The following is a 71632-nucleotide window of genomic DNA, read 5'->3' on the forward strand; positions in this document are numbered from 1 at the left end:
GGAGCTGGCGGGGTGTGATTTCACATGCATACATATTCCAATTAAATTAGAATCGGGCCAACTAAAGTTAAGGACCTTTGAGGAACTGCTGCAAACTAACGAATACCTTCAGTTTGCACTCGACAGCTACACTGGGTGCGTCGCAGTAGATCGGCCGGCCCACAAATTATTCAATTCGGAGTTCAAATTGCCTCTGAAAAAGGTTCAAAGCAGGGAGCCACTGGACGCTGTGACAATTTTTACAGACGCGTCTGGAGCATCTCACAAGTCAGTGATGACTTGGAAGGATCCTCAGACTCAGCAGTGGGAGACCGATGTTGCTGTTGTGGAGGGCTCTCCACAAGTTGCTGAGTTGGACGCAGTCGTCCGGGCGTTCCAGAGATTCCCAGGACCTTTTAATTTGGTGACAGATTCTGCGTATGTCGCAGGTGTAGTGTCTCGAGCTGAATCGGCGGTTCTCCAAGAGGTCACGAACAAAAAATTGTTTGATTTGCTTAATAGGCTCGTCGAATTGGTCTCCCACCGCGAGCACCCATTTTATGTTATGCATGCTAGATCACATGCAGACCTGCCTGGGTTTATAGCGGAAGGTAACCGTCGTGCCGATTCCCTGGCCGCGGCTGCCGTTACGCAGGGCCCTCTCCCAGATGTGTTCGGCCAGGCTAAGATCAGCCACCAACTCTTCCATCAGAACGCGCCTGGCCTGGTTCGGCAGTTCAATCTTACGCAGGATCAGGCCAAGGCGATAGTGGCCACATGTCCCCAGTGCCAACAACATCAAATGCCCACCGTGGCCTCGGGAGCCAATCCCCGAGGTCTGGCGAGCTGCGAGGTGTGGCAAATGGATGTGACACATATCCCATCTTTTGGTCGATTGTGTTACGTCCATGTCTCAGTGGATACCTTCTCCAGGGCTATCTATGCTTCTGCCCACACAGGAGAAAAGGCAGTGGATGTTCAGAGGCATTTGCTTCAGGCATTCGCTGTCTTGGGCATCCCTAGGGCCCTAAAAACAGACAACGGCCCTGCGTACACTTCCAAGGAGCTGTGGAGCTTCCTGCAGCAATGGGGAATAGTCCATAAGACCGGCATCCCCTATTCCCCGACAGGCCAGGCCATGGTGGAAAGGGCCCACCAGAGCCTTAAGAAGACCCTGTCCCGCCAACAACCAGAGATGAAGGTGGAGACCCCCCACGTCCGGCTGTCAAGGGCATTGTATACCCTCAACTTTTTAAACTGCTCCTTTGACAGCCAAAATCCTCCAGTCGTCCGACACTTCGGCAGCCACCAGCAGCTGCAGCCTAAAGCCAGGCCCCCGGTTCTTGTGAAGGATCCGGAGACCTGGCGGATGGAGGGGCCCTTTGACCTGGTGACCTGGGGAAGGGGATATGCTTGCGTGTCCACTCCCTCAGGCCCCGGTGGGTTCCATCTAAGTGGGTCAGGCCCTTCGTCCCGAAGCAGAAGACAAAGCAGGAGGCAGTACCACAGGTTCAGGTGGCGTGCTGGCGGTGGCGGAGAAAACCCTCTCAAACACCATCAGTTTCCTCAGATATTCAGTTCCTCCTCAATGCTGAGAGTCCTCCACCTACCCCTCTCTTCACTGAACTACCTCTGGTTTATGAATCCCGACCTTCCTCCCCCATTTCCTCTCCTTTTATTGAACTTGATTTATTATTTGGGGCAGAACCATCTGTTTAAGTATTTTGTGTCTAACTGTTCCCTTTTTGTCTTTTAGTACATTTCCCCAACTCACTTTTGATTTTCACCCCCCTGATTCGCAAACTAGTCCGGAGAAAACTGACAGCGCCACGTGCCACTGTCCCTTGCAACGAGCCCATGGAAAGGAGCGACCCCTCTCCTTCAACCTCTCTTTGGAGGCAAGCCGCAGAGGAGGAGGGGGCTACCGCTCCAACATCCAGCTACTCATGGGCTGATGGACTATGTTAAGAAGACAAAGGCACTTGTCAAGACCAGCCGCGAGTCACAGCCTTTTAAGTTATTTCACTTGGACTTTTCAGTTTTACATGGACTTTTCCCTTCTTTTATCTTTATTTGGTAAAAAACAGGGAGATGTTGTAGTGTGTTCATTAAGTTCATTTAATTCCTCCCCCATTTTATGTATCTGCTCCCCCCCATTTTGTGTAAAATGGTTCTGCCATCCTCAGTTTTCCCGCCACAGCCCTGCCAGTTCTATTGTCAATCTGTTAGGTTATATTATTCCTCCTCCCCATTTTCCCTTATATGTATGCTTTTTCTCCTCCCTGGGCCAAGTCAATCACCCCCCACTCCACCTAGTATTCCAGAAGCTTCTCCTCTTTGGGGGTTGTGGTTGGCTGTGGTCCCGGGGCCCCTCCCATACCTGGTACCTATTGGGCTCTCCACTATGTCATTTGTATTAAGTTCATCCCCTCTTCTCCCCCTATTGGTCTTCTGTAAACCCCTCCCGGGTCCACTCCTTCCCTTTATAACCCCTAAGCACCCTTTGTTCTTGGTCATTCGCTGGGACATCGTGGGCTTTCCAATAAACCAAGTTTAGCCCCCCGGCGAGTGTCCAGCTCCTTCTTTCTCGTCGTTTAGCAGCGATCCAGTCCGCAACCAGCACAGCCCGAGGCCTTACGACGCCAAGGGGTGCTGGCAGGTTATGCAGCGCGGTGTCAGCCTTAACCTCAGCTAGCCGGACTCTGACCTTCTCTGCTCTAGAAGGCTAGATACTCGTCGCTGCACTCAATCCTTCCTCTTTTATTTCTTTTTAATAATTGTCTTTACAAACTTTAATTATCATTGACTTAATTTCCCATTCCTGGGTGTTTTTTTTGGTTTTGCAATTATTTGCAGTGACAGCAATTTCTGTCCTTTTGTAGCCATCTCTGGACCAGTAGGCATGGCTATAACCTGCATCCCTTTGATGACATGTTGAATAAGTTGTACTAAGCAAGGAATCATGCATGGTAAAAAGATGAGAGTTGCTACAGCACATAAAAGGAAAAAAGGCATTTGTTTAACCCATACTCCACCAGGTAACCATGAAAACATGTCCCATTCCCATCCTTTCCATATTTGGACTGGTACATGAGCTAACTTACTTATTTATTTTGTTATTTGTACCACCACCATTGTCATCTATGTGCAAACAGCAGTTTAAGTTGTTTAATTTGCCACACTTTCCCCCTTCTTCTGCTAATATATAGTCTAATACTATCCAATGTTGAAATATTGCATTTCTCATCTGAGTAGATTGGTCAGCAAGGAGGTCGAGAGCTGTAGCTGTCTGGTTCATTGTTACTTCAAAGACAGCTTGTAACCAAATTATCCGATTTAAATTATAAATCGGTTTTCTGGCACCTGATATTAATTAATTAGGATTCCATGTGGCTGGCCCATAGTGTTGTATAATTTGTTCAGGTGACCATTCATCTTTACCCCACTTTTGGGTGCTCCCTCCAACCAGGGATACATCAATTGACTGCTTTTCTTTAATTAGGTCATCATATACCCTGACTCCTAACTGATTTCCCTGAACTTGTGGTAGCAGAAAGAACAGTGGTCTAATATACCCTACATAACATATCCCTGACCAGTTTGAGGGTAACCTGTGGTAAACATATTGGCCACAAATCTGGTAATGTCCTTTTAAAGCCCAGGTCCCATTGGCAAAGGGACCTTTCCAATTTGCATAATCAATGGGTGGGTCAAAATACAACTTCCTTCCTCGGCCTAACATGTTGGAGAATTTTGCTCAGACATGGCTTGAAGGAAAAAAGGCCATGAAAATATACAGCTGATGGAAAAGTAAAAGGCAGTTGTAAGCAGCAGTTCCCAAGCCTGTTTCTGTAAATAATAAGGTTCTCAGGCACATTTCTATAAACAGCAGAGTTCTCAGGCAGTCTTCTCATAACAGGTAAACATTCTGTCCTTGGCTGTTTTGGGAACAGACATGGAGGTTTTGAGAACCATTCATATCAGGGTGAGAACACAAATCTTGGTTTCAATAACAAACCACAGGTATTGAAAACAAAAGGAGGAATTAATGTTTTATCTGTAGCCTATGATGAGCTTGGGTTTTGCAATATGTATGAGCTTAATTAACACTGTTATAAAAAGTGCCTGGTTGATCAATAAATCGGAGTTCGATGCTGATCAGAGGATGGGTCGTCTCCCTTCGCTTTCTATACTAAAAGTCCCCCAACAATAGGTGCCCCTCCATAAGAATCATAGTATTTGCACTTCCAAGCTCCCACATGAGGTTTCCACCTGCAGTTACATGCCAGATCTGTTTTGTTACATCTGGACCAGAACTTATCAAAAAGGGTTTGAGTTCCGTTCCGGTGTTGCCACTTCCACTGATAGTCACGGACAACATGTGTCCTACTTGTGCAATTATCTCGAGGGCAGCTTAAAAATAAGGGGTCAGAAAAACTTATCCTTCTTCACTGTATTACAGTCTTCAAAATTTTTTTTGGTAATTATGGAAGGAACAGCTTACCCAGCAACCCTTAGTGAGCTTAACATGCATTTGATTCCATCTGCCTTGATATCTGGAACAATTATAAGGAGAGCAGTTGGGGGTCCAACAACCTAAACCCAAAGATAAAGTCCGGTCACAAATGCTTTTTCTCACGTATATGTTTCCTGTTCTATTTAGACAATAAATGCCTCTTTCAGAAGAATGAAGCTGCCATGGGCTTCCTTCTTCATCCCAAAATCCTGTTCCATTATGGACCTCACTCAGGGTGCTGACCCACCATTTAGGTTCGACTGGGCTGGCCACCCATGGCTAGTTTTCAGATCCTCCTGGCCCTCCGCAGACCTAACAATTGCTAAGGTTAAAGATTTTTGCTACTTCTTGTCCCAAGATTAAAACATTATTTTCCCACTTTTGGTCACAATCTAACTGACAATATAAGGGTAAGAATATTAAGAGAAACATCTCCTAATGTAATTTTCACTTTCACGTTCTGTTCCACACCACCTGTGGTGAGAGAAGGCACAGAAACGGCTTAACATAAAGAAAACAATGACAGCAAGAATTGGCCCCCAATGACTGGAGATCTGAGAGCAGAGATGTCCACACAAAATATTTCAGCAGGCAGTCTGTGGATAGGCACACAAGGCTTCCCCCAAGGTCAATGCACTGGCTACTGCTCCAGTGCAGTCCTGCGGAGTGTCAATCGCTGCTTCCCATCCTTCTCCTCCAGCTGAGATGTCCAAATCTCCAGGGCTTCAGACACCTTGACCCAAGTGTGATGAGTCCAGCTGTGTTCAGCTGTCTTGATGGCCGTCTCTATGGTTAGCAATGCTTGGAAAGGTCCACGCCACTTTGCCACCAGGGGTGCTTCTTGCTGCTCCTTAACAAGGATCCAGTCCCCTGGGTGGATGTTGTGAACAGCAAAGTCCAAAGGCAGGATCTGTGCCAGATGAGCTTCCTGTCAAAGAGATTTCACAAGAGACAGGATCCTGGCCACATATTGTTCCAAATATACATCACTTATTTTTACCCTCCCCCACCCCCACTTGGCTTAGAATTACAAGGGTAAGGAATTCCAAACATCAGTTCAAAGGAAGATAATTGAATATCTCCCCTGGGTCTGGCCCTTATTCTTGCCAAAGCCAGTGGCAAGAGCCGTACCCATGGCATCTTAGTTTCTATCACCAGCTTCAGGAGGTGTTTCTTTATTTCTCCATTCATTCTTTCATCCTGGCCTGAACTCTGGGAATGTCAGGGGGTATGGAGGTTCCATTGTATCCCTAAAGCAGTCATAACCCCTTAAAGAATTTTTTCCTGCAAAATTAGTTCACCTGAGTCTATTGCTTCCATAATCCCATATCTTGGAAATATTTGCTCCAAAAATACTTTAATAACTGATCCTGTAGTTGCTGAAACCATTGGAAATGCTTCTGGCCACCCTATTAACTGACATACTATTACCAGAAGATATTTGAATCTTTCCACTTGGGGCATTTCAGTAAAATCCACCTTGCATCTCTGGAAGGGAAGTACAACCCAAGGCCTCCCTCCCCTGGCAAGTTTTATTGTAACTCTGTTATTAGTTTTAGCACAAATGAAACAACCCTCAATAGCTCGCTTAGCCAGAATAAAAAGACCCACAGTAACATACATTTTGAGGAAGGTTTCTGCCAGTCCTCAGGAGCCCCAATGATTCCCTTAATGGAGTTATTTTAACAATTGTAAGACCAGAGCTTTTGGTATCCACTGCTTATCATCCCGTGTAAACCAATTATCTCCTCTTTCCTCTGCCCCACTCTTTAATTATCCTTAATTCCTCTGGTGGAAAAGACAGTTTCTCTGGCAGTGGTGTGTCACTGACATATTTTATGAAAAATCCTTTTGCTAGGATTTTTTATCCTGAGAAGCTGGGAAGCTTCAGCTTCTCCATGTTTTGCTACTTTGGAATGTGATTTGGAGAATTGTTTACCCAGCATGTGAATTGCTTTTAATTGATGACCAATCACACGTCCAGCTGTGTCGGAACTCTGGTCAGTCACAAGATTTTATTATCATTTTTTTCTAGCTTTCTGATGTCTCCTTTCTCTTTCTTTAGTATAGTTTTAATATATCATTATAATATCATATCATACCATATCATATCATCATATAATAATATAATAAATCAGCCTTCTGAAACATGGAGTCTAGATTCTCATCTCTTCCCTCATCCTGGGGACCCTCAAACACCACCACAGTGATGGGGTTACTGGGAGCAAAGGGAGGATCTTAGAGATTTCTGGCAGCAATGCAGCTTTTCATGCTTCTTCATCAGCCAGTCGGTTACGTATTGCCTGCTCTCAGCACGCTGCCTGGTGCCCCTGGATGTGTATTATCACTAACTTTTTTGCTAAGCTCACCACCTCCAACAGGCGAGAGATTAAGCTCTCATGAGCTAATGTCTTTCCCCTGCAGGTTAATAAACCCCTTTCTTCCCATAGTTTCCCAAATGCATGTATCACCCCATATGCATATTTAGAATCAGTAAAAACATTCACTGTCATATCCTGGTAGAATTCACAGGCTCGCACAAACACATACAGCTCCACTGTCTGAGCTGACCAAGTGGGCGTTAACCTGCCCTGTAGCAGCCATGGGGCCTGCAAGGCCTCCCTGGCAGTCACTTGCCTAAGATAAGAAATGCCTAGTCATGATGACTGGACCAAAGAAGCCCCTCTTCCACCTTCGGGCCCTCATTATCTCTCTGTAAGACGATAGGTCACTTTCACCTCAACCCTTACTATTGGACTATTTCCCAAAACCCCTATACCCTATATAAACCCCTATTTCTGCACTGTTCAGCAGAAGAGCTGTCACTGCCACCCTTTGCAGAAGCTGCCAATAAAGACACCTCTGTGGAACCTCATACAGCACTTCTCCTCTCTCTCTCCCTGTGTCTGCCGAGGCACTTAGCAAGCAAAGAGCTGAAATCACTAAAGAGTTGAATTCACCAAAGAGCTGATCTCACTTAAGAGCTGAGCTACTTGCTAAGATTGCCTGTGGCTGGGAGTCTGCCTGAGGGACCTGGACAGGTTGTGCTCAGCAAGACTTCACTATCTGGACACCTACGGCAGCTGGGGACAGAGACATCCTGAAAACCCCTGCCGTAATAAAACTGCCCCCTTCCTTTAATTGCCTTCCATTCACAATAGGGTATCCTGTAAATAGTTTCCCTTCTACCATCCTTGAAGACCCATCAATAAACATATTTTCTCCCTCAGGCCAGAGAGTATCACGTAAATCTTCCCTAGCCCAGGTCTGGAGATCTATCACTTGAATGCAGTCATGGATTTCATTCTGCTTCTCCCCTTCTTCAGGGCCGTTCAAACAGGAGGCTGGGTTAAACCCTTCCCCGCTTCTCAATTCTAAATTCTCTTGTTTCAATTAACAAGATTCATGCTGTAATAAGCAAGTGCTGGTCATCCACTTCGAGGCTCTTTCAGTTAACAAAGCTTTAATCTGATGTGAAACTTTAACAATCAGATACCCTCCCCTTGTCAGCTTTCGGGCCTCAGCCACCATCAGTGCTGTGGCGGCACAGTTCTGCAGACAATGGGGCCAGCCTCTGGCCACAGGGTCTAATATTTCCGAAAAATAAGCAACAGGCCGCTGGGTCCCTCCATGCTCTTGCACCAAAATTCCTTTAGCATGGCCCTGTTTAACGTCCACCTATAACTCAAATTTCTTTTTTGAGTCTGGAAGAGCTAAGACTGGGACATTAACCAATTTGTCTTTTAATTTTCTAAAGCTTTGCTTTCCTTCTGGTGTCCAAACCATGACATTAGGACTATCTTGGGTTAAAAAGACATATAAAGGTCGAGCTATAACAGAAAAATCCTCAATCCATGCTCTGCAGTATCCCACCAACCCTAAAAACTGCTGTAACTCCTTTTTTATCTGGGGTAATGGAACTTGTAAAATCTCTTGTATTCTTTCTGGATCAATACACTGTAACCCTAGAGTCAAAATGTGTCCCAAATATTTGACCTTTTATTCTGCTAACTGTGCCTTCTTTTCAGACACTCTAAGTCCGTTTTTAGCAAGAAAATTAAGCAGCTTCACAACAGCCTCCTCAACTACCTTTTCCTGTTCCCCTGAAAAAAAAAAATCATCCACACACTGCAACAACGTAACTCCCGAGATTAGAGTAAACTCTCTTAATATTTTCTGCAAGGCTTGACCGAACAAAACCGGTGACTCTGCATATCCCTGCGGAAGGACTGTCCAGGTCAATTGTTTTACCATTTTCCCCTCCTTCCTCCTCTTCCGACTCAAAGGCAAAATACTGTTTACTATCTTCGGTAATTGGACACCCCCAGAAAGCATCCTTCAAATCCAGTACTGAATAATACTGATGTGAAGAAGGGGTCTGATTCAGGACGGTATAGGGATCCAGAACTGAGGGATGCCTTGGTTTGACAATTTCATTTTTTATTCTTAAATTCTGCACCATTCTGTAAGTTCCATCTGGTTTCTTAACTGGAAGGAGTGTTATAGGGAGACATACATGGCTGCAAAAGATCTGCCTTTATCAGGGATTCAATGACAGGCTGTAACCCCTTCCATCCCTCCCTTGAAAGAGGGTATTGCTTTTTAGACATCACTTGTCCTGGTTGCTTCAAAGTAATTTGGAGAGGTGCTATGTCTAGTTTTCCATATTTCCCTGGGGCTGCCCACACTTCTGGATTTATTTCAGCATAAGCCTTCTCAGACACTTTACACAAAGATATCACAGTGTGGGACACTGTCATTTTTTACAATACTAATTTGCATTCCCACTTTACCCATCAAACCCTTCCCACTAAGTAACAATCATAATTAGGAACAAACAAGAATTCATGCATTTCAAACCTATCTCCCACATCTATTAAAGGGGGTAGAATTAAATGCACTGGTTCATAATTTCCACTCACTCCTTGAATAATCAAAGATCTTTTTGACAATTTCCCCCCCTTAGGTATAAAATTTAAAGTGGATCGAGAGGCCCCTATGTCTAGCAGAAAACACACCTCCTCTTGATCTGGACCCACCTTAAAAGTTATCAACGGCTCCAGAGTGGTGGGTCCTTGATATAATGAGAGCCCCTGACACCCCTAACAATCCATTTCCATTATCCTCTGGACTTCCTCCTCCTGAGGGTCCAGCTTTCTCTGCGGACACTCCCTTTTCCAATGCTCTTCTGCCCAGCAGATAGCGCACTGGTTTCTCCCCAACCGCTGTTTGGGTTGGCTTTCCTCAGCCAAGGAGGGAATACCTCTGCCACATCCTTGTGGCCGACCTTGTCCCCTCTGTCCCGGGGGACCCCTTGGACCCTGCAGTTTGTTTCTCCAGGGCTGTAAAAACTCTGCCATCATCTTTGCCTTAGCTTTTATGTTTTCCTCATCTCTTCTTACGTATATCTACTGTGTTTTTCTAACTAATTCCTCCAGAGGCTTATTCTGCTACTCTTCATCTTTCTGTACTCCTTTCCTTATATCAGGCCAGGCCTTAGTAACAAATTATACTTTCAGCAATGTGTCAAAAGCTGGCTCCTCAAGATCCATTCCCCCATGCTTCCACAAGGCATCCCTAATTCTCTCGAACCAATGAGAAGGGCTTTCATGTTTCTCCTGTTCTAACAACATAGCCTCAGCTATGTTGTTAGTTCTGGGAGTGGCTGATTTAATTGCCTTAATCAAACAAGCACAATAAGATCCAGACTGGCCTAGTTATTTTGGTCCCACTGGGGGTTAGCCTGGGGGATGGCATCATCCACTGTAGGTGCATAAGGTCCAGCCCCGCCCACTGCTTGTGGATGTTCATCCTCCCCCAGCTGCAAAATCATTTCTTTCTTTGATGACCCAAACAAAATCCCCAAAAGAAAATCCTAATCTTTCTATGCATAATTCGCATTTCCCTAAACTCTGCAAGCAAGAGATGTTATATGCATAAGTTTGTGTATGTGATTTCAACCTAATCATTGTAGTACACATTACTAATCTCCCTGAAATAGTATATAAGCCTTTGTATCCCACAATAAAATCGGATTCTGATCACCAAATCAGTCTCCCCGTCTCTCTCCATCGCTGACAAATATGTAAAAGAACAACATGAAGTCATAGAAGTAATCAAAAAAAAAAGTTGTCCCAGATGAGAGGGGTGAGGAGATGCCTTGTTTTTAGAGCTGAAATCCTCTTGTAAGCTATAGAGAAAAGACTCTTTTTCCTTATAGCACATAAAACTATAGAGAGATAAAAGTGTTCAAATTATTATCGAGGAAAAGCCTCCATTGTAAAATAAGTAGATGTTAAAATAACTGTAATCCCATGAGAAGTTTAAACAGAGAGAGAGAGAGAGAAGAGTAGTCCTGTGCTTCCGGAAGAAGAAAAAAAAATCTCTGTTCCCAGAGATAAAGATGATTTTAGAAATAGGTAATGAAAACTTTTACCTTTAAACAACTCATCTTGAAAACAATACCACATAAGTCAACATAGCCCATCAACAAGCTATAAGAAGGCTTGTAGAAATGGGAAAGATTTCACAATAGCAGAGTTCCCTGGACGGCTGCTACTTGTAACAAAATTGAGAACCACAAAAAAACTATTTTTCCTCTTGTGGAGAAGTCTCCATAACCTTAACAAAAAAGACTTCTCTCCTTCAATAAACTAAAAAAAGACTATTTTAGAAGTAGTAAACGGACTAGAAATCTTAAGTGTAGTTTTTTTACATTTTCAGTGAGAAAAAGTTGTAGGGGGAAGAGAAGTGTTCTAGAAGGTTTGTTTTGATTCTTACTACTTTTTTCCTTCTAGTTACTTTTAATAAAATCTTCTTTATACCCTTTAAAAGTTTTAAGCCTACTTTGCCTTTCTCCTAATCCTATCTCACAACAAAAAGTACGTATATTAGTGATTAGCCAACACCAAACCCACCACACCAGTAAATGGTTTATATCTTCAGAGCTGAATGAAACATGGAAAAATAAATTATATTCTGTTTGCTGACTGATGAACAAGCATGACAAATTCACCTTGAACATTAATATGACCAGGTCTAGTGGGAAGCTTAATTTGGATTCTAGACAATTTGATGACACTAAGGGAATGTTTATATTTAGATAATGGCATGCCCTTTCAGATAAAAAAAAATACTAGATTTTGTAGTGATTTTTCCTTCCTCTTATGTTTTCCCATTTTATGCAGTTGAAAACAAGTGCCATATCTCTTTTGAGAAAGACTGAATGACATCTCACTCATAAAATCATTTTAGACAGAACATTTATTAAATCAATGAACAGCTAACAGGTTCTGAGTTCTCCCATTCCCAACATTTGTTGAAGAGCAGGCATGTCAAAGGCATACTTTAGAATAGCCTGATGCACAGGAACAAGAAGGGAATCATCTTTCACTTCACAATTCCCTCTGTTGTCCTTAGTGGGAACCAGTAGAGGGATTTCATGGCAGGTCTCACTGCTGTCATGTGTGGTGATTCACCATCTTAGATTTTTGTTTTTCTTGTATAAGGGATCAGACTCTACTGCCAAAGAGGCAAACTTAATGCTTAATACCTGTTTTGCACTTCAATATCAGTTCCTGGATATGAGTTTGGGGTTCGTTTGGTTTTTTGCGATTGTATATTTCTACCCCCTTAAAAATTGCATGCTCTCACCTTCCCTGTTTTAAGTTATCGTCTTTCATCCAAATGTGGCAAGCATTTATAGCAAAGTGCTTGAAACAAATTAAAAATACAATGTCCTTCTAAATTCCAAATATTTCATGTTATGAACTGGATTAAAGGTACACTATTCAACTTGTAAGCCACAGCATCATCTAGCCTCTATTCAGAAGCTACCACTAGGTCAGGAGATATGGAGACGTAGCTCTAAAAAGAGCAAGCTGCAGCTGACAGGGAGTGAATGATTACTTAGAGAACAAATAGATTACTTTTTTCCTATTTCAAGAATATCATTCAGAGGGCGGTTGAAACACACCTGATGACATGTCTTGTACATTGCTTTCACTAGGAAAAAAAATCCTTTTTAACTGTCATGCAAGTATAAGTCCTTGGCATCTCCTAAAGTTCTGAGAGTCTCTGAAGAAGGTTCTGCTCAAAATTCATGGAATGTGGAAAGTCTGTGACTAGACTGAGTCAGGCTGGACTCTCCGGTCAAATCAATATTCCTAGGAACAGCTGTCATCTTGTAACAGAAGCCTACTGAAAAATCATATTGGACACTTGACTCTGCAGTTGCATATAGCCATATAACTTGATTCACAGGATTCGGTTCAAAGCAGCAGCATTCACATTAGCAAAGAAGTGTCCCTGTAGAAAGTTCATTACTAGACAAAAGACAAGCTTACTCTATCTGTTCTGAAGAATGTTCTTTGATTCTGTAGCTGAACTTTTGTGAGTGCTGCTGTCCTGCAAAAAACTAAGGTATCTGTAGTTTATGGTAAATTACTGGCTGATTTTCCTAAAACATGAAATGCTTAATTATAAAAAGGTATCAATAAGTGCTATTTTAACTAGATAACTGGAAAAAAAATTGATCAGTTTTGCAATGTTGCCTAATATCTCTCAGATATTGGAGTTTCATGATTCATCATCCTTTTATATTTTTTTATGGATAGCTGATATGAAAGAGTCATTAATTTTATATCCTGGTACAGCACAGATTTGTATGCATGCACACGTATTTTAATATTCAGAAATACAAAATATTTGGATTTTTTTAAATGAACTCCCCATATCTCAAAGAATAAAACTGGTTCATTTCCAATTTTTTGTTAATGCTAGTGTTGCCAGAATGATTTTTGCTTTTATAATTCCTATATATATATATATATATTCATAGCTCTGTAGGCTATTGTTGAACAGTTATATAGTTCCTAGCTCACTCCAGTACTTTTCCCTACCCTGATAGGCAGAAAGACAAAACACATTCCAGAGGCTCCAAATCCCAGGGGGGTCCAAAGCCCCTATCGTATCTTGGTTCTTCCTGGGAGCCAAGGTTGAAACCAGCTCTTCAAGACACATTTTCATAAACAAAGTTTAGTTCCTATCTAAAGGGGGGCTACAGAAGAGGTGGAATCAAAAGGGGGGAATTAGTTCATCACTTGTGCTTCTAATTGGGGATTCTTGCCAATTATGCTAATCTGCCAAGCTTATAAAACTGTATTCACCCCATGTGGGTTTTGCATTTTTCAATATCTGCCCCTGAAGCCCTCCAATAAAGACCACCCTTTATATTACCTCCTATACTAATACTGTCTGGAAAGTGTGTTGTTTTATTTCTAGGTCTTTAAGGCATCACTAGCAATAAACCTAAAGGTAGAAAAAAATGAGTAGTGATTGTGGTCTAAAAATGTAATTTCAAGAAAATGTTGCACAAAAATGCTCAAAGTGTCTGTCCCTTCAATGACACTGATGATAATTTAAAATCTGACATTACCACATAGCATTACAAACTTCAGTTATTAAAAAGGGTCATGCTCTTCTTAGAAAAAATATTCTAAACATTGTCACTCGGCTATAAAAGAGTTCTGAGTCTATAATCATAATGAGAGACAACTTTATTTTTTACATTTCCTATTGGTTTCAATCAAAACTCAAGCACAAATGATTCACAGTGGTATTAATGGGAAAAAAAACCCTAAAAGATCTTTCTGGATTCTCCCTATTTGGCAGTTGCAAATTCAAAATTAAATAAAAATGCTATATTTGATACAATAATTCACGCATTTAGGAAGTCCACTGTTTGCATTCTACAAGGAGTTAGATCCAATGTTTGTGTTGTCTGTGTTAGTAGCATATACCATAAAACCTCCTGTAACAATACCGTGATAATTTAGCGGTCTTCGGTACCTTCAACACCAACAGTCAGGAACAGTATTTACTGGACTCCTGAGTCCTGGCTGCTAGCCTAGTGAACCTTGCCTTAGGTCAAAAGACACTTTGATACTAAGCAATGATGATAGTCCATTCTTTCAGAGGTTCAGCTGTGTGCAGTATACAGAAACAAGATGCTATGGCAGTGCTTCATTTCTGGAATGTTGAGGAGTTGTATTAATATCTTGCAAAGCTCTACTGACCAAAACACAAATCACAGATAGTGGTTTTCAACATCTGGTAACATTAGACTTCTAAGTAAACAGCAAGACACACCTTATTGACCCTAGTTCAATAAACCAACCTTCAGATCCCAACTGCAAATCACTGAGTTGTAGTAAACCCCTCAGGTTTAGCCCAGGCCCCTTGGAGAATAGAATGCTGCCACAGCGGCAAAGAAGTTTCCTGTCTCCAGGGACATCCGCCTTGTACCTTATCCCTATAGCCATGTAAGGCAATATGTTGTTAACCCTACTATTGGTCACTTATGGTCACTCTAACACCTTTGCCATTGGTCAGGATTGGATCCGGGCCAAGGGTATAAAAGTAGCATACTGTACCCCTACTAACTCGGAAGAAGAAGAGCTGAGACCCTTCACGGACCCTCCAATAAAGCCATACACGTGGAACAGCCAGCGTCTTCTGCTTCTCCTCTCTCTACCGTCTGCTGGAGCCTTAGGCCAAGGGAAAAGCTACCTAGCAAGCAAAGAGCTTGAAATCATAAGAGCTGCCTAATCACTAAGAGCTGAATATTCCCTGCTTGCTAGGGCTGTCCCACGGCCTTGGTCTGAGAGCGAGCTGGCTTCTAGCACCCAGTCTCCTTGGGGACTGAGCTCTGGAGCTGTAACAGCTTGCCTAGGATAAGACCAAGCAAGGCTCATTTACTGAGTTATCTGGCTTTTAAAGTAATTCCCCTTCCCCAGTGTGGAGAGTTTAGTTCAGGCATGGCTTGAGGAAAAAGGCCATGAAGCCATGCAATTGAGAGAAAAGTAACAGGTAGCTGTGAAGCAGTTCCAAAGCAGTTCCCAGCCTGACTTCTATAAACAATTAGTCTCTCTCAGGCATCATTGTATAAACAATAAGGTTCTCAGGCAGTCTTCCCATAACAAGTGAAACACCCTCTCTGGGAAAAGATGGCACCCTGGGAACAGATATGGAAGTTTTGGGAACCGTTCATATCACAGTGGGAACACTGGTTTTATTTTGTGTAAACAATCAACGGTATTGTAAAACAAAAGGAGTGGTTAGAGTTTTCTCTGTTAGCCTATCATATACCTGGATTTTGGAATATGCATGAAGTTCATTAACACTATTATTTAAACTGGCTGATCGATCAATAAACTTGAGTTCGATGCATTATAGGATGGTCGTTCTCCCCTCACTTCAACACCCCAGTTTCCTCCCACCCCTACAAAAATGTGCAGTCCCCGCCCCCACCATTTGTACTGGAAAACACTAAATAACTTGATCAGAGGTCACGAGTTACAGTAATTTTTAAGCAGTGTCCTGAAAAAACCATTAATATCCTGTAAGTTATTGGTATTTTCTAAGTTTAGGAGATTGTATTATAGCTTCCCAACTGAAACCTAGCCCTAAGAAACCATTGATATAAACAAGGCAAAGGAACTGAAGGTGCTGAAACTCAGCTCTTGTACTAATCAGTGGTGTAGCTCCAGAAATAGTTTATCCCTATGTAGTTGATACATAGCATATGCATTTCCGATAGCAATTTGATCCCTATGGCTGTTGTCTTACACAAAGACACATATTCAATGGTGAAGTCACAAACAATCTTACAGATTACAATTAAAGCATATTAAAGCATTTAAACAAAATTTTAGAGTTTCTTTTTCACAAAGAAGAACAATAGAAAAAATTTAATTGTTTTCCACATAGTTCTCTTAAAACAAAGTCCATAAGGACATATTCAGCACCAAAAGTTAATTTAAAAAATAAACACAACCAAAAAACCCAAACAGAAAACCTCAGCCAAAACCTAGCCATAGAATAGAATCTGTAAAGCAAACATTTAATACTGCACTTTGTTTCTCTAAGGCTTGGATTTTACTTTTTCCTAATTCAGATCAAGATTCTATATCAAATATTGGGCTACAACTATGAACCTATAATGCCTCTGAACAACTAATAAAAAGTTTAGGTGGGAAATCTTTATTTAATAAGGTTTAAGAATTTTTCACTCTGATCACAGCCTGTGATGCAACATAAATTATGACAACATTGGTCAATTTTGCTTCACATATAGTTTTTCCAATATACTGGGATAAGTGCTTCAATGCTACATATATCAACAATTGTTCCCTAGTCTGTTAACAAAAAAGAAAAAAAAGTAAATCATCAAATGCCCTTTTATGTCAACAATTTTAACTTGTACAATTTTGTCTGGTTGTAAAGGATTGAAGGAAAGGACAGTCACAAAAATGGCAGCATAAGACATCACCCAGTTTCCAATTGTTGCTTATCAAAGTCCAAACATTTGAACTGAATCACTTAAGACATGACTCTCATTTAATCATCCTGTCATCATTTTTGGAACATAAAATATCTTTCATGTTCTTTTAAAGGCCACTTATGGAAAAGCTTATTTTATTATATTTATGAAGCCTTAAAAATAAGGCATAACTTTGTAAGAATGAGCACAATACAGAAACATCAGCTTTCCCTCCCCTCTCCTCCCTTCTGAGCTGTTTCATTGCACAAGGATTCACATGATGAATTAGTTTTTAAATAGTCAACATCAGACATGTCTCAGACAATAGTTTTTGTTGGTAGTTTTTGGTTTTGGGTGGGGTTTTTTGTGGTTGGTTGGTTTTATTTTTTTTACATGATTTCTGAAAAGAAAACTTACATTTACAAATCTCTAGCATAAAAACACTGATCAGATCTAATAGCTCCATCATTCATTTCTTCTTCAGAATACGTTCAAGGAGTCAGTGCTTTTTCTATATAAGTTTTCGCATTCTAGATGAATGTATGATTAAAGCCATTGGATTTTTTGTTTGCTTCATAGAATCAGAATATCTTGAGTTGGAAGGGACCCACAAGGATCATCGAAGTCCAACTCCTGGCCCTGCACAGGACAGTCCCAAGAATCCCACCCTGTGCCTGAGAGCATCATCCAAAAACTTCTTGAGATCTGTCAGGTTTGGTGCTGTGACCACTTCTCTGGGAAGCCCATTCCAGTGCCCAACCACCCTCTGGGTGAAGAATCTTTTCCTAATATCCAACCTAAACCTCCCCTGATACAACTTCAGGCCATTCCCTCGGGTCCTGTTACTGGTCATCAGAGAGAAGAGATCAGTATCAGTGCCTGCCCTTCCACTTGCCCTCATGAGGAAGCTGTAGACTGCAATGAGGTCTCCCTTCAGTCTCCTCTTCTCCAGGCTGAACAAACCAAGTGACCTCAGCCACTCTTCATACAGCTTCCCCTCTAGACCTTTCACTATCTTTGTAGCCCTCCTTTGGATGCTCTCTAATAGATCTATATCCTTCTTATATTGTGGCACCCAAAACTGCCCCCAGGACTCAAGGCAAGATCACACCAGTGCAGAGCAGAGCGGGACAAGCACCTCCCTTAACTGGCTGGCAATGCTGTGCCTGATGCATCCCAGGGCATGGTTGGCCCTCCTGGCTGCCAGGGCACTGCTGACTCATATTTAACTTGGCATTGACCAGGACCCCCAGTTCCCTTTCTGCACAGCTGCTCTCCAGCCTCTTGTTCCCCAGTCTATCCATACACCCAGGGTTGCCCCATCCCAGGTGCAGAATCTGGCACTTGCCTTTGTTGAACTTCATATGGTTGGTGATTGCCCAGCCCTCTCATTTGTCAAGGTCTCTCTGCAGGGCCTCTCTGCCTTTGAGGAAGTCAACAGCTCTCCCCATTTTATTATCATCAGCAAACTTAGTTTACCATCGAGTCCTGCATCCAAGTCATTTAGGAAGATGTTGAAGAGAACTGGCCCTAAAATGGAAATTTTTTGTTATAAATTGTTTGTTTTAAAGCTCTCAGGACTAGCCCAGGAGCAATCAGAGCAATTCTCAGCAAACTAATTTGAGTATGGTTGGTAACATTTGTTGTGGTGTGCTGTATTGTCCCATTTTGGCCTTCCAGGTCACTTTCCCAGGTGTGCCTATACTCTCTCCCTTCCCCCTTACCCCCATGCTGAGTGAGCCCTGTCACTCAGACTTAACATTCCAGCAAGGCGTTGTGTGGTTGGTCAAGTTCAAAGGATGCCACTCAAGCCTGGGGGTCATTGGCCTTTCTGGGTGTCATCTTCCCCTGAGACCCTGCCCCTCTCACCTGGTTGGTGGCTCACCTGTACCTCCCCTCCCCCTGTCCCTGAGCTTAAAAAGGTCATCAGACCATGTGGTCAGTATTCTGTTGGAGCAGGTCCTCACGTTCAGACCTCTGTAACCATGGAATAAACCTCTGGACATTAAACCCTCCAGCAGAATCCTCCTTTTTCTCTTCACCATCGCCTGAAGCTATTCCTCTTGAGGTAAACGGGGTCCTAACAAGCCTGGACTTGTTCAGTGCCCAGCTGCAACCACCAGCAAGCCAAGGTATCTCTGGGGGTTATACACCGCAGTTGCTGCCTTTGGCCCAGCAGCGAGGGTCAGACTGGCCCAGGCACAATCTAACTGGTAATATTGGGAGCCTTTTTTTTTCCAATATTTGGCGTCCCTGAGACGGGCAAAGCGACTCTGCAGCCCGAGACGGACCCGCAGCACCTCGGAGAACCTTCTGGCAGCCGTGCATCCAGCTGAAAGGGGCTTTGGTTGCATCGCCCTCAGCTAGAGACTTAGGGAATATTCCCAGAAGAAGTTTCGTGGACTGTTCAGCGCCTCTGGAAAGCCCAGCTCCTTTCTGGTGAGCAGATTTTCCAGAGGGAGGACAGGGGAGCCTCTCTCGCCCACAGAGAGGTCCTGTTCCGGTGAAGAGACCTGCCTGTACCCAACCAGCTACAGCTTCCATTTTGGGTGAGTATCTCGGCTCTCGGTAGGGCAGGAGCTCAAAAACAGACTCTGCCGTGAGTTCTGTTCCTTTTTGCATTTGCATTTTTGGCTGCGCAGCCCCACAGACGGGAATTCATTGATTTCTAGCTATTAGCTTTCTGCCGCGTGTTTTGCTGTCTTTTAGAATTCGCACGGGAGTTCTCTGCCTTTCCTCTTGGCTCTGCAGGCTCGGCTCTCTCCACGTGGTCGGGAGATCTTTCTCTCTCTCTCTGTGCGGGGGAGGGGGGGCTCTCGGCTCTCTTGCCGCGGGGGATCCCTCTCTCTCTCTCTCTGTGTGAGGGAAGGGGGGGTTCTCTGCACACGCGGCGCGGGCGGCCCCGGTTTCGGCTTGCCACGTGGCGTGGCTGCTCTCTCTGCTCCGCGGGGGGGCTGCATTCCACGGCGGGGGGCTTTGTTTCCACCTCAGCTGGGCAGGGCGTGCCCTGCTGCTGCTGCCCGGGAATTTTAAAAGCAGTATATGCAGCTGCATTGTGAAGCTTTTGTCGGCTCGTTATCGCTTTCCATCTGTGTTTTTTTTTTTTTTGAAATCGGTAGCTGATTTTAGCTTTATTTTTGGTCAGGCAGAATTTAGTACTTTGCTTTTTATATCTAACATGGGTTTGAAACTCAGCATTGTACAAAAGGGAGTGTTTTATAATATTGTTAGCATTTTAGACAGTGGTAATGTGAAGTTCTCAAAGGGAAAACTGAAACAGTTTGTAAGATGGCTTTTCCTCCACTTCCCACAAATCTCCCCTGAAGAAATCCACAATATTCAATTCTGGGATAAAGTTGGGAATGAATTGATAACCTTAGGACAATCTGGCAATGCACCCTCAGCTAAATTTGTGTTTTGGAGTTTACAAATTCGAACCGCATTGCTCAAGCAAAAAGAAATGGAGAAAAAGCCAAATGTAAAGCCATGTACCTCTGCTCTCCCGGTTTCTCCCTCTCCTAGCTCTAAAACCCCTAAACCTCTTTCCCCAAAACTTGGTAAAATGCCTGAGTTGCCCTGTCCACAAGGCCCTGGCCAGGCTGCGTGGAACCTTTCCCAATCCCCTGTGTCCCCTCCTCTGAAACCCACAGCACGTGTTAGCTTTGCAGAGAGCAGTGATGTCCAAAATGGCCCCCAGTCCCTAGGGGGTCCACAAGATGGTGGATGCCACGTGGCATCTTCCCAAACCTGGTCTTCTTCCTAAAATCCTCTTAAGCATCCCGAAACTCCAGCCCCATCCCCCCCTCCTCCTGTTCCTCGTGATACCTTTCCCCCTCCCCCTCCCTGTCCTGCAGTACCCTCAGCTCCACCCCTCTACTCCTCCCAGGGGGCGTCTGCTGATGTGATGTCACCAGGTGTCCCCGCCCCCTGCCAGCCCCTTGACCCCGCCTCTTGTTCCCACGGTTTCCCCGCCCATTGCCGGCCCCCTGTCCCCACCCCCTGTACCCGTTGCGTCCCCGCCCCCTCCCCGGGTTCCCACGGTGGGGACACACCCACTGCCATTCCCCAAACCTGTAGCTGTGATCCCAATGCTTCTGTTTCAGGGGATACAGAGCAGGGAACAGCAGATTCAATGAATAGTCCCATGTTGTCGCTGGCTCCTGTTACCTTTCAGCCTGCAGCTCAGGGGGGAGCAGCTCCAACTGCTAATTGGAGTTCTTTTGGATGACAATTGATTAAAGAGATCTGTAAATCTCATAAAGAATATGGTCCACACAGTCCATATTTCCGTGGCCTTTTAAATTCTGAATTGAGTAGGACTGTAGTGATTCCACATGATTTAAAACAGCTTTTTTCCTGTCTCATGACCTCCACGGAATTCAAATTATGGGAAATAGCATGGAAACGAATGCTGAATGATGCTCTCCCAGGCTTGCATTCTGATCCAAACACAGCCAAACACAACAGTGGTAACCCTATCACCATTGAGCACCTCTGTGGTGAGGGCCAATGGTCTTCTCCCTCAATCCAAGCTACTGCAATTCCTGCAGAAATACTCGAGAAAGTAAAAGAAGCAGCTGAAAAAGCGTTCTTTTCCCTACAACCTGAGGGGCCTTTTGAGCCCTATAGTAAAATTAAACAGCTACCATCAGAGCCTTTTTTGAAATTTGTAGAAAGATTAACTAGAGCTATTGAAATACAAGTTAAAAAAGAGAATGCTAGAGAAGCAATTTTAGAAGAAATGGCATTTACAAATGCAAATTAACAGTGTCAAGCGGCAATCCTGAGCCTTCCTCTTCAACCTTCTCCAACCTTAAAAGATATGCTCCTAGTGTGTAACAGGAAAGTGCCTCTGATGACTGTGGCTGAAGACACCAGACCAAGGCTGCTGCCAAGACCACCTCAGCATGTCGCCGTTGCCAGCCCTGCGCCTTTTCCCTCAGCACAGCAGTACCCTGGGCAGCAGCGGAGACCAGCAATGGTTGAGCCCACAAAACCATGCCTGCTTTGTAACAACCTAGGGCACTGGAGTAACCAGTGCCCCCTGAAAAAGGAATTTGATGAATTTAGAAATGGCAGGGGAGGAGAACTACAAGCCCTCCCTGGGGGTCAACAACAACAAAAAACTGAAAGGGGAGCGCCGGCCTGCCAGGCGCGCAGACACAAAAAGAGCAGGCTAAGGGAATAAGGGTAGCAAAACAAATCAAGCGCGTGATAATATTAATGTTTGTGTAAGTGAAGCAAGTGCTTCAAAGACTGTGTATGATTTAAGTGATCCTGTGTTAACCATGTCTTCTGTCAATGAGCCTTACAGGTTGCAGCTGACAGAGTCACTCCACCTGGAGGACACTGCCTGGCATTTTGTGTCTGTAAATCCTGAACAGAAAGGTACTTGGAACCGAATTCGCTGTAAGTACATCATCATTGGGGACACCAAACACACACCACAAGAGATCAAAATTGCTCCAGGAATGACAACATCAGATCCTGAGCAATTCGTTCTCGGCCTGCATTGTTTCCACCCACCCGTGTTTCTTCCCAAGGGACAAATTGTTGCACAAGCTATCCCTGTGCCATCTTTGCCTGAAAATATCAAAAAACAAGGGCCCACAGTCGCCCGAGTACAAGTTATTTGGAAAGACAAACCCAAATTATGGTGTAATGTCAGTGGGGGTGGGAAGTCTAAACGCATTGAAATGCTTGTAGACACAGGTGCAGACTGCACAGTGATTCCAGTACAAGACTGGCCAGCACCTTGGCCTTTGCAAAATGTTGCTGGTCACCTTCAAGGTGTAGGAGGCCTGCAATTGGCAAGACAATCCAAAAGCATTATTCAATTTGAGGGACCAAACAGACAATTGGCAAATATCCGTCCATTTGTGTTGGATTATTCAGAACCTTTGTTAGGGAGAGATTTGATGGCCCAGTGGGGTGTCACAATTGATATTCCAGACTCTCCACAGCATATTTGTACAGCAGTCATTGAACAACAGCGCCCCACCCAAAAACTGAAGTGGATAACAGACAAACCAGTTCAGGTGAAACAGTGGCCGCTCAGTAAACAAAAAAAATAAAGGTGCTTGAAGAACTAGTAGAAGAGCAACTAAAAAAGGGCCACATTGTGGAGACCATGTCCCCATGGAACTCCCCAGTGTTTGTCATCCAAAAAGCTGACAAAAAGAACATTGATACTCTGGCTCAGTTTTATAATCATTTTAGTCTATCAACCTCCAAACCAAGATGATAAGGCAAATGGAACAATATTTCAGTCACTTAAACAAGCTTTAGGTCAACAGAACCTGGTTCTCAAGGATGACTTCAGCTGCCCAGACATTTGTTGGAAGAACAATACAGCAGCTCATATATCAGCCATCAAGTTCCTGGAATACGTAGAGGACTGCTTCCTCATACAAACGTTGGATGTGCTAAACAGAAATGAGGCACTGCTGGACTTGCTTCTCACAAATCAAGAAAATCTGCTTTGTAATATCTGTTAGTGATAACCTTGGCTGCAGTGATCACAATATTGTGGAATTGGAGGGCCAGCTGAGCATGCTAAAGGTTAGTATTAAGACAAAGGTTTCAGATTTTAGAAGAGCAAACTTCAGCTTGCTCAGAGCTCAGTTGGGAGGGATTCTATGGGAAGCTTCCACAGAGGATAAAGGTGCTAGTGAGGGTTGGGAGTTTTTCCAAGAATGCTTTCTTGGAAGCACAAAAGTAATTCATCGCCAAATAGGCAGAGCAAGAGACCCCCTGGCTAAACTGCAAGCCTCCGAGTCTGCTCAAAACCAAGAGACGCATACCAGAGATGGAAAAGCAGACAAATAGCTATTGAATACTACAAAGGCACTGCCAGGGCATGCAGAGAAGCAGTTAGAAAAGCAGAAGTTCAGAACAAATTGAAATTGTCCAGAGATGTCAAAAATCTAAAGAAAGGGTTCTTTGTGTATGTAAACAGTAAGAAACAGAAGGAAAATATGGACCTGATGTTAAACAGGAGAGATGAATTAGTCACCAGCAATGCTGAAGAGGCTAGAGGTTCTCAACACTTTCTTCTCCTCTGTCTTCTTCACCCAGCACTGTTGGGCCCCAGGCCTTGGGAACAAAAATCCAGGTTGATGCAAATGCAGACCTACTGTCAATGAAGAAAGAGTTGGCATGTGGACTGTTACAGGAGCTTGACCCCAACAAACCGATGGACCCTAACACTGTCCACCCAAGAGTGTTAAGAGAGTTGGCTGACATCATTGCAAGGCTGCTTGGTCTCCATAACCTTTGAGAACTCACAGAGATCAGGGGACTGCCCAGGAGATTGGAAGGCTAATATCACCCCCATCTACAAGAAAGGATTAAAAGAGGATCACAGAGATTATATGTCCATCAGTCTTATTCAGTCTCTGGGAAAGTTACTGAACAAATCTTCCTTGGGGCTATCAGAAGCCAAATGAAACATGGGATTGGGAAAAGCCAGCACAGACTCACCAAGGGCAAATTATGCTTAACAAACCTGATCACCTTCTATGACTAAGTAACTGGCTTGGTTATGTGGGGCAAGCAGTGGACACTGTCTGCATGGATTTCTCCAAGGCTTTCGATGCTGTTTCCCACAGCCTCCTCCTACAGAGACTAATGTGTTATGGTCTAGACAAGCGGTCTGTGCAGTGCGTGGGGAGCTGGCTGACAGGCCACACCTAGAAGGTGGTGGTAAATAGCTCCTTTTCAAACTGGAAATCTGTCACAAGTGGAGTCCCCCAGGGATCAATATTGGGCCCCAATTGTTGCCAGGCTTGCAAGGGTTGCAGGGTGAAGAGAGAGGCAAGAATCTTGACTCCATGATCAGAAGGCTGGATTTATTATTTTATGATATATATGTTACATTATGACTATACTAAAAGCAATAGAGAGAGAAAAGTTCAGAAGGTTGCTATGCTAAGAATAAAAAATCAATGAATAAACAAAGGAGCTCTCTCTGATTCTGTCCCAGAGAGAGCTCGGCCTTTGATTGGCCATTGATTGTAAACACCCAACATGGGCCAATCACAGGTGCACCTGTTGCATTCCACAGCAGCAGATAACCATTGTTTACATTCCCCTTCTGGGGCCACAGCTTCCCAGAAGGGGGAAAAATCCAAAAGAAAGGATTTTTCACAAAAGATGTCTATGACACCCAATGCTGTTTAATATCTTCATAAGTAATCTGGATGATGGAATTAAGTGTACCCCGATGAAGTGTGCTGATGATACCAAACCGAATGGGGAAGCGGACACTTTGGAAGAAAGATCCTCCCTGCAGGAAGACCTGGATAGGCTGGAAGAGTGGACTAACAAGAACCTTATGAAGTTCAACAAAGACAAACATTTTGCACCTGGAAAACATCATCCAGGAATGCAGCATAGGCTAGGATCTATCCCAATGGGAAGGTATTCTGTGGAAAGGGCCCTAGGGATCCTGGTGGACAACAAGCTGAATACGAGTGAACGTGACCTGCTGTGGCAGAGAGCCAACAGGATGCTGAGTTGCATCAACAAGGGTGCCACCAGCAGAGATAAGTCATTCTCCCACTCTACTCAGTGCCTTGTCAGGCCATATTTGGAATACTGTGTTCACTTTTGGTCCCTGTTATACAAAAGAAGATGTTGGCAGGCTGGAGAGGGTCCAGAGAAGGGCCACAAAGATGATTCAAGGACTGGGAAGGTGCCATGTGAAGAAAGGCTGAGAGAACTGAGTTCATTCAGCCTTGAGAAAAGAAGGTTAAGGGGAGACGTTATCACCATGTTCCAGTATTTAAAAGGTGGCTACAAAGAAGATGGAGACTTCCTTTTTACAAGGAGTCACATGGAAAAGACAAGGGGTAATAGGTACAAGTTACTCCTCAGGAGATTCTAATTGGACAAGAGAGAACAATTTTTCCCAATGAGAACAATTAGCCATTGGAATAATCTCCCCAGGGAAGTGGCAGATTCCCCAACACTGGACACTTTTTAGGTGTACTAGGGCATCCTGTCTAGACCATGCTTTTGCCAAGAAAGGTTGGACCAGATAATCCTTGAGCTCCCTTCCAATCTGGTGTTCTATGATTCTGTGACAGAGTATCATAAACCCTGAAGATAATACCAAATGGGCAAACTGAGCTGCTGCTTAGTTGCCATAGTTCAATTTTTTCTTGCAGTCTGAAATACGCTTTCTACTGGAGACTCATTTTATATATCATTTTTGATTATTAGGGAACTACATATTATTTAAATAAAACCAAACACAAACCAACCAACAAACCTTCTCCTTCCCATCCCTAATCGTTAACATTATTGCTGCCCGTGAACCCTGGACAGCATTTGATTATCCCCTTTTCACACTTTCTTTTCACACTTTGCTAGTGTCTGCTGATGCTGCTTTCACATTGTAAGTTTTGCGCATGTCCCTGTTCAAAATCCCCCTCAAAGAACAACACCAAAACACAAATATAAATAACAGTGCAACATGAAACAAATAGTATTCTAACAGTTTGGCAAGTGATTAATTCACCTGAGATTTAGTGATCTTTAGGCAGTCTGTAACAAAACATTGCTTTGCAATAAAAGCACAAAGGCAACAAATTATTTTAAGAAATCAAGAAGGTATGCAATCTTGATTACGTCTCATTAGTTTCCTTCTGTTCTCTCTTCTCCCACCTATCTGTTGCTTGTCTACTACATTTGGCTGCAAAACATACATCAAGGATTGACTTTGAAGGCATGTAATGCTTGTAAATAAATCCACAATAGGATCCAAGCTGAAGAGGTGATACATGATCAGCCTACAAGGACAATTCTGAGCATGTGCATATGCAGGCAAAGTGCAGGCTACATCAAATTAAAAGTCAGGGCATTTGTCAATTTTGTCAATTTGTCAGCCTTCATCTCTTTTTTTTTTTTTTTTTTTTTTGGTAAAGCTGTCATTTGTTCCTTGTTGTACAGATCACAAACAACTGGGGAGGGATTGGTAACAACAGTCCATCACAAATGAGAATAAGTTGTAGTGACACTTAACTGTATAACATAAGTAATAAGCATGTGCAAATTTTCATAGAATCATAGAAAGCAGCCATTCCTCTCTTACAACATTACAACATGGTTTGAGTGTTTTGAAACACCTGACTGCATGCTAATAAGGCTGCTCCTAGTATGTGCTACTATTTAATGGAAGGGGACACAAGTTTTCAAGCATGTGGAGCAGTCCTATGATGTGCTGTAGGTTACAAAAGCATGATCACAGGTTCTTTTCATTTATTCACCATACAGGCAAGAGCAATATCATTTCCTTTAAAAGCAAGTCTCCACTATGATACCTTGATCTTCAACACAGAAGGTGGGATTCAAAACCCAAGTGAAGTCAGTTTTTATGGATACCTTCAACGAGAGGGGCAAGACAGTATCTCATCTGTGGGCTGATCTGGGTTTGGATCAATCTAACCAAAAGAAAAAGAAAAAACCCCAAAACAACAACAGCAAGAAAAAATAAACAACAAAAAAACCCAACCAAACAATTGACCAAATAAACCCAGAACAAAAAAAAAACAAAAAAAAACCCAAAAATAAAAGCCATGACAACTCAGTGCATTTCAGCATCAATTGTTAGAAATAAAAATCAAAATTCACAAGTTTAAGACAATTATAATATGTGGCATTTCCAGTCCAGGTGTTATTGAAATAACTGAAAAACTTCTAGTTACACAAAACTTTGGATAAACAGTAATAGAAATATTAGATCCAGTGGAAGACTTTAAACTACAGGTTGATGGCAATTTAAGCATGAATAACTGCTATAAAAAATTTTTTCTCCTTTACTCACACAGAAGTCTTTTGAATTATCTGATATATACAAAAAAGATTACTTGACACATACCACTGGAAACATAATTTAAGAAATATTTACTTGAGAGAAGCAAAGAAGTTTTTCTTGAAATGGTAGAAATGTATCAATAAAAAAAATCATTCTACTTTTAAATTAAAGTAGTTCATACTCAAATATCCTATGGGATGTTTCAAAAAGTTCATGTGCTCTAAACTTTACCTCTTCTTCCTCTCAACAGGAGAATTAAAGGGTACAAGCCTGCTAACTTAGGTCTCAAAAAAAAGATGAAAGAATAGTTTACACGTACATTGCATCTTCTAGACATTGAATCAGTTAACGTCATGTAGCCCTCTGGATTTGCATTTCAAGCCAGGGGGGGAGATGTCGTGTTACATAATGCTATTTTCCTAAAGTGGATCAATTCAGACCAAATATGGCCAGAGGACATCACTTTTCTACGTGAAACTTCTGAAAGGCCTATGTTCAGAGAATTTAAACACACATACAGGCAAAACAGATTAGTGGTTGCTATAAAATGTTAGGAAGCGGCAGAGGTGAAAGAGTTGAAACCTTATTTTTAATACACAAATTTTTAAAAATTGTTTCTAAAATGGCAAACACCACGTTGAAAATTTCCAGAAAGTATTAGACTAGGGAAGAGTGCTGCCAAGAAGAATTACCTCCCCCTGTTGGCAGTTCCAGGACATAGCATGATGGAGAAGCCAAGGCACCTCATGGAGCACATTTTACATTTAAGGTTGCAGAGTTCACGTAAAAAACAAAAAAAGGAAAAAAATTATAAAAAGGGTAACCCATGATGTAAAACAGGGATGGAAAACTCATGATGCAATTCATCTGCATCTTGCAAACAAACAAAAATACTCCTCAAAGCCAGCTTATTCCATGTTCATAATTTTAATGGTTTCTTCCAATTTTAGGAAGGAGAAACAGGTTTGTAAACTTATTCCATCAGACAAAAAAAAAAAAAAAACCAGCCACAAACAATATATAAATCATCATAGTCTGACAGATATACCTACTTCTGAATATAGGGGAGGAGGCAGAAAACGAAACTCCTGGATGTATGCAAATAATGGTCCTTGCAGTGCTCTCTCAAAATCATCAAAAGCAGCTACAGGAGCAAGGCCAGACTGTCTGTTTTCCTCTGTGACCACTTCTGCATAGTTAGGAGGTGCTGGAGGGAGAAGGTACATACAGTTCAAACAACAAGTTCTTATGCATGACAAAATATACAACATGATAAATATTAGACTTCAACCACTGAAAGATTCACCAGCAGATAAACAACTTTAAAATTGTTAAACAAAAAAGAGAGACTATTTTGTTCTATTCTGATATTAAGTTTATCTTCAAAGACAGACTGACCACTGTTTTTTGTGGCTGAATTATCCCATTAAAATTTAAATCACACCAAAGATAATTTATTCTCTGTACAAGTAGAAATGACAGAACACTGCAGTCCTCTGTACTCCAGAAGTCTCCAGGTCTGGGATTTGCACTTAAAAAAAGCAAGATATTAGATGTGCAAAAAGAGAAGGAAGGAAATACATAATTCTTTCTTTGGCCATGAGAAATCTCCCATAGAAAAGAATATTATCTTTTCACAAAGCCTTGGCTACTAAGGCTGATGAGAAAGCCCAGAAACTGCTATTATGGGTTGCAATGCCTTATAACCAAGGATGCAATTGGGATACTGGAAGTGGAAGCAATGAAGTTATGCACAGATACAATGGTATCCTGTGCTTTTTTTTCTGCCGCTTTCCAAAGAAGCTAGATTTCACTGCCTGTCCTAGAGACAGAAAGGCAGGGAGGGGAAAAAAAATCTCTTGCTCTACACAGAACAAGCAGGTGGCAAGAAAACATCCACAATAGATCTCCTGTGGGCTTTATTATAAAAGCATGTAATTTGACTCTGTTAACAAGACTACAATGAATAAAGCAGACAAAAATCAAGAGAGCAGCAAATTGATTGGGATTTGTATTATCATGCTACCTTCTAGTCTTTCAGGCAGAGTCAGACCAAGCCAGTTCATGCTCATACTACCCTGGCTGCTTACGCTTGATGTTCTGCTACCAAATGGATGTAGAGGAATGGTACCAATGACCAGTGGTAAGTTAAGGAACAAATCCACAGCTCCTGGAATATCAACATATACCTGAAGAAAAATGAAACAAGTATATGATTAAAATGTGGGGGTTTATCAGCATTTCATAAGTATTAGTCTAAGTTATCTTTCTATGAAATTTTTCATGAGGAGCTTGTTTCTAATAGCCCCTGTGAAAAACTCCAATCACTTGTTTTCAAAGTTTAATAATAATAAAATTGTTATAAAAATAGTAATATAATTAGAATAATAAAAATTTGGACAATTTGCATTAGGACAATATAAGACAATAAAAACAAAGAGTTACAGACATCTGGGTACCTTTTTCTGGGCAAAATAAGCCTGAAAAAGGACACACGTTAACAGAGGATTAACCCTTAAAAACAATAGCCTGCTGCATATTCATACACTGTTGCGTTATGATTTCAGGGTTTATCTCAGAAACCCGAGTACCTCCCCTGAAGATTCCCTCTCAGGTTTGTCAATCATCATTCCTTTCCTTGCCCTGACCCCTGCCGAGAACTGTCTGTCAATCCTGGAATTCTAGAAGGGCCTTGAGTGATTGGCAGATTCAAAGGATGCCTTCTACCCCCGGGGGAGGGGAGGGGGGGCATTGGGCCATCCAGGTGTCCTTTGTCCCCTAAGACCTCCTCTCCTGTACCTGGTTGGTGGGCTTCCTACCCCTTCTCTCCCCTTCTCCCCCGGGTTAAAAGGGCAGGCAACCACATGGCTCAGGGAGTTCTGCTGGAGCTGTTGCTGGATTCAGAGGCCTGCGGGCCAGAATAAAGCTCTGGATTAAAACCCTCCATCAGAACCGACTCCTTTCCTTCACCATTGCTTTAAAGATTGTGCGTCAGAGGAAAACCTGAGGAGCTGACCCTCTTCATGAGGAAGCTCCATCCCACCACCACCAGAGCTCCAGCATGCCTGGACTTGTCTCTGTTATGAACAAAAATTCAGTTGATTTTTTTCTGTGAGAAAAAAGTTACCACTACTGCTGGGCTGCTGCCTGTGTTATGGTAATTACGGGTCGTTGTCGTTAATGGTTGTTTTTCTATTAGTAAAAGCCCTGGCTAGGGCGAGGTAATGGCCCTTCTCTGAGACAGTGAAGGGTGGGGACCTTCCCAAACAGTGAGGAGAAGAGACCTGAGAGGGTGGGGAGGGCTATGCAAAGTGACTCCAAGGACCAGCATGCTGTGGGACCCCTACTCCAAACGTGCAGGAACCCCAAAAACAACGAGCCAAATAAGAGTTGAGAGACTGGAGTGATGTCTGGACGTGAGGAGCCGAGTGCTAGGCCTGCAGAGATGCTGGAAAGCTTCATTGTTCCTCACCCTGTATTCGAGAGCTCCCGGGCCAGGTCTGGCAGGAAGCGAGATCCGGATCATGGTAGGAACATCTGGCGGGGATTACCACGCCCTAAAGGCTCCCACGAGGACTGGATCCCCCAGCTCTGCCCCTAGTGGACAGAGCTGTGCATATCCTCCTCTTCTGAGTCGCCCTGGGAGAGACGACGGACGCTGCAGACCTGTCGAGCCGCCCAATCCTGAGCTGATCACTTTTAATAAAGGCATTAAAAAGGAGAAGAAGTCTCCTGGCCCTGTTTATTTCAGTCTCCACATGCCCAGCCGCAACACAAAGCTAGCCATAAGTGTCTCTGGGATGAAACACCACAGTTGCTGCTATTTGGTTTAGCAGCAAGGGCCAGACAAGCTAAGGCACATCCCGTCCGGCTATATTGGTAAATATATCAATAATACACCTCACACATGATGCATAAATTCCATTCAAACAAAGAATTCTGTCTGGTCAGTGTCAATTTCTTCCTCTTAATCCTAATGGAGTCTTCAGCGCTGAGCAAGGCAGGAAGAAGTTAGTTTCTTCTGATAAGGGAGCAATAAATTCTTTTTCTCTGAAAGATTTAGGTGTCCTGTAGCTGCTGTCTTGCTGCGAGTCCTCTCTTAAAAAAAAGTATCTGACATAGCATAGTTTCTATATTAACATTATGTTATATCCTAAAACTATATTTAACACACTACTTAAGAAAATTAATACAGCATAACTTTCTAAAATAACACATGTAATAGTCATTTAAATATTTGCGAAAAGCCAGTCATAAAATACACATTTTTCACAGCCCCTTTTAGGGTCCATGCCCCTATGAAGACATGAGCTCTTCAAGTTAAGAAGAGTCTTAACATGAGCCCTCACATGGAAATGCAGTGTACTCATTAAATGCTCGCTTAGTTGACAGACAACTGCTTTGAGAACTTGCATGATTTAAACTAAATTTACTTACCAGACCTCCTGTCATGACACTAATACCAGAACATGTATTTCTTTCATAACTAATTGTAATATATGGTAGGGACAATTCATGCTATTAATGTATAGTATAAAAATATTGTGAAATCCAAACCATGTCTTTCGACTACTCCGGCCGGGAGCAGCTGTCTAATTCAGATTCAACTAGTTCCCGGATGCACGTTTAGATAACAATCGATGCCTTAAGTAAGAATAGAAGCTTCCAGGGCGATGATCGTTGGTTTCCGGAGCCACTCGAAAGCTATTAGAAAGCGATTATCGCCTTGCCGATTGCATCTATCAAGGTAGTCAGTTGTGCCACCCTGATACATCTGAATACACGGCTCCTCCGAAGCCGATTGACACCAATGGCACACCTGGATGAGGCTTTTGTCCACCTCTGTACATGGAAAGCAACAGTGATGCATGTGAAGAGACACAAAGGAAATTTGGTCATCTTTGCATCGGGCAGAATAAACTGTATGAAACCTCGCTGCGTGAAGCTGCGAGTGTGAACCGGGGGAACTCTGACACTCGAGAGGTCAGATCCCTGTTCACCCGGCGCTGATCCCGGGCTCGACGCTGTCTCTTTGGCTGTGGTGGTTTCAAAGACCGAATCTCGGTCTCACAGACAAATTAATAAATCTTTGATAATTTTGGCTCACGATTTGATCATTTATAACACTAATCATCACAAAATGCTGTGCTAGAAATTTGTATGGCATGTTGGAAGCTACTCATTCTCGCGAGTGAAACAGACTGCCCAACATACCATCAGTGAATACTCCACACGGATTATACTACAGTCAAGGATTGAAGGGGAAACAGGCGGAATTTTCAGCTGTTTGCCATTCCAGGTTTCTGTTTTGCCAGATGACAAGGATTCCCCACGGAGGTTGGCAACAAGCTGTCTGACTTCCTTCATTTTCCCTTTGGCATAGAATGCCTGCGTTTGGTAAATGGTTGCCTTTGGCACTACCATACGGGAAGAGCAATTCTCAATCTCTGCAAAGATCTGAATTGATTCACCTGAAACAAAAAGGAAAAAAAAAAACAAAACAAAAACTCAACAAAACACACCAGAATTTCAATTTCTCCTTACATTTACAAGGCAGTTTAAGCAAACTTTCACATTCTTTATACTGTTATAACAATGCTGCTATCACTGCTCTACCTTACAAAAACCACCTCCACTGATGCTAATAGAAACAAGATCCTCATGAGCTGTTTTAAAAGGAAAACGAAAACAACACATTCAAAAAAAAAAAAAAAAAAAGCCAGTCTAACACCCAAAACATGCCAGTCTAACAGATGAGGTCATTGAACCATCTAGAGATACAAGTTGCGCTCTCTTAGTTAACAGGGTATGCAGAGAAGATTGCTAAATGCAGACTGATGTGGTACAAATATCCTTAATGTTTCATTTATGTTAAAACAGTAGTACAGACTCCAGCTTTAAAAAGGAAGGAAAATCACACAGAATTGATTATAGGATCACATACCTGGGGTGTAGCCCTTTCTTTCAATTTTCGCACTTAAAGATATTGGGCCTGAGGTACAAAGCCAACAACATAGAGTCTTTTCTTTTGTGCCTGCTTGGGGTGACTGCAAGAAGAAGAAAAGTACTGTCCATCAAATTACAAGCTCCATGAATCTCATCGGGTATTTAAACCAACACAGGAAAATAATAATTTTCATAATGTGCTTATTATTACATATTTTGATAAACAAAGCTGCTTTCATAGGAAAAGTCTCAAGCAGTTTAAACAACATTATACAGATACAGTGTTTGTCCTAATTCCACTGGTGTATTTGTATTGCTTTTTCTGTGATCCTCCATACTACAGCTACAATTACAACAATACTAAAAGAAAATACTGTATAGGTTAAAACAAAAGGCTTCATAGCCTACACATCCCAACATAATGCTGCAGAGCTTTTAATTTAACTAACAGCAGATTAGAACATCTTCACACTTTCCATTATGCTGCATTTCCAAAACAAAATAACTAAGCTAAACTACTGTAATCTTTACTCCTGCTATTTCCTCAGTTTCTGAATAATCCTGTTTCATCTATGTTAAAAAGACATATTTTACACAACACCAGGATTTAGGGCTTGAACCAAAGCCCACTAAAGTCAAATGAGAGACCCTCGATTTTCATGGAGTTTTTACAACGTCCCTTTGCAAGCTGATTTTTCACCCATACACACAAGAAATCTATTTCAATGGTCTTCTGATTTTCTTTCCCCTCTAGATTAAAATTTGAGAAGGGAATAAAAAAAAGGATTTTTAGGCCAGACTGAAATCAAATCCTCACTGAGAGCAGTTGTGATATTAAAGTCATTTTAATGAAATGATATTTCAGAAAAGGATTATACAGAATTGCAATCGTTTCCTCCCCATCAGTGGAAAACGATCCATATGGAAATTACCAATTATGCACTGCAGTAACTTTTTTCCTTTGCATTTTTAAGTTTGCAGTCTCTCACTAAAATATTAAGCATTGCATTGTTCCATCATAGATTATTCATTATTTATAATTTAAGAGGACCAGTTCACCAAATTTCTTCCTTAATGAGAGTCTACAAGTTGGTAGCATCAGTTTAGACTGAAAAATGCATTTTACATCTTGTAAAGATCAAGCAACTCCAAGTACAGCATAACTTAGCCTTCAAAATACCAGCAGTTAAAGAGTTGTTAAACTGATAAAAGAAGAGCTGTACTTAAACTAGCAAATAAATATTAGGTATAGTTACATGCTGACGTTCTTTCACTTATTATACTTCATTGTTTTTATGCCAGAAAAGGAATGAGTATTTCTGTCAGTTCTTACCAGTAACGAAGGAGTGTTGATGTCTATATGTTCAAAGACTGTAAATTCCTTCTTTAATTTTACTGGTAGAAGCCAAGGCCTATGCAATTCAGCTTTCACCCAATACCGCACACTGCCGTGTCTGCCTTCGAATGAGGTAGCAAGTGGTCTGTGCAGGACAAAGGTCAAAATCGAGTAAAGTTTTTCTCTCATTCCAGTACAATTGATCAGATTTGTAATTAGTATGTTGTTGAGGTTTAGGATTTTTCCTTTTGTTTCTTTCTCTTAGGGAATATTCTCCCATTTTTATTGCTAAGAAACAATAACGGCCAGTACTTAAGAGAAACAAAAGAAGTAACCACAGAGAAGGGGGAGGAGTGCAGCTGGCTTTACTATCGTAGCTGAGGGGTCATTCTCCTAGAAAGGGCAGAGATATAGTGAGATTTGGGCTGAGGGAAGGGGTTGGGTGCAGCTTCTAGCTCTCTCGGAGTCGGGTGATTGATTGCTGCTCACTGGCGGGGGGGGGAAGGAGGAGGGAGGAGAATTCGCTGCTGCCGCCGCAATCCAGCCCTGTCCTGCTTCTTCTGCCGTGGGTGAGCCTTTGCTCGTGAAAGCAGCCACTGAACTGGGACGTTATTGTCATAGATGAGTAATGCGATGGTTGACTCTCACAATTAAAAGGCAAATATCATGTATATATGTGAAGAGAAGTTTTAAAGACTTATGTTTTACCCCCCTCCCTTGCATTGTTATCAGGAAGTGGCCTGGGTTCGGGATATTTGGGAGGATCGGCTTGTTACTATGGCAACATCTGACCTCCAATCAAGATTTAAGGAAGCAAACTCCACCACTGGACAACGAAGAAGGAATCGATGGACAGAACTTTGGGAGGGGCTAAAGGGTTAAAAGGCAAAACCTCCATTGTCTGGGTGAGCACATGGCGGGATAAATCCTTTGCTCTCGGCGCCGTAATATTTTCTCTATTCAGTCTTCTGTTGTAGTTTTGATAAGGTTTTAATAAACCTTTTAAATTTTTTTAAAAGTGAGTATAATTTCTCACATTATTAACACCCTACCTCACTAAAAAAAAAGGGCTCTCACCATCTGCTTGGGTACCTCAGGGGAAACCCCGGGATCCCGAGCCCTTTCCCCCTCCCAGGGAGCCTCTCCCTGCCGGATTTGGGAGCCGGGCTGCCACTGCCTGGCCCACACCGTTTCTTTGCCTCTGCTCCGGGTTTTTTGCTACACTGTAGCCCACACCTCCTGCCTGCCAGGATGCTCGGCGGCTCCAGCTACAGCGTTTCTGATACATCTCGTCTACCACTCCGGGATTTTGTTCGTCCCTGTTGTTCCAGCTTGCTGCTTCCGAGGTCCCTGCTACAGCTCCTTTTGCTATGCAGAGGGACATCAGGACTAGCTGCCCCTAGGGGTTTGTAAAGGAAGCCCCTTTCCCATCCCATCTGCCGGCTGTGCCCGCCATTGTCCACGTGCAGAGAGACGACTGATGTCACGCCACAGCGCCCCCTGCAGCCGTGGGGAAATCATCTCACCTGCCCTTCCCAGCAGAGGAGCCATCAGTGCCCCTGCCGGCTGTGACCATAACTACACCAAAGGGGATGGTGCCTGACAGCCGAGAGAAGGCTGTTCCTGGGTTTCTGGTTTTGTTTGTTGTTGCTGTCGTTGTTGTTCGTTTGCCTTGTTATACATACCAGTAAAGAACTGTTATTCGTTTTCCCATATGTTTGCCTGAAAGCCCCTTAATTTCAAAGCTATTCGGAGGGAAGGGGGTCATATTCTCCATTCCAAGGGAGGTTCCTGCCTTCCTTGGCAGACACTTGCCTTTCAAACCAAGACATATGAAGAACTGTATTTTTAATGTATCATAATAAGCATAACTTATTTGCAACATGCCCATATCTCAGAAAAACGTAATGTTAAAGTTGGGGAAATATATCATCCCCAATTCATTCAACAGTAGTTTTGTAGAAGTTCTAAGAAGCAATTAAGGAATTGTGCAAGAAAAGTGCCAGAAGAATACACATCTCCTTTAGAGGCCATTTTCAAGTGTAGAATAAAGCATGCCCTTTTAAGGTCAAATTAAGGCCACCAAGAAAAATTAGCATTAGTACCATCCCATTATTATTTTGGACATTTTATTCTGTAAATAACTGTGTATTATTTACTTTGCTGGTATCTCAGTGGTTTAACTATAACTAAATGCTTTTGTAGTTTGTTTTGCTTTAAGTACAGTAGTTAAAAATTTCTATGTAAAGTTCTGAAGAGTTTTTGAGCATCGTCTAATTTTCCTTTACCCTCATGACATCATCTTAATATATATAAACGCACACATAGAAGATAAAGACTATTCTTCTGCTCTGAACACTGAATGACAAAATCCTTTTAGGGAGTTGGAGAGGAAAAAAAAAATATGCAGATAGGGATGTCAAACCTTTCAGCATTACCCTTTTATCCTCTTCCTCCTCCTTCCCCCTCCCACCCCCCCATCATAAGATGGAGGACATAAGACTTTTATATTCCCTTCATGTCCCGTTAACTGTAACTTGTCTTTTCCTAACACTTTCATCCTTTAGTCTCCAGGAAGAATTTTTATATTGCACTATGTTTGAAATGCATCATAATAAAATATAAGTTATGGGCAAAGCTTCCCTCCCTAATTTCTATATCAAATAATATTAGCTGTGCTATTACTTTACTAGAAAGAATCATTCTGCTACAAGTTTGACATCTCTATTTGCATATCTGAAATGTTTACTTTTTTTCTTAATAACGCAAATGAAAGGATTTTCTAATCAACTTTCAGTGTTTCATCCTGCTGCAGTATCCTTAAGAAAACAAAGAAACAAAAAACAGTAAGGCCAGTCAGCATATTTGTTCTTTTCACTATTGCTTTGTATTTGGTTGCACTGGGTCTGGCTGGGATGGAGAAAACTTGCCTCATAATAGCCCATATCATGGAGCGTTCACTACACATACTGAGGCCCTGCTTTTCAGGAAGTGGCTGGACATTTGCCTGCTGATGGGAACTAGTGAATTAATTCTTATTTTTGCTTTGCTTCCACATACAGCTTTTGTGTTTTTTTTATTAAAACTGCCTTTATCTTGACCCACAAGCTTGTCCATCTTATTTTCTCTCCCTGGCCTGTTGATGCAGAAGAATGAGAGAGCAACTGCATGGAGGGCTGGCAGGCAAGCGAGGTCAAATCACCACGTTGGTCTTGTTTTAAATAAATTTTAGAAATATTCCATGGATACAAAATAGTAAGAAATGGTAAGGAGGCAGTGTCAAACTAGTGTTCTTCAGGCCTTTTCCTACCAGCCTTCATTTTTTCCTGTATTATCAAAGATGGCTTCATAGTTATTCTTTCAAGTCACTTGACAAGACCTTTAGTGTTTTAATCAATTCTTGTGCTATTTTAGTGGTCACATTTGAACATTTCTTCCAACTCAAGGGAATATCAGTATCATCCTTATCACTTCTTATAGAAGAGTTTTTCATTTGAACCTTAAATTGATTTCTAAGTTTCCATACATATGCATCCTCTTCAGCATTCTAATAATATCGACTGTAAAGCCCTGCACTATTTGCGGAAACTGATCTGTAAAAGCATTTATCATCTGCAAGTTCTGTTAAAGCCAGTCCCTCTAACAAGCAGATGTTTTATTAGCTTTAAAATTAGGTATCAGTCTAATATTCTGCCTATTTTTTTTAACCTTAATGACTTTGGTACCTGGCTTTTACAGTAGAAGGCTCCTCCTACCTCCTTTCTTTCATCTATTTCCAGACTCTCTCTGTTCCTTCATATTTAATTTTCCTGCAACTTGTGCTTGAGCTAATTTCCATGTTGGTAACTCCTCTATGTATAAATATTCCCTTCACAATGCATACATTAGAATCCTCAAATGTGTGTGTGTGTGGCAATTTATCTTAAGACTTCTGCTATCACTCTTGCTTCACCTTTGCTTTCTGAGTAAAGCGGGATTAGGTATGGGAATGTTTCTTGCTTCATCCACCCATCCATTTGGTTTTTTTTCCATCCTGGCTGTTTTGTCTAGAGGTCAGTCTGAGTACATACATCCTATTTGAAATAGAAAAAAAAAGCCAAGCAAACTCTTATTTAGTTCAAATGCAGTTAAGCCTGCCATATCTCTTTCAGACTGAGCTTGAACAGTTAAACTGTTATCACTAGGTTCTGATGGCCTGCATGGCTCCAGTAAAATCTTGTTTAATTTAGAAGATACCTCAGCCCCTCTGCAGGACTCAAATAACACCAGTTCCCCTCCCTTCTCCTGTGAAGGGGTCCAATCCTCCATAAGGAGCCAACATACCTCAGTCAAAAGAAAGAGTAACCAAGTGGGCAAAAATGAGCTTCTGTTTTGTGAACAACTCTTAACCAGTTTAAAAGCAACCTCTTCAGTTTAATGAGATTTTGTCCTCTACTGCATGTCTGAGCACAACTCCTACTACCACTGAAAAGGTTTCCCTCCCCCCACAAGAAATTTTCTTAAGCAGGTATGTATCTTAGCCTTCTCTCACACAAGCTGTGTACTGCATGTAAGTACTTACATCTGTGGAAGCTCAAAGCTGAATGCATATTCATGCCTTCCTGAATGAATGATGTGAAGGCCTTCTTCCGAATTGCCATCATCTAGGAGGGAAAAACCCAATATGCTATTCCACCTGTGAACATTTTACACAGCACAAAATATTATATAGGTTTCTTTTCCAGCATAAGAGGGATTTATACATTCTTTACAATACTAAGAATACAGTGTCTCAGAAACAAGTCTCTCCAGTCCATTTGTATTAACTGCTAGATGTATAGCTGCAGAATTTTTAACCTTAGGTGAGATTCCAAGACTTGTCTGACATAAAAGCAGAAGTTAACTTGTTTTAATTTATGATCTTGTGAAAAACAGAGTTCACTCCTTGGAATTTTTAAAAGTTTAATAATTATAGGATAAAGAAGGACAATATTTCCAGCGCTGGGGTGCTCCTGGCCAACAGCCAAAGAACACACCAGTACATAGAGTGTTATCTTTATACCTTTACATCTGACTGGGGTACATGCATATTCATGTATTTTTCATACATTATTCAAACTTTCTTTTGACCTTTCTGATGTTTTAGGAAATTCTTTGTTTGGCTTCTTCTCACTCCAGCTTATATGCATGACATCCTGGGTGTCAGGTCAATATATTTTATTTCTTCTTGTGTCTACATTCTGCTGTTTCACATCCTCTGATAAGGATTTACTATTGTTGCAGTGTGTTGCAATTTCCTGTTTTAGACTTCCCAGTCCCCCAGGTGTGCCAACCTCTCCTTTCCCCTCCCCCTTGCTCCCTTGCTAGGTGCTGTCCGTCAAGCTTAACATTCCAGCAAGGGCGTCATGTGATTGGCAGAAGTTCAAAAGATGCTTCTCAGTCCTGGGGTCATTGGCCTGTCTATGTGTCATTGTCCCCTGAGACCCTCCCCCTCCCACCTGGTTGGTGGCTCACCTATCCTTTCCCTTTCCCCTCCCTGTGGGCTTAAATGGACATTGAGGCCATGCGGTCGGTTATTCTGTGGAGCTGTTACCAAGATTCAGAGATCTGTGACCCTTGAATAAAACTCTGGATTAAACCCTCCGCAGAATCCGTCTCCTTTTCCTCTTCACCTAGCCTAAGGACTTTCACCAGAGGTAAAACTGAGTTCTTATTAGCCTGGACTTGTTCCAAGTGCCTAGCTGCAACATCCAGCCAGCCAGAGGAATCTCTGTGGTGAAATACCACAGCTGCCACCTCTGTCCAAGCAGCAGGGGCCAGACGAGCCCAGGCACGTTCCATCCGGTAATACTGGGATCTAATTCCAATAACTGTCCTCTTTAAATTTAACATGGTATTCTCTAATTGTCCTCCAGTGCTCTGGTTTGTGTCATGGTTATCTTATCACTTGGACAGGTCAGTCGGTGCACGGCCTTACACTGTTCGTCTAAGTTACAAAAAGCCCTTTTCACATCTTATGTTTTACTAAGGTCTATAGTACAATACATTCATCACCATGCTATTTCTATAAGAGATACATAGATATTATATTTATTACACTACTATTTCTATGAGCAATACAGGGCATACTTAAGCTGATTATGATATATTAACAAGCAGCTAGAAAGAATTATGATTTTTACTATACTAAATATTTATAATCAATAACAACATGCAAAAGCTAATACATAAATGTGAAAGCCAGTATTATCTGGTCATTTTTAACAATCTTAAATCCAAGTACTAACATAGCTGTAAGTGCTGCCATTTCAAGGTCTGCCTTAAAGATCTGTAATGGAAACTGTTTTCCAATATGACTTCTAGTTAAAACTAAATAGAGCTCTCTAATAGTATTAAGTGATCTTAGTATTTTCTGCTACATTAATTGATTACATTTAGTAATTCAGCTTCCTCCTAAAGCCTAAATAGCAAGTGTCCAAAAATTGATTTTTTTAAAAAAGTGCACAAGCACCACCTAGAAAGTACCAAAAAAATTCAGGGGCACAAGAAGTGGCAAGCTGTCCAATTAATGTTGTTAAGAGTTAATGTATCAAAAATTCAAAGTTTAGCTCGATTTTGCTCGGATAGCAAAGACCCAAACATTTCCTAATTTCAATGAGAAAGCTGACCTTGTTTTAGAGTCATGATTTCTTGTATTGCTTGAAATGCTCCAATAAATTTGTGGTTTATTCCGATATAATTACCATGAACCCAGAAAAAAAATCCTGCTGATTCCAACAGTACAGACAGTTATTTAGATAAAACAATTGAGCATCTCATATACAAAAGGGTTGGCATAATAAAGGCACATATAGTGGGATTACACAAAAGACCCTTCCTGTTGTTAATAGTGTGAAGCATCATGAAGGAACGCTGCTACATTTTAAGATTTTTTAGTTCCCACTGTTCTACAGAAGTGCTGATGCTCCAATTTCTTTAGTGCACCAGAAATGCTGAAACAAACCTATGCAAAATTATAAAACCCCTAGAACACTATTTATGTAAATGCACCTGCAGCATGTAATGTCACAAAATAACAATCTTCAATACACTGAAAGAGTAAAGCAATGTGTATAATGCTTTTTGTTGCTGTTGTTGTTAAAAAAACGCTTGGAGGGCTTTGCTTGGTTTTAATTAAATATAATAGCGTTTTCCTTGCACATACATTTTTTCATCCCTTCTTCACTTCCTGTCAGATCAGCAGTCCCACTGAGCCTGAACAGCACTAGCAGAATTATGGTAAGCAAGTACTGAGCTGTCAATCACAGACTAGGCTGGAGCAGGACTGGCCTAAACAGGCACGAGCACATCCCCTACCAACCACTCATATACATACAATCTACATTACACCCCACTACATTTGCTCAGCAACTCTGCTCACAGTCTGGCCTGACTACCACAGAGGTAAGGAGAAAGGGGGAGGGCCATCACCCATGCCTCACCATCCGCTCTCCTCATACCACAGGGCCATGCTGATGGCTTGCCCCGTGTAGACACCCCAGTCCTGCACTTGTCTCAGGAGCGTGTGCTGACCATTACTGAAATGCGATTACAGATCATGCTGGCCAGGGGCATGGGCCAGGAGAGATAACCGAGTGAGCGATGCAAGAGGCCGTGAGGCCGTGTGTCCCAACGGCCGCCCCTGCTCACAAATCCTTGCTGGCCCAGTGGATGTGCACGGCAGGAGCTTGAATACTTCTGTCTGTCCCCAGAGGTGGGCATTCTCAAGAAAGGCAATGTGCCCTCTGTAGCCATTTCGCTCCGCCTCCCAGCACACACTAGAGAGTGGGCAAAGGAACTTCCCCCACGTCCCAGGCCCCTACAATCAGCAGCTGGCATCACCTTGGCAACAGGCTAACAAACCCCAGCAGGCCAATGACAAGGCAGGGACAGGGAGTGGTGTTCCAGACTATGGTAGGGTACAAGGCATAGAGTTAAACTCCACTCTGTGCAGCGAGTGTTCACAGTCCTGCCTGCAGCCAAAGGAAGGACAGTGGTGTCTCGGGACAACTGCTTAAGATTGTACATGCTGCACATGCAGCACCAGTCTTGCTTCTGGTGTTGGAATGTGTCAGATCTGTCCCTTCCCTGCCACCATTTGTTCCCTTTCCAGACAAAACCAAGCACCTACTATCGAGGTCAGCATTTGGATCTACAGGCCACATAGAAAGTCATTGCGTCTGTTTAAGTTGACAGAAGCATAGGATCTCTTTCTTACTTGCAAGGATACATCCTGCTATGAGTGACTCCTGCATGCTTGCCTGTTTCTGTCATCTGCAAGCCAGAGGTGAATGAATTTTTCGCGTGAGAGAATTATTTCTAAGGCAGCAGTATAAAGAACATGTGAACTAGAAAGACATCTCATGAGCGACCCGAGCTTGCTTGCATCATGGTAACATAATTAAAATCAATAGCAACTGCTTTGTAGAAGATTTCTGCAGTAAATATCTTAAAAAATAAAAAAACAAAACAAAGACACACACACACAAAAAACAACACCCCCCCCCGCCCCCAACAAAGTCAAAACAACACACCAAAACACCCAACCAATTTATGTACACAGTTTTAACATTTTCTCGTTCTAGGAATTCAGTCATCACCACCACCTGACTGTGCAACCAATATGCGGAGAGAAGGAATACTCCCTCCCTTCTTCCCGGGACAGGCCCCAAACAGGATTGAACCGCTTCTAACAAAGGGTGGAAACTTCAGAAATAACAAGCTTAGAGTCCCTTGTACTTTCACAACAACGTAACTATGCAAACAATAGATTAGCCAATTTAAGACCCACAGTCCCACTCACAATGTAATACCCCATTTCCATACCCCAAAATAAGGGAATTTGCAGGGCACTTTCCATTTCTATAGGAGCTTAGCAGACCAGGTTTTCATTGAATGCAGGTTCCAGAACTCAGAAGCGATGCTCCATTCATACAACCATGACCTCTTATTTGGCCTTTCAGACAGATTTTTACATCTGGGTCCCCCATAGAGGAGTTGAATAAAAGAAATTAAAGTAATTTACAAGTATACTAGTTTAGAACAAAGGAAGAAATGGAAAATTACGGGTGCAGTAGTGATAGCATATCAAAGTAATCCACAGGAAATCTTTTATCTGCCAACAATGAATCAACCTCAAAAATAATTCTGCAAGTCAGACCTGTATCTGTTATGTGTCAAAACGTCTAATGGTACATCTTAATTACACTTATGATTTGATAGGATGCTACCAAGAAAATTATTTACTACATATCTGGTTTTGACTCAACAGCTATTTTCCCCATAGAGAAACAAATCACACTAATATTGCTAGAAAAAAAAGGAATTTTATATTACAAAACACATATTAAAAAACAATGCAAATCCTTATGAAAAGACTGTTAAAAGGCAGGTATTTTTTAAAAGTCCTGTCTTCAGGTACTTTGAAAATGCACCTCAACATGCTTTTAAGTAAACGTTCAAATAGTCAAAAATACAACCTAAGAATGTAACCAGCATTTCCTCATCTTTAGAAATAGTGAACACTCTGAGACTGCGTATTAAGGAGGGATAAACCAAGCAAAGATACATCTTTTTCTGGAAATATGTCTGCATGTAATGAATGAATAAGCGAAAAGCTTACCTCTTGCATGCCCGACTAGAACGTCCTTATAGTTAAAATACTCGACTTCTTCAGTGTAATTTTGTGTATAGGCAGTGTTGGATCCAGCATTTCTAGATTCGCTCCAACGTACTTTTGCATGTCCTCTTGCATGAATTTTAAGAGCTTTCACTCTAATTTCCCCAGTAACTTCTAAACTGATCCTTCCTGAGACTGTGTCCCCGCTAGAATACACGGGGATATTGCTGTTACTGAGACAGTCAAAGCTTATTGTCAAACTCTTCACCTTCCCCAGCACCATGATTTTTAACGAAGTGTATAAAAATATACTGCAAGGAAAACAAAAAAAAGTCAAGGTCTCATACAAAACGCGACCTTCACGTTACACTGAACAACGCCTCTGCTGCGTAGAGCCTGCCAACCAGATCAGCGTGTCCCCTACGAACGCTTCATCGGAATTGCTGAGAAGACAACGACAGCCGCCCAACACTACGATATCCGTACAAAGGCAGCTGGCCCGCACGCTGCCAGGTCACTTTAAGAACAGCTTTGTGAAAAACAACCACCCCCGCGCATGCGCGAAGCGAGTCGTAGCGGCGGTTTCCTCCACCGCTTGCCTGTCTTTCCTGCCGCGTTCGTTTTTTTTATTTTGTGTTTTCGCTTCCATCTCATGCAGAGAGTCAGAGCGCTCCCTGGTGGAGTCAGGGCTCTGCTACGAGTTCGCAGTATGGTATTGAAATACGTACTGAAGAACTGAGAGAAAAACGTCGGGGGGAGGGGGCGCTAGGGCTCCTTGTCCACAGGGTCATCTCAATCTCATCTCATCTCATCTGTCACGGCCTGGGGATCCTGGCTTGCTGATTGGGAGGTGTCTCGGAAGAAGCTGGCAGCTGAAATCGGGCAGCAGTCGGTGGGCACCAGGCCCTGGATTCTGGCAGTAGACGGCACGGGTTCTCCCCCTCAGCCGGGGGTTGCCTGGCTAACAGTAAAGAACAGAACCATTGTGTCAGGGAATTGCTCGGCACGTTGCTCAGTTACAGACCTTGCCCAAAGCTTTTGTTCGTGAAGGGGCCAATCCTGGCAAAATTATAGGCAGGCAACCCCCGGCTGAGGGGGAGAACCCGTGCCGTCTACTGCCAGAATCCAGGGCCTGGTGCCCACCGACTGCTGCCCGATTTCAGCTGCCAGCTTCTTCCGAGACACCTCCCAATCAGCAAGCCAGGATCCCCAGGCCGTGACAGATGAGATGAGATGAGATTGAGATGACCCTGTGGACAAGGAGCCCTAGCGCCCCCTCCCCCCGACGTTTTTCTCTCAGTTCTTCAGTACGTATTTCAATACCATACTGCGAACTCGTAGCAGAGCCCTGACTCCACCAGGGAGCGCTCTGACTCTCTGCATGAGATGGAAGCGAAAACACAAAATAAAAAAAACGAACGCGGCAGGAAAGACAGGCAAGCGGTGGAGGAAACCGCCGCTACGACTCGCTTCGCGCATGCGCGGGGGTGGTTGTTTTTCACAAAGCTGTTCTTAAAGTGACCTGGCAGCGTGCGGGCCAGCTGCCTTTGTACGGATATCGTAGTGTTGGGCGGCTGTCGTTGTCTTCTCAGCAATTCCGATGAAGCGTTCGTAGGGGACACGCTGATCTGGTTGGCAGGCTCTACGCAGCAGAGGCGTTGTTCAGTGTAACGTGAAGGTCGCGTTTTGTATGAGACCTTGACTTTTTTTTGTTTTCCTTGCAGTATATTTTTATACACTTCGTTAAAAATCATGGTGCTGGGGAAGGTGAAGAGTTTGACAATAAGCTTTGACTGTCTCAGTAACAGCAATATCCCCGTGTATTCTAGCGGGGACACAGTCTCAGGAAGGATCAGTTTAGAAGTTACTGGGGAAATTAGAGTGAAAGCTCTTAAAATTCATGCAAGAGGACATGCAAAAGTACGTTGGAGCGAATCTAGAAATGCTGGATCCAACACTGCCTATACACAAAATTACACTGAAGAAGTCGAGTATTTTAACTATAAGGACGTTCTAGTCGGGCATGCAAGAGGTAAGCTTTTCGCTTATTCATTCATTACATGCAGACATATTTCCAGAAAAAGATGTATCTTTGCTTGGTTTATCCCTCCTTAATACGCAGTCTCAGAGTGTTCACTATTTCTAAAGATGAGGAAATGCTGGTTACATTCTTAGGTTGTATTTTTGACTATTTGAACGTTTACTTAAAAGCATGTTGAGGTGCATTTTCAAAGTACCTGAAGACAGGACTTTTAAAAAATACCTGCCTTTTAACAGTCTTTTCATAAGGATTTGCATTGTTTTTTAATATGTGTTTTGTAATATAAAATTCCTTTTTTTTCTAGCAATATTAGTGTGATTTGTTTCTCTATGGGGAAAATAGCTGTTGAGTCAAAACCAGATATGTAGTAAATAATTTTCTTGGTAGCATCCTATCAAATCATAAGTGTAATTAAGATGTACCATTAGACGTTTTGACACATAACAGATACAGGTCTGACTTGCAGAATTATTTTTGAGGTTGATTCATTGTTGGCAGATAAAAGATTTCCTGTGGATTACTTTGATATGCTATCACTACTGCACCCGTAATTTTCCATTTCTTCCTTTGTTCTAAACTAGTATACTTGTAAATTACTTTAATTTCTTTTATTCAACTCCTCTATGGGGGACCCAGATGTAAAAATCTGTCTGAAAGGCCAAATAAGAGGTCATGGTTGTATGAATGGAGCATCGCTTCTGAGTTCTGGAACCTGCATTCAATGAAAACCTGGTCTGCTAAGCTCCTATAGAAATGGAAAGTGCCCTGCAAATTCCCTTATTTTGGGGTATGGAAATGGGGTATTACATTGTGAGTGGGACTGTGGGTCTTAAATTGGCTAATCTATTGTTTGCATAGTTACGTTGTTGTGAAAAACACATTCACACTCCTGTGAAAATTTAAAAAGTTTAATAAAGGACAATAGGAGAAAAGGATCATGGAGCAAAGGTTATTACAGCCAGGTGTATCTTGGCACTTAGCCAAGACCACACTCTTACATCTAGGGATACCCTTTAAATACCTTTTCCATTACATCAGCCTGTTGCATATTCATAGATCCTTATGCATATTTCTAAACTAGTTTACATTTTCCAGGAACTATTTTACACGGCCCCTCCTTGGGTCTGTCTTTTTAGAGCATGCGTGTTTCTTGGCTATGGTTTTGTCTCCTCTTTATCACTTCCAGTTTGGGCCTTGGTCCACACTGCCTTCAAACGGTGAGTGCTGATAGCTGGCATATCTGTAGCAGGTGTCCTCATCCTGTGTTCATTGGATTTTATCCCATCATAGCAGGCATTTTTACACAAGCATAGCTATTTCACTACTATGTCTAAACTTAATTAACAACAGAAATAAAAATGATATCTTTATAACAAAGTTACTTTAACATCACACATATAAAATCCATTTTAATATTTGTGAAAAGCCTATATTCTATGTTGGGACCCTGGATGCTGAGAATTTTCAACTTTTTGTGCTTAAAGGCACAGACCCACAAGAGTGCACTGCATTTGACCTGAGGCTGTGGAGAAGACTTCCAAAATTGATTGATTGCACTGGGAATATGGGTGTGTAGTTGGTTACAAGTGTGTAATATCACAGGGTGGAAAACTTAAAGTTTGGGATTTTAGAATATAGAAATAAATATGAAGAAAAATGGAGGTTTTAAGGTGGAGGCAGGTTGTTCTTCTTTACCTTCTTCCTTCTTCATGGGTTTGGGTGATGTTTTTTAATTGGACAGAAAAATCTGCATTGCAGGCTTAGAGGGATCAGTTATTGGGTTAAAAGGGAAAATAATCTAGATGTCATTTCTTATTTGGATAGTTTAGTCTTAAAAGACCTTGTAACAAGAGATAGCCATTTTGTTCCTTGCTAATGAAAGGCTGCAGAACTCATGGTTGTGAGACTGCTTCACTGATAAGAAATAATAAACACCTGAGTCTGAACATGAACTACTGTCTCAAGTGCCTTCAATCTAGTCCAGAGAAACCGATAACTGGTGCCTCCGTGTAAAAGTGGCAGCTCAGTAAGAAGAAACTGTGCCAGGAACCCTTGATGAAAACCAGGACACAGGAAAATTTCTCCGCAGATGAACATCTTGGTGTTTGGACATTCGGAAAACCCGGTGGAAGGAGCCAATTCCCGTAACATTCAGGTCACGGAACAGACCAGGCCCATGAACAGCAGACCCATTAGGGTCCGGTAAGCTGTCAAGGAGTCAGGATGGGGAGTAACCCCTCAAAAACTGAATTGGATGTCCTAAATAATCTAGAAATATTGATGAAATAGCATCTCACTCGAGTCTCAAGACAGGAACCGGAACTTTTGTCATCCTGGGTGAGGGAGGTGTGCCCAAATATCTTTTAATATCTTATTTGACCCAAATCTGTGGGAAGATGTAAATACTAAGCTTTACCACGTGGCTATGCATAAAGGCAAAAATGCTGCGAGACTGCTTTTTGTTGGTAGAGTTGTGCATGAAGTTTTACATGCGGCAAAATGCAAGAAACCCTTTGCAGAGGCTGCTTTGCAAACATCTCTGTGGCTGCAGGGCGTTTCCTCGCAGGCTGGAAACCAGGGACCTGCGGCCCCCACAGGAGGAAAGACTGTCCCCCCCCCTTTTCCCCCTGAATTACAAGAGGGAGGTCTTATCCCTATAAATGCTGTCTTGGAGTCATCCCCTGGTCCGGGAGAGGTGCGCAGTGGGGGTGATGCAGCCCAGGCAAAGCCCGAAAGGGAAGCAGGGGGATTTCCCAAGATGAAACTGTTGGTGGGGGAGGTGGACGAAGCAGACATGGCATTTTTTGAATTCTTTACATCTACGCGTATCTCGGAGATAGAAGCGGGAGGGGCTCGGGAAGCCACCGCTTTCCCCACCCCTCTCGACACCTTGGGGGCAGCTCCAAACGGCTGAACCAGCCTCCGGAGCTGGGGTGGCAACCCCCCTGTTACCTGATGGTCCACCCATAGCTCCTGCCCCCGTCCAAGCCCCAAAACCGACGTCAGAAGGGTCTCTCCAGCCCCCTCGGTCAGCAGGGGCGGCCCCGCACCCAGTAGACGTCTGATTTGTCCCACCCCCTCCCGCCTTCGAGCCCCAGGCTACGGCACAAAGGGCGGAACCCAGATCGAGTGGGTCGGACGTCATTCCACGGCCTGGAGCAGCATCTCCCCTCCAGCCCGCGCAGCCAAAAGCAGTGGGAGGGATAGCCTGAAGTGATACGTGGAATAAATAGACTCCACAACCAGATATAGTTATGAAGTGGGTATGTATGTCAGCGCCCGGCGCAAGCGAGATAGCTCTCATGAAAACTTGTGCCCCGAGCCTCAGCCTGACCCACATGTTTATTCACAAAGGTGTTCCATATGCAATACATTGCAGAACTTTCCATGCATATTCAAGCCCTGGCCCTGCCTGTCCTCGCCTCGCATGGTAATTAGATCCACGCCCTTCTGGGCATGCGTTGTTTGCTGTGGTGGTTGCACGGGGGTCTCTCGGTAGTCTCTGAGGCTGAAGACTGTGGTCTTCATCACGACAACTTTTGAACTTTTCTCCTTTGCGCGTGCACTTTTGGTCCCTTGGTGCTTATCTGAGTACGTCTGTCGGCCTTGATCAGCTTGGAGACGGAGGAGTCCCTTTATCTGGGTTCTTTGCATCCCTTGGTCTCCTCTGGTATTGTTCTTTATGCAAGAAGCTTCCGAAATTTGCGTTTTCCTATGCCCTTTGTACCATGGCAGAGGTTTCTTTAGTAAAAAGGTTAAATTTCAACACATAGTTCTACAGGCTAAATTTTAAATGCCTAATTCATATTACTAACTCAAGTGAACTCCAAAAATCTCTATTTTAGCTCCCCCTGATCCCGCTCCAGCAGCGTCAGCAGAGCCTGAGAGGTCGCTAACCATAGCTCCCCCAGGGGACGGGGACATTTTAACCCTGCAGAAGCGCTCCCCACAGACAGGGGACTCCCTGACTTACTGGGGACCAGCCCGAGAGCGGGTGGATCGCTCCCCCGTGCATAACAGTTTAAAACCCTGAAATGCTCGCAAGATACGCAATCTGCGCAGCCAGGAACTGCACAGACAGATCAGGCTACGCAAAGTGCGCAGCCACCGCGAACAGCGAAAAATAAGGAATTAGCGCAGCCCGGTGCAGGTAGGATGGCATCCAGCGGGGTGGCCCCAGCAGCTCCGTGGCAATTTTTAAATGTAACAAGCACGGCTTTGCCTTCAGCAAGTTCACAGAGCCTGATGGGGACAAGCTGGGGGCAAACAGAGGTTGCGGGAGAACAGGAACCACTTGGAACAAGCGTACGGGAAGACAGTTCGTATTCCAGACCGAGGGTTACAAACAGACCCAGAAATCACAATCGGTGGTTCACTAATGCCCATCGCTGCGGCGGGGATTCTTCCTTCCCTGCCTGCTTTCTTACAAATGCCAACAGACCGCACGGCAATAGACGCGGTCTTCCCGGGTCCTTGTGTTAAAAATAGGTTAGAAACAGTTGTAAAATAGTTGATTGTTAAGCATGTACTGTTAGTTTGGTTATTATATTGTAAAAGGGATTAAAAGGGTTGTGAAAAATCCATATTTTATGAATGGCTTTTCGCAAATATTAAAATTAATATTGTATGTGTTAGAAAGTTATGCTGTATTAATTTTCTTAAGTAGTGTGTAAATTTTGCTTTAGGTTATAACATAATGTAAAATAGAAACTATGCTATGTCAGATACTTGTTTTTAAAGAGAGGACTCGCAGCAAGATAGCAGCCACAGGACACCGAAATCTTTCAGAGAAAAAGAATTTATTGCTCTCCTATCAGAAGAAACTAACTCCTTCCTGCCTTGCTCAGTGCTGAAGACACCATTAGGATTAGGAGGAAGAAGTTGACACTGACCAGACAGAATCCTGTGTTTGAATGGAATTTATGCATCATGTATGAGGTGTATGAATATGCAACAGGTTATTGTTTTTAAGGGTTAATCCTCTGTTAGCGGGTGTCCATTTTCGGGCTTATTTTTCCCAGAAAGAGGTAGCCGGACTGTTCGTAAGTCTTTGTTTCTATTGTCTCATATTGTCCTAATCACAATTGTTCAAATTTTTATTACTCTAATTATATTACTATTTTTATAACCATTTCATTACTATTAAACTTTTAAAATTTTAAAAACAAGCGATTGACGTTTTTCACAAGGTAGTTGTAAGAAATATGGTACTCAACGTACCATAATACACCTAAGTAAAGTGCACCACTCCCCAAGCGAAACGAGCCAGCCTGGACAGAACTGTAATGGGCCAATCAAGTGCCTTAAACCGTCATGCAAATGAAGGATCCAAAAAGGAACCAATCCAGAGGGACAAAAACCAGGATAAAAAGGGGCTTCTGACCCACTGAAGGTGTGCTGCTCCATCTGGGACATCAGGGACATCCCTACATCGCTGCTCGGCCCTCAGGCCCCCATGCTTTAGGACTTTCTTTTTCCTATAAAAAATGCTGAAATCACTTTAGTACCAAGAGCCTAATCTCATTTTTAACAGCTTGGGGGCTTCGCTGGGATATGACCGCGTCAAGCGAGATGTAAGTTAGAATTAAGAAGGAAATATTTCACAGAAAGAGTGGTCAGATACTGGAATCATTTGCCCAGTGAGGTGGTGGAGTCATCATCCCTTGAAGAATTCAAAAAAAGACTGGATGTGGCACTTGCTGCCATGATCTAGTTGAACAGTTAGAACATCGACTGGACTTGATGATCTTATAGGTCTCTTCCAGTCTTGAACTTCTGTGATTCTGTGACCTCACCCACCTGAAGGACAGGATGCCCGCCTATCTCCTCCACGGAGGGACCTTGCCTAGGTATCCAGGGGGAGAGGCCTGAGGCATGCATGAGGCACAGTGGAGCTGGTAAGTATCACCCATCCACAGGCAGGGGACCGGGGTGGGGGGGTGGGGTGGGGGGGTGTGTGTGTGTGTTTGAGACTGGTATAAATTATCAAATTGGTAGCCAAATTTATAAAGAATATAACAAAGATTTATTAGATCAATAACAAAAAAAATAGAATTTCAAAAAACCACCACAGCCAAGACAGCGTCAGCCCCGGGTGCGGGCGCTGAGTGAACCAAGGTTCGACTGACAAAGTGACAGCGTCTCCCCAAGAGGTTCACCCCGAGTGTTTCGAGCAGCTTGCTTATATACAGTTTATTCTGCCTGAAGCAGGGATAACCGAACGTTTCTTTGTCTCTCTTTACATGTAGAACTGCATCTATACATGTGCAGGATCAGACAAAGGTAAGTCCAAGGGTCCAGACAAAATGTCTGAGTATCTAGGCAGAGTCTGTATTCACATGTAGTAGAGTGACGCCAGTTCCTGAGCAGGGCAGATGAAATCATTTCAGGTGCAGGTCTTGTGAGTAGCTGAGACATTCCATTAATCATGGTCCAGGCTGGTTTAGATGCTGTCTGCCCAGGTGCAGATGCCAGGGAAGTCATGATGATGGCCAGACGCAGTCCCGTTCATACATTAACAGACCTGATATTAACGCTGTCCAGGAACTAGTTGAATAAAAATAAGACTATGCTCCCAGCCAGAGTGGTCAAAGACATAACTTTGGACTTTTACAATATTTTATACATATATAGCATGAATTATCTCTACCATATACTACAAGACGGAGCCAGAAGCCCAAGCGGCACGGAGCCCCGGAGTGTGGACCTCTTATACCAAGGTTTCAGATCTCCTCGAGGAGACCATCTGGGAACGGAGGGAAGCGAAAAACGGAAGATTAAATGACTCCCCCCCAATCCTCCTTTTTCTGGCATCTAGGGGCAGGCCCCGTTAAAGCCTGACAAGCCACTGTCCCTCTTAGGATGTAGAGGGCCTTGGTGAGAGAGTGAGTCACATGCAAACAAGCCATTCTCCAGGCGGGTGGGGGGCTGTGGCATAAAGGTGTGAGTGATCTGCAAGATCAGCCTCTTTAGTGAAATGACACCAGAGGCGATCAGTTTGAGTCCTTCCCGGAGACTCAGCTGTCGCAGACATTTCTCCACAGAAATCCTTTTCTTTCATATTTCTGTGTCTTCGGGAGCCAGAGGCCCCCGAAGAGAAGGTAAACAATTATTATCAGCTGCTGTGGAATGCAATAGGATTCACCTTGATTGGCTCATTTTCTATGTTTATAATTAAGGGCCAATCATCAGTGCAAGCCAGGGGACTGAGTCCCTGGACACAACTTTGTTGTGGATTCTTTTCTATCTATTCTTAGCTTAGCTAGCAGCTCTGCAAACCTCTCTCTATATTCTATTAGTATAGTAATAATGTATTATATATCATATATTAATAAATTCAGCCTTCTGATCAAGATACAAGATTCACCGTCTCTCTCTCACCAGCAGCGACCCACTCAGGCCGCTGTAATATCTGGTGACCCCTCGTGTCAGAGCAAAAATTAATCTGATAAGACCAGAGGAGCAAAATTGCTGCACTGGGTAAAAATCCTGTATGTGTAGCATTTGATGGTTGCTCTGAAGCGACCTCAGAAAGTGGATTCAAGCCAGGAGCTGAAGAACCGAAGATCCTGATTTGGACAGAGTTCACAGCCAAGGCTGACCACAAAGAGAATCTTTCTTCTGGAAAACCATCAGGAAAGATGATGGAAAAGAGCAGCAGACCTGTGGAGCTGGCCAGAGCAAGCTGGACTCTTTCAAAAGGTACTGTTCACTTTTCTATCCCTGATGAACCAGCCCTTCGTAGCTTGTGGCTGTTTGTATGGCAGACCCATGCCTTGCCAGAAGAGATTCAATTCTCCCCTTCAGAGGAGAAAAAAATAGCCCTCTGGAAACATTGGTGCAGGGAAGACGGTTTCTTTTTGTCAAAAACAGATATCTATGAATTCTTTCGATGGGCAAAGCTTTTTGGGTTCTTTGCTGATGTCTTATATGCTTTAGATGCTTTTGTCTGGGAGTGCATGGACTCGATTATCCAGTGCGTCTACCTGGAGGGACGCGTGTTGCCTTCCATCTACCCAGCATTTATAAAGCTTTTCCCAGTCCTGAAGCGCAGAGCAGCTTGTTTTCAGTGGATCTCTAATTGTTATGGCCAAGCTCCGTTTCCACCACCTTTGGCAGAAGACGCGGTGGGGGAGGACATTTTTCTTCCCAGCCCCCCTGCTTCACGGCGGGGGGGGGGCGAAACTTCGCGGCGCGAAGAAGTTTTTTTTACTCTTGCTCCGGAGCATGCTCAGATGGAGCCTCCTCCTTCCCCCCCTTCTCTCTCTCCGGGGGGATGGGAGCGGCCGCTCAAGCCAGCGCCGGCCTCTCAGACTCCGCCTTCAGAAACGGGGGCGGCACCGGTCTCCGAGGTTTCCTCCACGGCCCTGCTAGAGCCGTCACTCCAGGAGATCCCGTCTCCGCCTCTCCAGGAGGTCCCGCCCGCGGTGGCACCGGCCTCCCTGCCCCCGCCAGAGCCTGTGTCGGAGAAGGCCGAAGAGACAGCACTTCCGCCGATTGACCTGTTGCTAAGCAACGGCGACGCTTCGCCGCTCCTCCCAGCTCCGCTGGTGCCCGTGCCGTGCCCGCCGCCGTTTTCAGAGCCCAAGGACGCAGCACCAGCGTGTTCCCGCGTGTCCCCGCCGCCTCCACAGCAGACCCCAGAGTCAGCAGCAGAAAACGGAGTTGAGCCCGCGGGACCCTCGGAGCAGCCCGCGGCGGATCCCACGCTCAGCGCAATTCCCTCCCCAGTTTCGGCTCCCTCCCTGATGCTTCCACCGGACGTCCCAGCAGTCGCTCCGGCAGGGGGTCTCTCCTTCCGTGGAACGGGGGCTGCCCGCCAGCTCACTGTTGTGGCAGTCCAGCTGCCTGTTTTTAAGATCAGCATTCTCGGCGGTTTGGGGGGTGGTTTTTCGGGGATTGTCCCATGGAGGCCGCCGCCTCTCTTGCGTCCTAGTGGCATGGGGGGGCAGGTGCATCCAGAGAGTTCTGCCTCTGATCCCCAGCCCGGAGGGGATGGGGATGAAGCCAGGGGCGGATGAGAGACAAACCCGATGTATTGCAGAGGGAGAGGGCACAGTTGGAGGAGACCATAGCTGGTTTGCTGTGGGAAACAAACATTCCCAGACCCGAGATGAAGATTCTCGGGGCAGCTTCTATTTCCCTGCTGCTGGCATGCCTCAGTGGTTTAGGGGAAAGGAAGCGTCTCACTACCCGTGCTGCCATTGTGCTGGCAGCAAGGCTCAGGCCCGTAGGAATGCAGAGCCTTCCTCATGGGTTTGGCCTGGGATGCTGGGCTCAGGAAATTCCTGGGCCGGGCCCGCTGCGAGGCCTCTTGATGTTTCTAGGGGTTCTGGTTTGTCCTACCGGTCCGGGTCCCCCTGTGTGAGCCAGTTTTGGGGTTCCTGGTCCAGTATGGGCCAGGGCCCCCAGGGCCTTTTCTTTCTCTGGCATTGCTTTGCTTGGCTGCTGCTCTTTTGCTTTTCGATCAAAAAAAAAAAAAAAAAAAAAAAATTTAAAAATTAAATAAAAAAGATTGAAAATAGGCGGGCAGCAGCTCTGAAGTGCTGAAGCACTGAAGGGCCAGAAAAGGACATTCTAAAAATTGTTCAAATTGTTTCAAATTGTTTAAAATTGTGTTATGCTGTTTCAGGACCAAAAAGGACTCTCAGATGTCCAAAAGAAACAACTTCAGCTGATGGACTGTTCCTGAAACTCAGCTGCATGGACTTGAATTCTCTTTGCATTGTTTCTTGCAATTTTCTTATACTGTAGGATTGTTTTAGTGAATTATTAGTATTCTATATTTTATAGGTGAAGGAATTTCCTGTTCATTCCACATCAGCATTTTTCTTTTATTTTTATACAATTTAGAAAGGTGAGATGTCGCAGACATTTCTCCACAGAAATCCTTTTCTTTCATATTTCTGTGTCTTCGGGAGCCAGAGGCCCCCGAAGAGAAGGTAAACAATTATTATCAGCTGCTGTGGAATGCAATAGGATTCACCTTGATTGGCTCATTTTCTATGTTTATAATTAAGGGCCAATCATCAGTGCAAGCCAGGGGACTGAGTCCCTGGACACAACTTTGTTGTGGATTCTTTTCTATCTATTCTTAGCTTAGCTAGCAGCTCTGCAAACCTCTCTCTATATTCTATTAGTATAGTAATAATGTATTATATATCATATATTAATAAATTCAGCCTTCTGATCAAGATACAAGATTCACCGTCTCTCTCTCACCAGCAGCGACCCACTCAGGCCGCTGTAATACTCAGCAATACTGAAGCCCAGAGGCCGACCCCAGGTGAGGAGGGCTGCAGTATTATAGGACTTTTTAGCAGCATGGCTGAGAGGAGTAGTTGTGTGGCACATCCTTCAGGGTACGAAGGTGGGAAGTCCAGCCTGGGCAAGGTGCAGACATCTGAACTCCTGACTCCAAAACTATCTCTAGGGAAGAGGGATAGCCAAGCCTTGGGAGAGGTGGAAGGAGTCAGGGTGGGGCCTTACACGAACCAATGATTCTCTGACAACAGGGATCTGCTTCGTGTGAGCCTTAGAGGTATGCTAATGTTTCCTTCCCCTGTTCAATAAAAGGAATAGGGAAACTCCAGAGTGCTGAACCTAGGTCAGTGGGGAAACTTAGTGTGTCAGTACAGACGGTTCTGAGGTGTCAGAAAAAAGTACCTTATGTGGTCGGAGAAGGCAAAGCACCAAGAACCAGAGAAGTATGAATGAACAGGTCTGATGTGTGAATGGACATGTAATTGAATGTGAGATAGAGTGTCTCTCCTGCAGTGTGTGTGTGAGTGAAAAAGAGTAAGTACTCCTTAGATAAGGAGCCAGATAAGAGTGTCCAGGGGCACCCAAGTCAATTGCTACAAGGAGACCTTTCAGCATAAACAGAAAGAGATTGGAAAGATATTCTCTCCTAAGTAAAACAAGAGTAAAACAGAACTTTTAAAGGACCAGTAACAGTAAGTAGTTTTATTTACCAGTCCGAAAGCTTATAGTAACTAAAAATCACTATGGGTCAGACCCCCAGTACACGGGGAGGGCGATCAAAGAGAAAAAATAAGAAGATTCCTCCTGGAAGCCCCCTAGGTGATTTACTGGATGACTGGAATAAGTGGGAAACAACTAGAAAGTTAGATCAAGTAAGGATGGTTTATTATTGTGTGAAACATTGGCCAAAGAGGAAATTACAGCAAAAATCCTTAAAGTGGCCTGTGACAGTGGTCACAAGGGTTTTCAGGGTGAAAAGAGAAGCGAGAATGTTGACCTCATGTTCAGAAGGCTTGATTTATTATTTTATGATATACATTACATTATAACTATACTAAAAGAAATAGAAGGAAAAGTTCTCTGAAGGCTAGCTAAGCTAAGAATAGAAAAGAATGAATAATAAAGGTCTGTGTCTCAGCAGAGAGCGAGACCCAGTTCTGCCGTGAGTGGTCAGTAAATCCAAACATCCACAGGAGACCAATCACGGATCCACCTGTTGCATTCCACAGCAGCAGATAACCATTGTTTACACTTAGTTGCTGAAACTTCTCAGCTTCAGCAGGAAAAATTCTAACGAAAGGATTTTAATGAAAAGATGTCTGTGACAGTGGCCCTGGTATAGAAGTTGAGATATGTGGTTATGTAATTTATTATATCAGCAAGTATGTAACCAAGAAAACCCTAATTCAGAAGAAGTAGAGTATGTTACTCGTTGGGTGAAATTATTAAAAGGAGATTCTAAGGTATACAAACTGAAAAAGGATAAAGAGCAGAAATCAGAGGAAAAATATTAAGAAAACGAAGGAGTTATTCAAAAAAGGTGGGATCCCTTGGACTATGCAACCCCACCAGTTCTCCCTCCTAACTATTAAGCTACCCTCCACTTAACTCCCAGCCTCCTGCTTCTCAAAACCTATCTTTATCCCCTCCAGTGATCCCTGCCTCTCCTCTATCTCCCCAGGGAATCTCCATGTAATTTTTACCTCCTCCAACAACCCCACTCCCCCATATATATCCACCCCTTGATGCTTTTTCCCTGCTGCTTTGTACCCCCACTAACTTGCAGCTTGCTTCACCTGTAAGTCAGAATACAACATATTTCCCCGAGAAAAAAAACCCTGGATATATCCTCCAACCTAACAACTGAACCCTCCCAAAGTGATAACAAAGAATAAGTGAGCCAGTCGAGTAACCATTCAGATGCTGGCAATTACTGTAATACCAGATCAAAAAGTAGTGTAAGGGCAGAGGTAAATCATGACAGGCTGTATCCCCTGAGGGAAGCACCATTAAGTAGGGGGGTGTGAGAGTCTGTCCAAATTTTCCCTCATCTGCCTCATGATCGATCGTCCTTGGGAGACCACTGAAGAGAAGACCCCCCCCCCCCCCCCCCCCCCCCCCCCGTCTAGAATATCTGTCTCTGAAGGACAAAAGTCACATGCCACGGGCCCTGAGACCTGAAAGCTAAGTGGCTAAGTGTTAAGCTATTGTTTTCGCTGTATGCTAAGAAGGGGGCACTGTGCCCCATTTGCAACAATAGCAGCTTTGGAAGCTTTCCCACCTCTCAGCCTGGCTGGACTTCTCCTGAGTTTCAGGTGGTCTCCCACAGAAGATCCTCATCTGTTTTACAACGACCGTGACAGACAGACTGAGATGTAAGAAGCCTCACCATTGAGGACTGAGACATGAAAAGGCCCCTCTGCTCCTTCCAAGGACTGGGACTGACACCCCCAGCCCAGGGGAGGTGTGTGGGGGAGGCAAGCTGACCAAAGCGAGATGTTTGCTTGCAGGTTGTGACCACTGGACCGAGAACACAATGGCTGTCATTTACTGCTGAGAACATAGACTACCTCTTATATCTGTTCCCTATTGTATCTGTTTCCCCCCCCTCGCAATTTTCAATAATAAAACCCTCTGAGTTAGCTAGAGCCTTTGAGATCTCCCCAGCGTAGCAGGCGTGTTATGAACAAAAATTCGGTTAATATTTTTTTTTGTGAGAAAAAGTTACAAAGAGGCAGCCAGATCACTGGCCCTGTCCAAGTTCTGCGTGTTTTGTTATTGTAATCACGGGTCGTTGTGGCTAATTGCTCCTTTTGTATTAGCAGAGCCTTGCCCCAGGCTAAGTTGTACCTTTCTCAGAATAGGGAAGACACCTGAGAAGGTAGGGGGGGTTATGCAAAGTGACTCCCAAGACCAGAATGCTGTGTGGGTCCCCCGCTGTACTGAGAAGACCCCAAAATCAATGAGCCAAATAAGAGTTGAGAGACTGGAGTGATGTCTGGATGTGAGGAGCCGAGTGCTGAGCCTGCAAGAGATGCTGGAAACCTTCATCGTTCCTCACCCTGTCTTCGAGATCCCCCGGGCCAGGTCTGGGAGGGAGAGAGACTCGGACCGAACCAACATCTGACGGGGGACACCATGCCCTAAAGGCTCCCACGAGGACTGGATCCCCCAGCTCTGCCCCTAGTGGGCAGAGTTGTGCATATCCTCTTCCTCTGAGTCGCCCTGGGAGACAACGGGACGCTGCAGACCCGTCAAGCCGCCCAATCCTGAGCTGATCACTTTTAATAAAGGCATTAAAAAGGAGAAGAAGTCTCCTGGCCCTGTTTATTTCAGCTGGGGGCGCTCATCCGGAATAGCCACGCCACAAGAGGACTCACGACTGGCCATCTTGGATCTTCAGAGGACAGCTGGCTGCCAGGACCAGAGAGATCGGCTCAGGACAGCGACACAGAGGAGCACCGGAGCACCGGACTGGTGAGAAATCCGGTGGCGGGAGTGGGAGACGTGCGCATGTGTGTGTGAGTGAGACGAGGGCCGGCAGCCAGACCCTTGACCTGAGAGTGGACCCCTTAGTACCCGCGTTTCCGGCTTTTCGCAAGAAACCCGGCCAGGAACAGGGGGAAGCGAGTGGACTTAGTGTGAGTGAAGTCATCTCCCAAGGGGGAATAAAGGGCCCCCCCCCCTTCGGGCGTGCGAAGAGAATTTGTGTTTGAGTGGCACGCACCCAAAGTAAGTCCTGACAGAGGGAGGTCAGGCACCTTTGTAAGTCTCGAGAAGGATCCGAGTAAGATTTGTCAGTCCCGAGAAGGATTCGGGTGTTTCACAAGCCCTGCAGGCAAAGTAAGTCCTGACAGAGGGAGTCAGGCACAAACCCCAGCGAAGGAGGCTGTGGTTTGCTTTTAAGTCCTGATACGGTGAAGCCTAAAAATTGGCGGGTTAGGCGAACTAAAAAACCAGGCAGTTGTTTTTCCTGACTGAGGGAGTCAGGCATGACCCGGATTCTTAGGCCGAGGCTTCATGTGTTCAAGTCCCAATAGATGTAAGACCTGACATTGGGAATTTGGGCAATCAAGAGATTGGGCAGTTGTTTCAGTATAAAGTCCTGAGCATCAGGCAGAAATTTGAAGTTCAGTGGAGGAGGCTGAAGCTCCTCAAACAAGGTTTTTTTTGAAATTCCCAGTCAGTAGAGGCACCTTTGGGACTTTTTCTATTGAGACCTGGAAAATGGGAGGGTGCAATAGTAAAAAGACTGGCAAGAAACTGAGGTATATACATCCCAATAGTCCCTTAGGAGAACTGTTAGTAAAATGGGATTCTATAGAGGCCACTGAGGGATTAGATAAAGTGAAAATGATCCATTATTGTATGGAAGTGTGGCCAGAATTAGAGGTGCAAGGAGGATGGCCTTGGTGTGGGACAAAAGATAAGTGGATGTGCCAACAACTAAATAATTATCTGACAGCTCGAGGCGATACTGATCCTGAGCAATTACTCTATGTATCTTGCTGGTTAAAGAGCGCTGTTGAGGATGAAGGGGTGCGAATTTGTAAGATGCAGAGGAAGAAAGAGGGAAATGAAGGAGGGGATGATAGAACTAGTAAAAGATGGGACCCCCTGGATTATTTGCCTCCTTCTGCCCCTCCACCTTATAATCCTCTTCTTCAAGCACCTCAAATGGCAGGTCCGGTTCCTCCCCCGGCTGCCATCTCATTACCACCTGCTCAAATTCCTCCCTCTACCTCTTCAGCTTCCACTATGATAAACCCAGTATCTCCTCCAGTTTCTTCTGCATCACCACAAGCGCCTACTCCACCTGCTGCATTCTCCACCCCTTCTCCAGCTCCGCTAAATATTCACTCAGGCTCTTCTCCCCCTCCTATTGCTGTCCCTTTACCTCCTCCTAGTTGGGACACAAATACCTCCTCGCCCAGTAAACAGCTATCAGCACATACACCTGCTGATGGGCAGAACATTCAGGTTAACCCAGATATCCCTCAAAGTAGTTTGGCATCTGAAGATGGGCCATACTGTAGCACCAGATCCAAGACCTCCAAGGCAGAGAGACTCTTTCCCCTCAGAGAGGTTCCTATGGGAGGAGTAGCGGGAGGTATTGGCTTTGTGAATGCTCCCCTAACTGCTTCTGAGGTGAGAGGATTCAAGAAAGAGTTGGGGCATTTAGTTGAGGACCCAGTGGGCATAGCCAACCAAGTGGATCAATTTCTAGGTCCAAATATCTACACTTGGGGGGAGATGAATTCCATCCTGAGTATATTATTTTCCCCAGAAGAGGTCCAGATGATTAGGGCGGCTGGCATAAGAATTTGGGAGAAAGATAACAGTCCAGACCCCCAGGTGCCAACAGGTGAACAGAAATTGCCACTAACGGATCCCAGCTGGAACCCTAACCAGGAGGAAGGGAGGAAGGCCATGAGGGAATATAGGTCTTTGATAATACGGGGGATCAAAGAGTCAGTTCCCAAAGGAACTAATACCCAATTGGCATTTGAGGGTGCACAAAAGAAGGATGAAGCTCCTGCTGCCTGGCTTAATCGCCTAAGGCGGAACTTCCAGTTGTACTCTAGAATAGACCCAGACACCTCAGAAGGTCAAATGCTGCTAAAAGTCCAATTTGTTACCAAATCTTGGCCTGATATAAGGAGAAAACTGGAAAAGATGGAAGATTGGCAAGAGAAGGACATTAATGAGTTATTAAGAGAGGCATTGAAGGTGTATTTAAGGAGGGAGGAAGATAAAGCAAGGGCCAAGGCTAAGATCATGGTTGCTGTAGCTAGAGAAAGTGCAGGGTGGGCGGGTCCACCACCAGGAGGAGGCAAGGATAGGTCAGTACTGTCAGGCACAAGAGGGATGGAGACACCTCAAGGCCTTTTGAGAGAACGACATTGCTATTATTGTGGAGAGCCAGGACATGTCAGGAGGGTTTGTAGAAAGCTCAGTCTCGATGTAGCAATAGCCAGGGAACAAGATAATTTAGGGAAGATCCTTAAAGGTGACAATTAGAGGGTCAGGGGCTTTACACTATAGGGGACCCGATGCAACATCTAGAAGAGCCCTTGGTAAACTTTGAAGTGGGACCCCTAAATGAAGAATTTGAATTTTTGAGTAGATACAGGAGCAGAGAAGTCCTGTCTCAACAAAGTACTAAAAAGTATAGTATAGTGAAAAAAAAACAAACATCTGAAGTTAGACAAAAACAGCTAAGTAGAAAAGATATCCAATAGCACCAAAACTAGCCAGTAATACTTAACTTATAATAAGTGATGTGAAAGTAAAAAGTACCTTATTGTTGTCTTGTTGTGTGTGTGAGAGTGAGTCACAAGCAAAGTCAGCCTCAACTTCCCGGGCAGGTGGGAAGGGGGCAGTGGAAGTGTGTGTGTGTGTGACCTGCAAACCAGACTAGTGCTCCTCAGGTGTGTGAGGGAGCTGTAGCTGTAAGAGCGTGAGTGACACGCAGACAGCCTCACAGGTGAATGGGCACCAGAGGCAACCAGAGTCAGGGCCCTTCCAAGAGGCCCAAGGATACTGAGACCTGTGGGCCAACCCCAAGGTGAGGGGAGCCACCGTGATTATCTAGCAATAAGGATCCAGTTTGTGTCTTGAGGGTGTGAAGGAATGTGTGAGAATGAATATAGACAAATAAGAATAGAAGTAATGTAGATTGTGCATTATAAGTTTCACCACATCTCCTAAGAGGGAAGTGTATTGTGTAGAAGAATGGTGTAAGAAAAAAAAAAAAGAAAAAAAATTTAAGTGTAAGGGGTTGAAAGAAGTATTTAAGCTGTAAGTGAAAGTAAGAAACCGAAGCAAGAGATAAATAGATAAGATCTTGAAAAATAGAACAGAAAACCAGTGAATTAAATACACAGAAAAAACAGGAGAATAAAAGTACTTTGGGAGTTAAGTTAGCTGAGAAATACAACTCCTTGCAAAATACAGAGTATGTAGAAGTTGATGAGAGAAACATGCAAGCTATGGAAAAAAAGAGAAATTAACCAATAACATTAATCAGTGAAACTGAGTTTTGATAAAATCATTAAATAGCAGACCATTAATGCCTGTGTTTGAAAGCCCGTTTCAGGTACTCTTCATTACTAACTCGACGGTGCAGACCAAAAGGAAAAGGTTGGACTCACATCACTCTCTCCCCCTGGCATTGGACCAGACTCCACCCCTTTCTCCTTCTGGCATTGGGCCAGACTCCCAGTTTTTCCCTCTGGCATTGGGCCAGAGTCCACACCACTCTCACCTCCAGGCACTGGATAAGGATTCATCCACATCACAAGTTAATTCACCTGAGTATACTGTGATTTAAAGTTGACTCTCAGAAGAAAGAGTCAAAAAGACTGAACTGTGTGGGAAAAAAATTGGCATCAAGAGTTCTAATATTGCTTAAGATGTTTCAAAACTGTTCTGTGTAAACTATGTTGGTAAAAAGTTTAAGACTATAAATAAGTAATTCTGGTTAAGTTCCCCAATTTATTTCTAAAGACTCCAGGTTAATCCTCTACAGAACACTCCCCTGGGAGGGGAAACCAAAATTAGTAAGGAACAGACCAAGAGAGGTTTAACCAGAGAAGCAGGTAGAAGGGACTCTAAAGAGCTTGGAAGCTTTTCCTCAGTAAAATTCCCCAAGAGGCAAGGCCGGGTGGGCAGGCTGTGCAAGATGACCCATACCGGACTCTTGGGAAGGGTAGTAATGATGGCTCTGATTGCTGGCGGTGCTCTGGGAAGCCCAGCTGAGCCGTGCAGAGAATGCTACCAACCCCTCTATGAGGAGGAAGTGAGCTCCTTGTCCAGAGTCCACATCAGTTCTAACCCTGATTGTGTTAACCCCTCCCAATTGGTCCTTTATCAGAAAAATAAGAGAGTGTATTGGAGAGCATACAACACTGCCACTTTTAGGCAGCCACTCCTAGGAGAGTGCCCTATAGGGGAAGCCTGGTTGTGCTTTGAATGTGATGCTGCTGAAACAAGCTCAGCAGATCTAGTAAAAAGCAAAGAAATGGTGAAAATGGTAAGAAAAATTGTTTCTTACAAGTATTTATATGAGTGTACTGGAAAAGAGATAAACCCCTTTTGGAACACATTTCAGGGGAGCCCTAAACCCCTAGGTTTGATCTCATCTGGCAGCTGCGCCGCTAGAGTGATAAAACCAATTTTCTTATTACCCAAAGAAACTGGATCAAGTTTGGGAGTTCCTGTATGTTATGAACAAAAATTCAGTTAATTTTTTTTCTGTGAGAAAAAGTTACCACTACTGCTGGGCTGCTGCCTTTGTTATTGTAATCACGGGTCGTTGTCGTTAATGGTTGTTTTTGTATTAGTAAAAGCCCTGGCTGGGGCGAGTTAATGGCCCTTCTCCTGAGACTGTAATGGGTGGGGACCTTCCCAAGGCTAAGTTGTACCTTTCCCAGAATAGTGAAGACACCTGAGAGGGTGGGGGGGGTTATGCAAAGTGACTCCCAAGACCAGAATGCTTTGTGGAACCCCCCGACTCCAAACCCATGGAGAAACCCCAAAAACAACGAGCCACCTAAGAGTTGAGAGACTGGAGTGATGTCTGGACGTGAGGAGCCGAGTGCTGAGCCTGCAGAGACGCGGAACACCTTCGGACCCTCTCGCCCTGACCATGGGAATTGACCCCGGTGGTGAGACCAAGCTGACGGAATGGGAGGGGTAACATCTGACGGGGACATCCCTAAAGGCTCCCACGAGGACCGAATTCCCCTAGCTCTGCCCCTGGTGGACAGAGCTGCGCATATCCTCCTCCTCTGAGTCGCCCTGGGAGACGACCCGCCGAGCCGCCCAATCCTGAGCTGATCACTTTTAATAAAGGCATTAAAAAGGAGAAGTCTCCTGGCCCTTGTTTATTTCACTGTATATAATGATTTGGGAGAAATTAAACAGAACAGGAAAAGTGAAATAGAATTTGAGAAAATCCAAGACTGTAAAAGCCAAGTTCGGATCCCAATATCTATGTTAAACAAAGTTATCCGGCTCCAGGCAGTATTAGAAATAAAGAATTCAATTATTAGGAACATTTCGAACGAAATAAAAAGATTAGCATGTGTAAATAATGAAGAACAAACTCCTACACTTGATCCCAGTGGGTGGGAGAACCTGGAGATTTTCAAAAAGGATGTATGGGAAAAGGTAGTTTTTCTCGCTGCATGTGTACTTGGAGGATTGCTCTTTTTACTATGCTTATTTATCTGTTTTAGTAGAATAGTACTTGCCGTGCAGACCAACCTGAAGAAACCAAGGAAAGTAACAAGGTTAAGTAACCATGATTACCAAAGTGCACAAGAGATTTATAGTAGATTAAAAAAAAATAATTGTGAGTTGATGCGAGCTTAGAATTTAAGCTCGATCAAAGGAAAAGAGGGGGGACTGTTATGAACAAAAATTCGGTTAATATTTTTTTTTGTGAGAAAAAGTTACAAAGAGGCAGCCAGATCACTGGCCCTGTCCAAGTTCTGCGTGTTTTGTTATTGTAATCACGGGTCGTTGTGGCTAATTGCTCCTTTTGTATTAGCAGAGCCTTGCCCCAGGCTAAGTTGTACCTTTCTCAGAATAGGGAAGACACCTGAGAAGGTGGGGGGGGTTATGCAAAGTGACTCCCAAGACCAGAATGCTGTGTGGGTCCCCCGCTGTACTGAGAAGACCCCAAAATCAACGAGCCAAATAAGAGTTGAGAGACTGATGTCTGGATGTGAGGAGCCGAGTGCTGAGCCTGCAAGAGATGCTGGAAACCTTCATCGTTCCTCACCCTGTCTTCGAGATCCCCCGGGCCAGGTCTGGGAGGGAGTGAGACTCGGACCGAACCAACATCTGACGGGGGACACCATGCCCTAAAGGCTCCCACGAGGACTGGATCCCCCAGCTCTGCCCCTAGTAGACAGAGCTGTGCATATCCTCCTCCTCTGAGTCGCCCTGGGAGACGACGGGACGCTGCGGACGCTGCAGACCCGTCAAGCCGCCCAATCCTGAGCTGATCACTTTTAATAAAGGCATTAAAAAGGAGAAGAAGTCTCCTGGCCCTGTTTATTTCAAGGCGGACCCTCGACTGGACTGGACCAAAGGACTTCGTCTCTGCGTTGGTAGCTATATCCCCTCTCCCTCTCTCTCTCTCTCTCTCTCTCTCTCCTATCTCTTTCTCTACCTTTTTCTCTCCCTTAATCCTTCTATCGCATTTTTGCTGTAGTTATTTCAATAAAACTGCATTTGTTTTGATTATCACTGCAAACCCCCTTGTACCATGTTGTTTTTTGCACTCTGAGATCATTCCTACGAACCATCAGGTCATCTGTTCACTAGGACAGATCCTGACAGGGGGTAGGAAGATTAATTCCAGCCCAAAGATATAAACACCTATTGGTCATAGTTGACCATCTAATCCACTGGGTTGAAGCCTTCCCCATGAGAAGGGAGACAGCCCAAACTGTGACAAAAGTTCTCTTGGAAGAAATTATTCCAAAATACAAGCTAGTAAATACTATTGATTCGGACTGTGGCCCCCACTTTACATCCAGTGTTCTGCAACAAATCACCAGGGCCTTGGGAATAAAGTGGGAGTTACACTCCCCTTGGCACCCTCAGAGTTCTGGGAGAGTCGAGAGGGTGAATCAAACATTAAAGAATATCTGAACAAAATTGGTCTTAGAAACCCAATGGAATTGGGTCAAATGTTTACCACTAGTCCTATTACGAATAAGAACCATACTCAGAACAGATCTAGGGGGTCTTGCCTTATGAAATGGTTGCTTGGGCTGCCTTTCTTGTTTACCCCGTACAGTGTTAGGGAACATCTAGAGGGGGGGACGACAATGCAAAAATATATGGAAACAGTAACAACAACCATAGAAGAACTAAGGAACAGGGGCTACCTTCCCCAAACTTCCCCGCTGGACTGTAAAATACATTGTATTAACCTGGGAGACTGGATATTGATTAAATCATGGAAAAACCCTCCACTAACTGCTCGCTTTGAAGGCCCCTTCCAGGTGCTGCTTACAACAAACACCACAGTAAGAACAAAGGAGCAGGTGTGTAATGCAGCCTCCTGCTGGGTTCAGGTTTGTCCCCAAGCAGGCTGCACGGGTCCGGATAGCTCAGTCCTCTACGGGACAGACTGCCGGAATAGCCAAGCAGTTCTTGGCCGCTGGCAACCTTAGCAAGCTTAAGTGATATCAGCTCTTTAGTGATTATCAGCTCATTGTGATTTCAGCTCTTAGCTTGCTAGGTGCCGCAGGCAGGCAGACACAAGGTGAGAGAGGAGAAAGCTGTTGAAAGTTCCACAGCGATGTCTTTATTGGGTCGTCTGAGAAGGGTTCCAGTGACAGCTCTTCTATCCGAAATAGGCTAAAAGAGCCCATTATATAGGATACAGAGGGACCAGAAATTGTCCAATAGCAAGGGGTAAAGGAAAGTTACCTATAGGCTTACAGAGAGATAAGCAGGGGTCCAAAGGCAGAAGAGGGGCTTCTAGCTTATTCACCATGATTTGGCATTTCCTATACATAGGCTTCTGCCTGCCATGGGGCCCTTGCAGGCCCTGTGCCTGCTAAAGGGGTGAACTCATGCAAGTCGAGTGAAGGGTCCAGTACAACCCCCAGCTGAGACAAGCGAATGGACTATAGCCAACAGAGACGATAAAGACTTGAAATTGGTCCTGAGGAAGACACCGAAAGAAGCGCAACCCTGAACACAACCCCCCACGGGAAAAATCTACATTGTTATCTGTATATCCTTAAAGTTTGTTAATGTTTGTTATAGTATAAGTTTAAGTTTTGTTTAGCTAAGAATTTGCAGTCAAAATAATATCTCAGCTTCTGTTCCATAGAGCACTCTCCCTGCAACCCTAATTGGGAGCAAATTGAGGGAAGGGAGTCGGGGCGATAAGGGTCATGGCAGAATGTCTGCAGAAGAAGGGGAAACCAGAGGTGGGAGGCAAGACTGGATCAGGAACTACCTCCGGGAAATACTCTCTGGGCACCGAGAAAACCCCTGTGGAGTGAGAGGTGAGGAGGCCAGCCCATACCAGACTCCCACTGGCAGCAATGCTACTGATAGTGGGGCCCTTGGAAAATGTTAAAATAGACTCTGAAATGTTAGGCTTTGTGTTGCACCTGTGTAAGCAGTATGATAAATTATGTAATTTTTAGATGTGATGACTGCTTAGTAATTAAATATAATTATTGTATAATAAAAAGAATCATGAGAAACTATGTTGGAAATTTAAGGGGGTTATGCTTGGCTGAAGTCTATGTATACAATAGAACAATATAAGTTTAATAATTAAAATGAAAGTTATATAACGATAGAATATAAAAACATGTTCATCTCAAATGTATAGTCGGAATCAGATTTGGGTTGAAATACCCCGATTCCCAGAGCTCTAAATAAAAGCACTGACATAATCATTTTCGTGATTATGTGTTTCTGAACGCTAACACTACTACTCATCCACTTTGGTGGAAGTGGAGGAAACACTTGTGAGAAGTTTTACTAGCCCTTGTATAGAGGAGATACAGTAAGTGTATTAATCAGAGTACACACAAACATGAATCCCAAATGTATCGATCACTCCCAGTTAACAACCTGTAAAGAGGATAAAATATATTGGCCGGCTAAAAATATTGCAGACCCAAGCCAGAGGATGTCAGGAGAGTGCCCTATGAAAGAAAGATGGGTATGTTTTGAACAAGAGTGTGAAACCAACTTAGAGGATACATTCAAAGAGAAAGAAGTGCAATTGAAAAGACAAAGGGATAGAGAGGGACAAATATATGGTAAGAATCTTTTTATTGTTATGGTGGAAACAATTACAAAAGAATTTAATCTGATTGTTGGGTGTGCAGGGGGACACACTTAAGTGAAATTAGGCCATGGGATGGTATCAGTTTAAGTCCCCTAGACATTTTTAAATGGATTACATCAAGAAAAAACATGGTAGTACCCAAAAGAAGGGAAAGAGAGTGGAAGCTTAAATCAACAATAATAGGGGAAGAGTGTCTATCAAGAAAAAGGAAAATGTATACTGTTGAAGTAAGAGAAACTCCATGTAAAAGATATCTGGCAGCAAATGACACACACCAGGTGGATCCCAAAAACTCCCCATTAATATTGGTCAATAGAAACAACTGAAAGTAGATGTGTATACAGTGAAAAAGAAAAAATGCTTGAATGCTTAGGAGATTATAATAACCCATTCTGGGCCATAGAAACCCTATCCAAATTCTGGAAACATATAACAAATCAAGATTCTAATTTCTGTGATGCACCTAAAAATTTATTTTGGATCTGTGGTAACACGGCATATGTGAAATTACCGAGAGGGTGGACCAGGAGTTGCACAATTGGAGCAATAAAATCATTCTTTTTCTTACTGCCTAAGAATGCGAAATCAAACCTGGGAGTCCCAGTATATGATGATCTGTCCAGAAAAAAAAGGAGTTTATTTGGTGGAACCCAAAATTGGAACAATGAAATTTGGACCCCAGAAAGGATTATTGATACTTATGGGCCGGCTACCTGGGCTCAAGATGGATCCTGGGGGCACAAAACCCCAGTGTATATGCTCAATCAAATCATCCATTTACAAGCAATACTTGAAATAATGTCCAATCAAACAACTCTGACCACTCTTAAACCAGCAGCAACAACAAACACGATCAGTAATTTACCAGATTTGATTGGCAGTGGACTATCTCCTCGCAAGGGAAGGAGGGATCAGTGGGAAATTTAATACTTCAGAATGCTGCCTAGAGATCGATGACCATAGTCATGCAATTACAAACATTACTCTAAATATTAGAAAACTAACCCATGTTGGAACACAAAAATGGACCCCCTTGTTTGGAGAATCCGATTGGTGGGACAACTTGTTCACCTGGAACAGTAAATGGTGGGAGAAATTGGTCTTCTTTGTGGTGTGTGCACTAGCAAGTGTACTATTTCTACCATGTGCAATTCCATGTCTAGTCCGGATAGTAACCAGCATTGTCCAAAGCAGCATCATGCTGCAAGGTAATGTAGAAGGGAAAAATGGCGAAAAGGTAATGTTAATAACAGAACAGAATAATCAGAATGCCAGAGATATGCTTGAACAGTGCGAGAAACTGAGAATAGTAGAAGTTGAATTTTAAAAGGTTGATGCAGACTGGAAGCCTGATCAAATACTTAGAGGGGGGAATTGTTAAAAATAGGTTAGAAACTGTTGTAAAATAGTTGATAATTGTAAAGCATGTACTGTTAGTTTGGTTGTTATATTGTAAAAAGATTACAAGGGTATTTATTAGAAATATGGTACTCAAAGTACCATAACACACCTAAGTAAATTGCACCACCCCCCAAGCAAAACAAGCCAGCCTGGACAGAACTGTAATCGGCCAATCAAGCGCCTTAAACCTTAATGCAAATGAAGGATCCAAAAAGAAACCAATCCAAAAGGACAAAAAAACAGGATAAAAAGGGGCTTCTGACCCACTAAAGGTCTGCAGCTCCATCGGAGACATCGCTACATCGCTGCTGAAAAGAAGACCCAGCTCTGGCGCTGCAGCATCCTCAACGGGAATGCTCCTGCTCAGCCCGTGGGCCCCCATGCTTTAGGCCTTTCTTTTTCTTACAATAAATGCTGAAATCACTTTAGTACCAGGAGCCTGCTCTCTTTTTAACACTTGGATGCCCTCAGGCATCTCGGCAGCACCGATGGCCTCTCCCTTCGCACTGTCTGTTACATACCATGGTGCGG

At 43.5% G+C, this 71632-nt stretch overlaps 2 protein-coding genes across 6 annotated transcripts; one reads left to right on the top strand and one right to left on the bottom strand.

Annotated features, from left to right (window-relative positions):
• Window positions 1–2011: 2011 nt before the first annotated feature.
• LOC132086176 (arrestin domain-containing protein 3-like) lies at window positions 2012–45030 on the bottom strand. 4 transcript variants are annotated; one of them, XM_059491646.1, is made up of 10 exons: window positions 44559–45030; window positions 39480–39561; window positions 34916–35063; window positions 33581–33683; window positions 32851–33107; window positions 29663–29825; window positions 28689–28843; window positions 28329–28379; window positions 27204–27262; window positions 5288–5423 (listed from the first exon to the last, which is right to left on the bottom strand). In XM_059491646.1, the coding sequence occupies exons 1-9, from the start codon at window positions 44836–44838 to the stop codon at window positions 27206–27208; spliced, it is 1296 nt and encodes a 431-aa protein (XP_059347629.1). In that variant the 5' UTR covers window positions 44839–45030; the 3' UTR covers window positions 5288–5423; window positions 27204–27205. The 4 variants fall into 4 exon arrangements, with proteins under 4 accessions (XP_059347628.1, XP_059347629.1, XP_059347630.1 ...); XM_059491645.1 differs by lacking the exons at window positions 27204–27262; window positions 28329–28379 and having other exon boundaries at window positions 2012–5423; XM_059491647.1 differs by lacking the exons at window positions 5288–5423; window positions 28329–28379 and having other exon boundaries at window positions 24735–27262.
• Window positions 45031–46119: 1089 nt separating this feature from the next.
• Window positions 46120–58909, top strand: LOC132086196 (proline-rich protein 36-like). 2 transcript variants are annotated; one of them, XM_059491672.1, is made up of 4 exons: window positions 46120–46587; window positions 52351–52493; window positions 52845–52878; window positions 53230–58909. In XM_059491672.1, the coding sequence occupies exon 4, from the start codon at window positions 54237–54239 to the stop codon at window positions 55614–55616; it is 1380 nt and encodes a 459-aa protein (XP_059347655.1). In that variant the 5' UTR covers window positions 46120–46587; window positions 52351–52493; window positions 52845–52878; window positions 53230–54236; the 3' UTR covers window positions 55617–58909. The 2 variants fall into 2 exon arrangements, with proteins under 2 accessions (XP_059347655.1, XP_059347656.1); XM_059491673.1 differs by lacking the exon at window positions 52845–52878.
• The last annotated feature ends 12723 nt before the right edge of the window (window positions 58910–71632 follow it).

Source organism: Ammospiza nelsoni, chromosome W, assembly GCF_027579445.1.
Source record: "Ammospiza nelsoni isolate bAmmNel1 chromosome W, bAmmNel1.pri, whole genome shotgun sequence".
Classification (NCBI taxonomy): Eukaryota; Metazoa; Chordata; class Aves; order Passeriformes; family Passerellidae; genus Ammospiza; species Ammospiza nelsoni.

Excerpts from the sequence above, each read along its gene's own strand:
- LOC132086176 (XM_059491645.1), bottom strand. The coding sequence starts at position 44,838 with ATGGTGCTGGGGAAGGTGAAGAGTTTGACAATAAGCTTTGACTGTCTC. Across the intron at positions 35,064-39,479 it reads AGCTTTGAGCTTCCACAGAT|ACCACTTGCTACCTCATTCG; the intron begins GTAAGTACTTAC and ends TGTCCTGCACAG. Across the intron at positions 5,424-28,688 it reads CTCCTCCCCTATATTCAGAA|GAAGCTCATCTGGCACAGAT; the intron begins GTAGGTATATCT and ends TCTCTTTGACAG.
- LOC132086196 (XM_059491672.1), top strand. The coding sequence starts at position 54,237 with ATGATGGAAAAGAGCAGCAGACCTGTGGAGCTGGCCAGAGCAAGCTGG.